A 72,089-nucleotide genomic window follows, 5' to 3' on the forward strand; every position below is an offset into this window, starting at 1 on the left:
TGTTACTCAGTAAAATGATCCATTTCACCTACAGGGCCAATCTGCATTTGCCAAACAATATAGGTGAGTTTTCACCACTTCCTTTCATCTTAGCAATCAATTTGAAAATTCTACTAAAAGCACCACAAAATTCATTGCCCTCTGGCACAAATTCAGACAGAACATTTAAATTTGGCTATGTTATAAAGATCATATACACAATAAATTTTATATGAAAATATGCCCAAAATGAAATGCCTTAAGTAAATTTTAGGGCAAATAATAAAATAGAATATTTTAAAATTATTTTAAAATTAAAACACTAATTAGTAGAAAACAAAAATTAAAATTATAGAAAGTATTCACATTTCCCTGTTTTTAAGTTAGCAATTTTATATAATGTTTAATTGCAAGAAGTATAAAATAATAGTGTTTCCAGTTTAAAGTTTTTAAAATTACTCCTCTTAGGCCGGGTGTGGTGTTGCATGCTTGTAATCCCTGTGCTTGGGAAGGAGAGACAGGAGGATCGCGCTGGTTCCAACCCAGCCATTCTGGCTTAAGAGACTCTGTTTCCAAATAAAAAAAAAGTATAAAAATAGGTCTGAGAGTGTAGCCCAGAGGTAGAAGGGTTTCCAAGAACCCCAGTACCACCACCAACAAAAAAATTACTCCTCTTATATTTGACTTATCTGCTGAAGATCTCACATAGAGTAAATTGCAGAGCCAAGATTCAACTCTAAGAAGTTCACAGATCAACCATATCGAATTAAACACTATTAATCTCTTATGGGCAGTCATGACAAAATGAATATGAAGTGAAACAATTTTCATTTATACTTTACTAATAATTCAAAATTTTACTATCATAATAGCATGACCATAAAGAAGGCATGTTTCTTTCATATATTAAATTGACAAGTTTTATTTTTTAGTTAAATATTAGTTCATATTAAAATATTATATATAACCTGTCTGTAAATAATTTGGGCAAATGTATTAAGAGCTTTATAAGAAGCATTACTTTTGGTACAGAAATTCAAGTAATTACAGATTACCAATCGTCAGGGTAGTTGGAAATAAAAAAATCATGTCTGTAGATTAGCTAAGTGAGAAGAACTTTTGGCTACAAGTATTTTGGAAAAAAAAATCTACAAAACAAAAGCCCTGATGTATAAATGTCTCAGGTTACATTTCATTGGGCCACAAACCCAAAGGTATTGAATGGTAATACATAATTCTTTATGAAAATATAGTATAAAATTCTAAAAAAAAATAAGGTGTGGGATACTTCAAAGTATAGTATCTTCTAATTCTCCATGAAAGATTTCCTGAACTAGCCCCCAAGTCCAAATTTGTTCTAATTTTATTTGAAACCAATTGTATAAAACCTGACCTACCTAAATCAATATCCTTGAGATAAAATATGACTTTCATTCATATCAGATGGTTATCAATAATCCACATTATTTAGCCAAAATAATAGATTCACATCTGACCAGACCTCTGGTCTTTGTTTGTCTAGTCTAAATATCATGTCAGCACTGACCCTCCACAACCATCTGGGGCTCTGGTGTTAACTGTTCCACTTTGAAACACAGAGTTCAGATTGCCCACAAGCTGCTAGTTTGTGTTCTGCGACATCAGCAAGAACTGTTTGAAAGATCCTGATACAGTTGTGTATTCCTGTAGTCCCAACTACCTGTGCAACCCCAGCTATCTGTGAGGCTGAGGGGAAAGTATCCTGAGTTGAAGGCCAAATTTTGAAACATGGCAGGACCTCTAACCCCACCCCACTCCAATAAAAGTTTAAGAAAGCAGAAGGGTGACCTCAATTACTTTCATAATTAGCATCACCAGAGGAAGATTTTTGGCTTTTATTTTAGGAGTAGCCAAACCCTGTATTTAAGCATAATATTCCTCATGATATTCCCTTAACTGAGCTCAGTTTTCACCCTCCTAAGACCAGCTGAATTTGTTTTTTTTTCTTTTGTTTTCTGAATATTATTCACTATTTTAATTTAATATTATTAAACATTTTATCCCATGGCTGCATGGATAAAAAATACAGCAATTAAAGAAAGGCTCTGTATTTTTCAGAAACATTTTTTATCTTATCAAGTTGGTAAAAATTATTTAAATATATCTAATTTATTGTACATAGGTTAATACTTAGGGAACACTTGATCATAGCTTTTCAATGTTATATAAAATTAATAACCAAATATTAATTTTTATATATTTTTAAATTTATTTTTTGTATTTTTATATGGATCATATTGAAAATGGCATACATTCAGACTGTGTTTGATGCCCTCTCCCACCTCCCACTTTTCCTTCCCTATTCCCAGCAATAATTGTCCAGGATAACCATGCTACATTCATACTTTTACATATATTGGAATGTAGCTCCTCCATTAATCAACCTCAGAGTTCTTTGTCTCCTTGCCTTCCAATTCAGCTTTGTTGAGGTTTCCCCTCCATTATTTGGAGTCCCTCTTGGTATTCCTAATACTCCCTAATATTACCTGAGGGTGGCTTTGAACCTGCATGAACTTCCTGTCTCAGCCTCCCAAGTACTGGGAATACAAGCGTGCACCACCATGCCCAGCTCTGAAATATATTTCTAGTTCTTCTTCTTTTTTTTTTTTTTTTTTTGGTTGAAGAATTCTATTTGGTTATTCCTCACTGGAATTACCTTTAATCATTTGTACTCAAATTTTAAGAACGTGAGAGGCAGAAATTAGACATTATTGATTTATATAACTGTATGTAGAACATTTTAAATAATGTTCTTAACATAAGAAAAATACTAAAATATGTTAATTGTTAAAATTACAGAGGGAATATTATATGTGGTTTTTATGGTAAAGAGATGGAGTATTAGAATTACCTATATTTATTTATTTTTCTTTTTTTGCAGTACTGGGGATGGAAGCCAGGAGAATTCTACCTCCGAGCTACACCCCCAGCCTTATTTTTTATTCTTTATTTTGAAACAGGATCTCAATGAGTTGCAAGTAGCTGAGGCTGTCTGCAAACCATGCAGCCTCCAAAATGCTGGCGTTACAAGTGTGCACCATCTCATGCCTGTCTCTTTTTAAAAAAAAAAAATTATTAGCTCATTGTAGTCATACATCTTAATGAAGTACAGATGGCAGAGGAGAATTACCTATATTTAAAACTTTAAAATATTTATCTCCAAAACTGTGATTTATTAGGTAAAACATTTAATAGAAAAGTCACTTTACCTCAATAGTCCTATTGGTAGTATTGGGTTGCAATCAAATTCTATTATGGATATGTTAACAAATATTAAAATCCACCATTGTTTCTACAAGTTTGACTTTAAAAGTTGTTAGTATTTTATACATACAGAAAATTTCAAAAGAAGTGATAAGTAAATGTCATATAGCAGAGTAGTGTAACTATGATTGACAGCAGTTCATTTTATTTTTCAAATACTAGTAAGTGAAGGAGATTTAGAATGACCTCAACACAACAAAATGACAAATGTGTGGTTTGATCACACATTTAAATAAAATATGCCAAATATTCTGATCTGATAACCATATATTTTATACATGTATTAAAATATTACACCATACCATATTATTACATACTATCAATATGTGTCAATTACAATATAGTAGACATTGATATATAATATATAATAATGAGAAGATAAAATTGCAAAATGCAATATAAACAGCAACAAAGAAATGAGACTACTCCAATGAAGACTACAACACACTTTATGTAACAATGAAGAATGTAGTACAAAACTAACCCAAGCAATTTTAATTAGTATTTGTATAATACAGCCTTAGAATCCCTCCACAAAAAAATCTAAAGTACTAAACTATATAGTTAATCAGTTTATAATTGAAAAAGAACAACATTTTCACTGTTCAAAGATTAAATAATTATGTAAATATATTATGGATAATTAGAGCATATATATTTACTCTGGAGATGGAATTTATGAATACTGAAGATGGGAAGAATAAAATGAGTCTTTACTGTTGGGTTGGAACAAGAGGTGTCAGTGGGAGCTTATATGTTTAAATAGAAACAAATATCAGTATGTACTCAGATACAGGTAAAAAAGTAAAGATAAATATTGATATACTTTTGAATATAGGTAGATGTCTGAATAGATATAAATGAATGTATATATACATATATATATTACATATGTATGTTTGAAAATGTAAATATATTTAGTCTGAAATAATGTCTCTGATATCTAAATTAATGCCCATATTATGGTTATAAAATATAATTCTTTTTTTTAATACATTTTTTTCTCTTGTAAAAGGCATAAATCTAGAGCTTGGTCAAGATGAATATAGAATATATTGTCTGTCAAGCAAGAAAAAGCTGAAGAAATGAAAGGGACAAGCCCAAAGGGTCAAAAATCAATCTTAGGGTCTTGCCTTTAATTTGGAGAATTTATCAATATATTATAAATTATGATTATTTAAATAAACTAGAGCCTATGAGTCTAACCCGATATAAAGAAAAAATGAGAATGAAAAGTTCTTCTTTACCACAGAAAGACAAAAAATACAAAATTTCAAAAAGAAAATATTAAGTAATTACAACTTTAGGACCTTATTACAATAATTTATTTAGAAAGCAATCAAAAGAATATTAAAACTAGTTACTGAAATTCCTGTTTGTATTTTTATACTTTTACTCATGCACTGCATTCTGATTTTTTTATTTAATTCATGGTGATAGAGACATTCATGCACACAGCACTTTGTGAGTTTTCCTCTGGCTCCCTTCCCATTCCTCACTCCTCTCCATACAAGATACTGAGATTGGGATTGGCATTCTCACATAATGTCAGTGGAAGTGTTTTCTTCATTAATTCTACCTCCCCACACTCCTCAAGACCACTTCGCGCTGACTCCACTGGAGTTTCTTCTGTATTATCTAAAGTTTTTCTTATATTCTAATTACCCCCTAGCTTCTGCATATGATAGAGCACATATGGTTTTCAATTTTTGTTATTGACAAATCCTATTAACAATGTTCTCAGAATCCATCCACTTCACTGAATATGACAAAATTTTGTTGTTCTTTATTGTTGATTAGAAATCCATTGTGTGCATATGTCATACTTTTGTAATCTGTTTATCTGTTGATGGACAATTGGGTTGGTTCCATACTTCACAGTTGTAAATTATGATGCTTTGAAGATGGATATACATGAATTACTATAATATTCTGATTTCAGTACATTTGGAAAGATACCCAGAAGTAGAATAGCTGAATTTTATGGTGATCTAATTTCCAAGTTTTTGAGGAATCTCTACACTGATTTTGAATAAATTGAATCTCTAATTCTGAATAATCTGAATCTCTACACTTAGCGGCTGCACTAATTCGCAGTACCAAGAGTATAGAAGTATTCTTATTTCCCCACATCCTCAACAGCATTTTTTTAACTTTTTAATAATTGCCATTCTAATTAGAATTATGACTTTTAATTTTCATTTCTTTGATGGCTAATTATGTAGAAATTTTCTTATATATGTATTTTCCATTTGTACTTCCTCTTCTGTGAAGTGTCTATTTAGTTTCATTATTCATTTTTTGATTGAGTTATATTTTTAGTATTGTCTTTTAAGTAAACTGTATATTCTAGACATTAGTCCTTCATAAAAAAATCTGTCCAGAAATTTTCTCCCATTCTATATATTCTTTCTTTAGACCCTTGAAGGTTTTCTTTGATGAGAAGAAACTTTTTATTTCAATACCATTCCATTTACTAAGTCCTGCTTTAATTTCCTGAGCTTTCAGGGCATTATTAAGGAAGTGTCTACCTGTGCCTGTATATTGAACTTTTGGGCTTATGCCCTTCTCTAGTAATTTTAAAGTCTCTGATTTAATTTCCAGGTCATTGATCCATCTTTAGTTGACTCCTGTGCAGGGTGAGAGATTGGGATTTAATTCCTTTTTTATATAAATAAATAACTAGTTTTTCTGATACCATTTGTTGGAAAGGCTGTCTTTTTTCCAATGTATTTTTTGTCACCTTTGTTGAAGATCAGTTGGAGGTAAGTGTGTGCATTTTTCTTTCTGTATTTTGTATCCTGTTCCATTTGTCTATTTGTCTGTGTGTATTTTCCCAATACAATGCTAATTTTACTACTATAGCTCTAGAGTATAATTTAAAGGTAGAAATTGTAATGCCTCCCACATGATTATTATTAAGGATAATTGATTTGGTTATTCTAGTTCTTCTTTTTCTCCATATAAAACGTAGAACTGATATTTCTAGCTCTAAGAAGAATTACATTGCTAGTTTCATAAGGACTCCATTAGCTGTGCATATCATGTTTGATAGAATGTCCATTTTAGTAATATGAATTCTACCTATGAAAATATGCAAAAGCCTCCCATCTTTTAAGATCTTCTTCAGTATCTTTCTTTAGTGTTTTATAATTTTCATTGTAGAGATCTCTAATCTTCTTGACTATATTTATTCCAAGTAACTTTATTACTTTTGAAGTTTTTTTCTGAATAGAATTGTTTTCTAGGTATATTTCAGTGGATTCATGGAATATAGAAATGCTGCTGACATTAGAGGTTGATTTTCTTTTATGCTATTTTTCTGAGTTTGTTGGTCATCAGAAGCCTTTTGGTAGTGTGTTTTGGGTGTTCTACATATAGACTCATGTAATATACAAATAGATAATTTCACTGTTTTATTTCCTATTGATCTGTGATTTTCTTTTCTTGTGGGATCTTATTCAGTTCTGATATTAAGGCAATGATAAATTTTAAAGATAGACTTGGAGACACAGCTGGGCCACCTGCGCCCGCGCAGGTTGCCAGAACAAACCGCAATCTCTGGACCTGTCTGACAGCATTGTGGCAAAATAACCCAAAATGTTGAAAATGGACATAAGCTCCAACATCTTAAGCAGCAAGCTGCGTCTCAGCCAGTCCTAGTCAGCACATGACTAGCGCCAGTCCTGGGGCCCACACTAAGTCCCACAGCTTCACTGGATATACTCATAGTCATGTGTGCCCCACCTGCGCCCTGAGACCCAGAACTAGCCTTGTGCGCCTGGCCCACGGCCCTGGTCCAGTGCTAGCCATGTGCGCCCATCCTGCTCCCTGGGACCCAGCGCTAGCCTCGTGCACCCAGTTCGAGCCTGGGACCTGACGCTAGCCTTGTGCACCCGGCCCATTTTCTGGGACCCAGCATTAGCTATGTGCGCCTGCACCATGCCCCCAAGACCCAGCACTACACTTGAGCACCCAGCCCACACCCCAGGTCGGGCACTAGTCGTGTGAGCCCCGCCTGAGCCTAGGACCCGGTGCTAGACATCTGTGCCTTACCTGCACCCCAAGACCGGCAATAGCAGTGTGCACCCAGTCCGTGCCCCGGGATGGCGATAGCCACGAGCGCTCTGTGTGTACCCCTGGAACTGGCTATAAACGTGTGTGCCCAGGGTGGGCCCTGGGACCCTGTGGTAACCCTGTGTGCCTAGTATGCACCCAGGTTATGCCAGGGACCCAGCAGTAACTGTGTGTGCCTAGAGTGCCCTGCAGGAACTGATGGTGATATTGTGCACCCAGTATTGGCCCTGGGACCCTGCAGTAACCTTGGGTGCCTAGTGTGTCCCCAGTGTGTGCCCTGGGACTTTACCATAACCATGTGCACCCTAGGACCCTATGACAACCCTTTGTACCCAGTGTGCTATGGGCAGCTGAGAAGAATGTGTATTTAGCTGTTATTGTTGGAACATTCTGTATCTCTCTATTAGGTCCATTTAGTTCATAGTCTTCTTTATACCTAAAAAGTATTAACTGATCTTTTGTCTGGAATATCAATTTTGTGGTGTGAAATGTGTATTAAAATTTTCCAATATATTTTTATTGGGGTCTATCTGAGGCCTCATCTCCCAACATTTTGATTTATAAAATTATGTGTGCCCACATTAGGAAGAAAAATGTTCCTAATGCTCATTATAACTTTCTATTAGATTTTTGCTGTTATTAGTAAGAAGTGTCTCTTCCGATAAGGCTTAAAGTCTGCATTTTCAGATATGACAACTGCTATCCCTTTTCATTTTTTATTTGCATAGAATATTTTACATTTTTTACCTTTAGTCTATGAATATCTTTGCTTGTACTGTGAGTTAATTGGAAACAGCATATAGTTGGACTGTGTTCTTTAATCCACACTGGGAGTTTATGCCTCTTAATTGAGGAGTCTAGACCTTTAACATTCAATGTTATAATTAAGAAACTTATGTTTCTTATCATTTTTAGTTATATCTTCCTTGAAATATACTGTTATTTCTCCTTCATGTAGTTGCCCATCCAGTGGAATTTACCGCTTCTCTGGTATTTCTTTCTTTTTTCTTTTTTGTGTTTTATTTAAATATTATATTCTTGTGCCAGCTTGATGGTCATGAATTCTTTTAGTTTCTGCCTGTGTTAGAAGGATTTTATTTCTCTGTCAACTTTGAAAGATATCTTTGCTGGAGATAGTAGTTTTGCTTGGAAGTTGTTTTCTTTCAGGATTTGTAGTATATCATGCCAGTCTCTTCTGTTTTCATGATTAGGGTTGAGATGTCCAGAATGATTCATATTGTTTTGCCTATAAGTGTCAGCGATATTCTTGCTCTTGATGCATTTATGATTTTTTTCTGGGACCACTTTGATTATTATGTGGCATGAAATAGTTCTTCTTTGATCTTTTCTAATTGATGTTCTGAATGTCTCCTATACAAACAATGTCCAATTCTTTTTCTAGGTTTTGATAACTCTCTAATATTATTTCACTTAAGAGATTTGGATTGTCTTTGGTTTGTGCTTCTAGACATTCTTCAATACTATTATCTGTAGGTTAGGTTGTTTCATATTCCTTATTTTATGAATATTCTGGTTCTGTTGTTGTATTATCTCTATGCTCCTTGCTGTGTAGTCAGTTTTGAAAAAGCAGTCTTTCAAGAGTGAAATTATTTTTCATGTGTTCTAGTCTGCCAGAGATGATTTCTATTGAGGTCTTTAATTCATTTATTGTTTCCATCATTTCACTCAGATCTTCTTTTTTGGTACTTACTCAGGGTCTTGATTTCTCTAGTCATATGTTCTTTATTTCCTGTATACTTTCTATCATTTTATTTCTATGGCATTTGATCATATTAACAATAAAAATTCTGAATTCCCTTTTTGGCATTTTCTGCAGCTCAGAATCAATGATTTACTATGCTGTTGAACTGTGGAAGTTTTTCATCTCCTTGGCCTTCATTCTCATATTTTCTGAATTCTCAGATTTGTATCTTTCTTGTTTATATCATTTTCTCTTATGTGGGACTCCAATGTCTACTTGTTATCTCTTTACAGTAAAGTCTATGCTGAAGGTACATATTTGCCTCAGCCTATCTGTCTCATATATCAAACTTTTGAGTAATTTTCCTAAAACGTCTTTAACAATAGATAGTTCTTAGTGCAGGCAAACAGGAGTATATGATTGGTTGCAAGTTTTTGTGCTTTCTGGTCCCAAACTTAGCAGGATCAGACTATACTGTTTTATTCAGAGCCTGCAGCCTGCTGGCTAAAGTTTAATGCCCTCCATTTTACCCACATGGAATAAGATCAAAATTTTTAGCAATATATGAAGATTCATTTTTATTTAAACACAGTCCACAAAAGCAAAGTCAATGAAACAACCCAGGTATCTATCAATATATAAATTTTAAAAATGTGGTATGTATATATAATAAGAATATTTTTCAACCATAAAGGCAAACAAATTATGTCATTTTCAGGAATATATAGAATTGAAAAGTATCATTTTAAGTGAAGTAAATCAGAATCAGAGGTTTTGCTTTCTCTCATATGTGGAAGCTAGAAAAGACAAAAAGGAGAACATGGAATGATCTCATTAAAATCAAAAGGTCTCGTGCATTTACACAGACATGTAATCCCTGTAGATAGAGGCTGAGAGAGAAAAGTAGAGGTTCAAAGCCAGGGAGCAGTGACTTCTTAGTTAGACCTTGATTCAAAACAAATAATTTTTTAAAAAATACTGGGGTTTTAGTTCTGTTGTAGAACGCCATTGACTTCATTCCCCAATATCATACACAAGCACACACACATACACACACACATATACACACACACACACACATACACACCACACACACACCAAAAATTAAATTAGGAGGAAGACTAGTAGGATTAAAAAGGAGATAAAGTGGAGAAAAAGGAGGGTAGGGGCAGGTCCTAAGGTTTGAAATTGATCAAATTATGCTATGTGCGTGCACAAATATGCCCTAATATAACCAACTTTTCTCTATAACTATTATGCATCAGTAAGAAAAAGTAGGTGGTTAAAATGTAAAGAGTGAATGTGTATGGTATTAAAGTATCTCTTCAAAAATAATAACCCATTACTTTATATTATAAATCAAAACTTATAAAAATTTCAAATAGCAACTCTTCATTAAAGAAACTCCAAGTTGTACCTTAGTCATGTGAATAAAATTAACATCACTATTCTGTAAAATATCAACCACATGAGCCTTCTGTCTTGATATATTTTTGGAAGAATATCACTTGTGAATTATTCTTGCAAATTATGTAGGCAGACTCTTATTCTCAGGTGACATGAGAAACTCCGACCTGAAACATATTTTTCAAAATAATTGAACAGTGTTCTATAAATGTGTCTAATTAGGAAAACATAAATAAATAATGCCCAGGCGTGGTGGCACACACTTTTAATGCCAGTACTTGAGAAACTAAGATGAGAGGATCACAGATTCCAGAATAGCCTCCACAAGTAGTGGACTCTCATCAATCTAGTGAGATCATGTTTCTAAATAAGAATAAAATATGGCTAAAGTGTATATTTTGGTGGGAGAATGTCCCTGGGTTCCATCCCCAGTACTGGGGAAAAAAAAAAAAAAAAAAACCCTAAACACAAAGCATTATATACAATTTTCTTTTGGGTATAAATAAAAAAAAATCATTGTTGGTAACATTGCCAATAGTAAGGTTTATTTAGTAAAAATAATTTTTTATTATTACTAGTTTTCTGATTTTAAGCATTTTACTATGGTTGATGTATTTTGGATAAATATCATTTTGAGATATTTACAGATATAGAGAAATCCAGATTTTAATCCTATTTTCAAATGTACCAGAAAATATTTAACATTCAACATATTTTGTGGGGCCCGGGTCGCAGGACTCTGGGTCCTGGGCCGGCCCGCGTGGAGCACGCCAGACCCCTGGAGAAACCGGACCCGGTCGTAAGACACTGGGTCCTGGGCAGGGGTCGGGCAAGGCATGCCAGACCCCTGGAAGAGCTGGGGCCCAGGTGGTCACAGGACTCTGGGCCCCAGACGGAGTAGTGCGGAACAGGCTGGACCCATGGGCCAGGTCACAGTGCTACTGAGTGCCTGATCCCACTACCTCCTAAAACCACACATACTGTCTTCTCTTATTTAAAAAAAAAAAAAAAAGGAAAAGAAAAAGAAAAAAGAAAAATATCAGAGAGGGGTCAAGAAGGCTGAGGCAGATGCCAGGATACTGGAGATGCAGACAAAACTTATCCAAATGAACTGGAACTTTTGGAAAAATTCCCCGCTAAGGAGGACTGCTTCTTCTTTACATTGTTAAGAATCTTGACATCACCTGTAAGGAGAGAGGTTAGCGGAGACCAAGGAGAAAGGCAGTGTTGAAAGCGGTCTTCGTGATGGCAGTGGAGACATATTCAGGAGAAGCAGAAATCGGATCTTACCAACCTTAATTTTTTGGAGAAATTACACCAAATGTCAAATGCAATTGTCGCGCATGCTTAGGAACACTGGACAATATTCAGAGTGGAAAAAGAGCTTGGGAAAGATTTGAAATGGTGGAGGCAGTGGTAATGGCAGTGGCCAGTACTCAGGGGAGGCAGAATTCTGATGCATTACACCTGGAACCTTTGAAGTAACAACCCCAGAGGCAGAATGCTACCACCACGCACCCTCGAGAATGGGGGCCAAATGTCTGGGTGAAGAGGGTGCTTGGATTGGAGCCTGCCGAGGGGTGAGGCTGGTGCTGGAGCCAGCAAGGCCAGGATTGGAGCCTGTCGTGAGGCAAGGCCGGTGCTGTAGCCTCCGAGGCCAGGGTTGGAGCCTGCTGAGGGGTTAGGCCAGTGCCGGGGCCAATGGCCGACATTGGAGGCTGCCATGAGGCAAGGCCATTACCGGGGCCTCTGAGGCCAGGATCGGAGCCTGCCGAGGGATTAGGCCAATGCTGGGGCCAATGAGGCCTGGATTGGAGCTTGCCATGAGGCAAGGCCAGTGCTGGTGCCTTCAAGGCTGAAATGGAGCCTGCCAAGGGGTTAGGCCGTCGCCGGGGCTAACAAAGCCGGGATTGGAGCTTACCATGAGGCAAGGCCGGTGCTGGGGCATCCGAGGCCGGGATCAGAGCCAGCCGAGGGGTTAGGCCGATGCTGGGGCCAGTGAGGCCAGCATCGGAGCCTGCTGTGAGGCAAGGCTGGTGCTGGGGCCTCCGAGGCCGGGATAAGAGCCTGCCGAGGGGTTAGGCCTGTGCCGGGGCTAATGGTCAGCATTGGAGCCTGCCGTGAGGCAAGGCTGCTACTGGGGCCTCCAATGCCGGGATCGGAGCCTGCCGAGGGGTTAGGCCAATGCTGGGGCCAGCGGCCAGCATCAGAGCCTTCCATCAGGAAAGGCCACTACTGAGGCCTCCGAGGCCGGGATCAGAGCCTGCCGTGAGGCTAGGGCGGTGCTGGGGCCTCCAAGGCTGGGATCAGAGCCTGCCGAGGGGTTAGACTGGTGCCAGGGCCAGCGTGGCCAGGATCAGAGTCTGCTGTGAGGCAAGGCTGGTGCTGGGGCCTCCGAGGCTGGGATAGGAGCCTGCCGAGGGATTAGACCGGTGCTGGGGCCAATGGACAACATCGGAGCCTGCCGTGAGGCAAGACCGCTACTGAGGCCTCAGAGGCCGGGATCGGAGCCAGCTGAAGGGTTAGGCCAGTGTCTGTCGGGGCCAGCGAGACCATAATCGGGGCCTCCCATGAGGCCAGGCTGCTCCTTGAGCCAGCGAGGTCTGGATCAGTCCACCAGGTAGCCTGGCCACTACCGGGGCCGTCAAAAGTGGAATCGGTACTTACAACGCGGCATGCACTGAGAAATATCACAAAAAAACAAAACAAAACAAAACAAAACAAAACAAAAACAGATGCTTCCCCTAATCAGCAATAACTAGGAGGAAAGGGGCAACAGGAAGAGGTCGAGCTATAGGAAGGGCCCTATAGTGAAGCAATTAAGGTGACCAATCAGAGGGTATGGGATAGGGGAGAATGGAGCCTCTTTAAAATGCAGGAGGTACATAAACAAATGTATCAAAGTTATTCACCAAACAAGCATGGGATCAAGGGAGTGGGAGGAAATGGGATGGGGGCTGGATGAGGGCTAATTGGATGATGTGTGCTTGTATATCCTCTCAAGTCTTGTATTCCAATGTGATACATGATTACAATGCACCAATAAAAATAAATTTAAAAAACCTATTTTTACATAATTTGTATGCCTAAACCTATGTTGATAAATAAAAAAAAACTTAGGCATGTATATTTACATAATTTATTGTGCATACATGTAAAGTTATATACATATATGTATATGTATCTGTATAGTAGTATAAATATGTTGTGATATTATACATTTTAGAATAAAATATATATAAATTTTATACTTTTCTGAAATATTTTCTTTATAAATAAAATATTAAATAGTTAATATTGTTGAATTTAGTATACTCATCAACATGCATAATTTTTAAAATATTGTGTCTTTATTTTATGGTGAGAATAATAATCCTGACATTCTGATGAGGACTAAACCTATCAATCATTTTTATCTCAAATATTATTTAGAGTTTCTATTTAAATGAAATCATTAATAGTCCTTGCATGCTACTATTATCCTGATTTCCAATATTTTCCAGTAATACTATGGGCTTAATGATATGTGTTCTACTTCACCTTTATCATAAAACAATAGTTTTACTCTTAACTTTGCTGTTTATGAACATGGGATGCAATTTTTTCAATATTAGACAATTATTCACATAATGCTAACCAATGGACATTAAAATAATGCCATGTACCCAGGAACAGTGGTGCATTCCTTAAATCCAAGTACGTGGCAGGATGAAACAGAAGTATTGTCTTGAGATCAGCTTCAAGAACTTAGTGAAAGCATCAGCAAATTAGCAAGACCCTGTTTCAAAATAAAAAAGGGCCAGCTAAATGACCTCTTTAAAGACATCTTCAAGCCTAATATGGTAGTGCATACCTGTTATCTCAATACTTGGGTATCTGAGACAGAAAGATCACAGGTAAAATTTATATCTATATCTATATATACATTAAATATACTAGAACATATATTATCTGTTATATAGTATATATTACATATTGCATCCATATATTAAAGACATAATGCTATATGCTATATTAATTATATATTAATGACATATAAAAATATATATTCACCTGCAGCACTAGAGATCAGGATGTCAATAATTTTGAGTAGAAATTCTTTACCTTCTCATGTTGTGTTACTCTAAGTAAAATGTGCATTAATAAAATCATGCAAAATTACATTGCAGTTATTCTAATATTAAATATATGTAATTAAGTTAAAAATATTTGAATCCATTCCTTTATGGATTATAATCTTATATTATTGTCTGCTATAGGAAAATTATATGTAAATAAGTAAATGAATATATTTTCTTAAAACTCATTGCTCTTTTCTTCCTGAAGTATAACATGGATAAACAGCATCTTGTATTTGGAACTTTACTCATACTTGTATCTGCTCCCCTGATGCAAAGAGTGGGCACATGATACAAGTTCACCCTATTTCCATTGCTTTATCATATGGTCCAAGGCTGGTACTAATTTACTAGCAGACAAAAAAAAGAGTACCCCTCGATAAGAAAAGAAACAATAACCTTTCCTATAAGTGAGTACAGTAGTAAAGCTCTTTTCTCCTCTAATTGTAGAGATTTATTTTGTGATGCCAGAAACTGACATGCAAACTGTACCAAGTTCTTTTCCCTGAGAGATAATTTTGAGATGGAGATTGTCATAAAAAATTTATGAGGACTTTTTATTTTTTAACTGTTTTTATTTTATACTTTTATTGGTGCATTATGGTCTTACATCATAATGAGGTTCATAGTGATAGTGACATATATGTACATAATACTTTATTTAGTGCTTTTATGGACTCTGTAACAATGTATTTCAAGCTGGGTGGCTTGAAAGAGCAGAAATTTATTGTCTTACAACTCTGAAGGCCAGAGGCCTGAAATTAAGGTGCATTTGCTTCAGAGGAAGCTAAGAGAAATATCAATTAAATCTTCCAGCTTGCAGTTTTAGGAATTCCCTGAATTCTGATTCTTTCCAATCTTTTCACTACCTTTGGCTTTCTGTGTGTTTGTTTCAATACTTTCCCTTCCTCTCTGTGTTATAATGCCATGTTTGTTGGCATTTTGAGTCTACCAAACAATCCAAATTAAACTCCTTCTCTCCACATCTTTAATGTAATTACATATTTTAGCATATGAGTAATATCTGTTCATTTGCTTTATGAAGTTATAGTCATAGGTTCCATGGATTATGAAGTGAATATATCTTGGATAGGAGCACATTTTTAGCCTAACAAAAAGTAAGCAATCTGGGCGTGGTGTCACACACTTGTAATCCCCGCGCTTGGGAGGCTGAGACAGGAGGATCGCACAGGTTCAAAGCCAGCCTCAGCAACATAGTGAGGCTGTCAGCAACTTAGTGAGACCCTGTTTCCAAATAAAATATAAAATAGTTCTGGGAGTATAGCCCAGAGGTAGAAACCTCTGGGTTCCACCACCACAAAAAAAAAAAGAAAGAAAAAGCAAAATAGAAAAACCCAGGATTTAGGGAAAGGAATAATCCAGCTATGATGCTAGTTCAGTGAAGACATCATCAGACTCACATGATATCAGCCTTGTAAATTTGTCCAAAGGTGAAGTGAACAAGTCAGGGCCTGCTAACCTTTGCTAACAGATTATTTAAATCAGCCTCATCCAGGAAAGAGGTGACACTGTGGGTAAAGTGGATTTCTTCAGCTGAGGCTGCTCTCAATGATATTTTAATTTCATACATATTAGTATGGAAAAGTCAAACTAAAATAATTCAATAAAGAAAGATAGGAAGCTTGGGACAAAGACCTTAGAAAACTCTTTAAAAGGACTAATATGTCATTTAATATATCAAGCATTATACTATTAGATCTTTATACAAATTGTCTGGTAATTCTTCCTAAAACCAGGGAGGTATTTCAAATATCACTGAAAAATCAAAAGTGAGAATGTAAGTGTTTCTTGTAAGGCATGGATTGCAGAAAATACTTGAGAAAGGTGGCACATGAAAATAAAACAAGACAAAAAGAGCTGGCAGTAACAGTAATGGGTATGTCCAGCTGAGGTATTGATTAGAGGCTTCATTATTAAAAAAAAAAAATTGTGCCAGGCGTGGTGGCTCATGCTTGTAATCTCAGTATTTGGGAGGCAGAGAACAGAGGATCGTTTGCAACTCAGTGAGAAGCTGTTTCAAAAAAATAAAAAGACTAAAATATAGGGCTGGGCTGGGAGTGTAGCTTGGAGGTAGAATGCCCCTGGGTTCATCCCCAGTATCAAAAAAAAAAAAAAAAAACTTGTTAGAATCATGAATGTGAACAAAATTCTAGTCCACCTAGAAATCATCTCATTGTGGCCACTACTAGAAACACACAGGATCATTTATTATAAAAAAATAAATATCTAGTTTCTCTAATATAAGACCAAGCTCAAAAACATATACCATTCATGAGAGTATTGATCTATATAGATATGAAGAAGAGCGTTCAAATATAGGGTAAGTTTAAAAAGTGTTAAGACATACACAGTGCATACAGTCATACACAGCTCTAAATATTTGTTTAGAAAAAAGAATAGAAGAAAAAATAACAACAGAGTCAGACACACTTGTCATCAATCCTGAAAGAAAAATTAGAAAACACACTTGTGCTTTAAGTAGCAAAATGCATACAAGTCCTAGAAAAATACAAAGGTAATTAAAAATTAGATTTGTGTGAGCATATATAATCAATGTTTACCAATTCCAGAGAGGTAGTTTCAAAAGTTTGCTCAATGAAACATGCATTTTCAGCCAAATTAAAGGACTAGGAAGTAGTCTTCACAGTTTTTATAATATATATTGAGAAACATTAGTGGTCACCACTAAGATAAAGTTAACATTAATGCCGGCAGTGGGAGGTGGTAAGAATCCAAAAGGTAATTGAAAAATCATAAAATTTGAAACCATCAAGATTGTGCATCTTAACTTACCTAGGACTGTAATTAGAACTTAAGCATATATAAAAAAAAAAGTTTTCAAATTGGCCCCCAGGAATGAAATATTTAAAGCATTAAAGGGCTATTTTTTTTTCTTCAGTGGAAAATTACAATAAAAAATAATATTTTGCCAGGCATGGTGGTGCATGCTTATAATCCCCGCGTATTGGGAGGCGGCAACAGGAGGATCGCACAGGTTCGAAGACAGCCACGCTGGCTTATGAGACCCTGTTTCAAAATATAAAATAGGTCTGGGAGTGTAGCCCGGAGATAGAAGGGCTTCCAGGAACCCCAGTATCACCAAAAATTAAAAAAAAATAATGTCTTGCTGCCATGTTTTACATACTTTAGCTAATCACAGGTTATTTATTCTGCTGTTGTTATACTGATTTAAGCCATTTTTTTACACTATTGTGATCTTTGAAAATAAAAAAAAATCAGAATTCTTAACAATTTTGTGTTCTCAGATAACCATATAAAATTACTCATATGTGTTGTGTTTTATGACACAAATGCATGTATAATTTTATGCTATAGTAATTTTAGTATTTTATGGATCCTTCCACTGTATTCGGTATAGAAATAATTCAAATTGGACACCTTAAACTTTATCAAACCATCTTTAAAATAAGAGATCTGTCTCTAAATGTTTGAATTTCAGTCTTATATACTTGAGTTTTGCCCTGGTGAATAAGATAGCAAAACATAACATAAAGACTGATATAAACTCATTTTCATTTTCTTTTCTTAATTCCAACACAAAGGAAAAATTATTCTTCATAATCTGAAAATCTAAAACCATAGGAGATCTTGCTTCTTTAGGACCTTTTTAAATTCCACACTCCACTGCTTTCTTCTCATCCTCATCTGTCTATAAAAATGACAAGGACTCTATCTCTAATATCTCTTGTTCCTTCTCTCTTCTAAAGCTGTCTCATTTTCTCTCTGCATAGGACATAGGACAGTTCCTTTATTCCAGTGCTGCCATAGGAGCAAATCAAAATACAGTAAACACAGAGCTGAGTGGATGTGATAGGAAGGTGATGACTCATTCTATCTATCTGCTCTTTTTTCTTGTCTTGAGAAGAAACTTTCAGTAGCCATTTTAGTGTTTATGAGATATATAATTGTAACAATAATTTTGATGCTTCTAAATATTTATATAGATTTGTATTTATTATAAAGTAAAGAAAACTCCTTGCCATTATGACTATAAAATAAAATGTGCAAAGTTCTCTTCTACTTCAGGCAAACTTAAAATAAGTAGAAAAATATAATGAAACACAATATACTAATTGTTTTGTCATGTGGTAGTGCACCTTCAACTAATCAAAGACAGGATAAAAGTCAAACTTAATTCTGCAATTGCATCTCCTTGCTATTTTTAAGCATTTAAAAAAAATTTTTGATACCGTGGAGCCCTATGCATCGGCACATAAATTAATTTGAAACTTAATTTCTTTTTTTAATTGGTGCATTGAATTCATATATCTTAAAGGGATAAAAAAAACTTATGTAGATATACATGAAACTTAATTTCTTAAGTTTCAATTTATTTTTTTTCCTTAGAAACCATCATGCTTTCTCTCATTTAAAATGAGACAGCTGGCAATTCTTTGGAATTATCACTTAAATATTGTGTCTAAGATGCCCTTACCATTGATGTCAATACGTCACTAAAATTACTTTTCCCTGCCTGAAGTACTCCATCCCTCGACAGCCATTAATAAATATTTTTAAAATTTATTTTAATCATAAATCATCTACTTGTAACTAAAGGTTCAACTCTTAATTGTCAATGATCCTGATTGACATGAAATGAGAATGGAAGTTCATATTTTCTCTTACACATCTAATTAATATTACTTTGATTACATTAATTTCTCTAAAGTTTTTATTTATGAGTTTTTATTCACGAATTATTATTATTATTATTATTTTTTTTTTTTTTTGCGGGTCTGGGGATGGAACCCAGAGACATTCGACCTCCGAGCTACACCCCCTGCCCTAGTTTTTATTCTTTATTTTGAAACCGGGTCTCCCTGAGTTGCAGAGGGCCTCACTGAGTAGCTGAGGCTATCTGCGAACCGCGATCCTCCAGGTTTCAGCCTCCCGAATGCTGGGATTACAAGCGTGCGCCACCACGCCCGGCTCACGAATTATTTTTAAGTAAAAAAAGAGCTGAACTTTTTCAACTGATGGAAGTAATTTTTTTTAAATCTGGATTTTTGAGGTTAAACTATTGTAATGAATTTTGTCTATATAACTTCTCACTTATTAATCAACTGTGGCCTAGATAAAACTAGTATTTTGAGATGCTATAGGTCATTGTTTCAGGAACAAAATAAGGTTTGAAAAATGCTTAATTTTTAATTTTTATTTTAACTCAGATCCCTTCAGGTGGGTGAAAGTTATTTAATTTTCAATATTAATACAAAACTGGGGAGCTTAAGGACATCATAAAGGCACTTGGTATTTTCAACGGACCCAGATAAAAGGAGTTGTATTAAAATGTTTTGCTGCTTGGTGAGTCCTCTTTCTGTCTTGGTAGAATTCTCACCTTTGTCTTCAGTGACAGTGAGTATAATACTTGCCCTAGCGCTATACATAATGCTTAAATAACTGCAAGATATCTAGGAATAATTTGATCTACCTACTACCAAGCTTTTTTTTCTTTTCTGTGTAATATTAATATTTTATTACTATTATTACTGCTATCCTATTTTGATTTCCAAGTCCAAAGCTTAATATAATCATAAAAATAAAACACAGTTTCTTTTGGTACTTTTGGAAAATTTTTATACAGAAGGTATTTAAAAAACATAAATTACATTCTCATCAAAAGTGCCTCTTTCCTCTGCTTCATCACCAACCTAGATTATTTGTACTAAAATTAAAAAAATAAGTTGGTTTTACAGGGGGAAAGAAGTATATTTTTTCCAAAATATTTCAACTTTAAAGTGAATAATAAAATCAGTGGGCTCATTTTATCTAGTCTTATTAGTTATAGATTATTCATGAGAAAAGCAATTGAGAGGAAAGGAACTCTTCATTGCACTCCCTCCAAATACTCAGAGGCAACTGGGATTATGTCTCATTTGAATCCACAGATTATAAGGGAGATACAAATCTGTCCTTTACACCTGTATATCCAAGTAGTGACTTGATTGAGGTTTTGAGTTGTGAGGACCTGCTTTATGCACATATCTTCAAATATATCCTTGTAAATATTAAAAACATATTTCTGGTAAGTTCTGTATTACTCAAGATATGTAATAAATATTAATACAGCGTATTAATTTCCAGTTTCCCACTATAACACAAGCTTTTCCCTGCCTGAATTCCTTTACTAAAATTTAATTCTAGCTGCTGCTTCATATTATTCTGGTCACCTCAAATAATTTTCAACACAGTCCTCATATTATTAACCTATCCCTGACAAGATATTGATGGAAAATGGGAATACAATGTTAGAGTTTCTAACCCTCTCATTTAAAAAAACCCTTTCGTAATATGATTTAATTCTTTTGAAGTAATATATATTTATCATGATACTTAACTTAAAAAAATCCTGATAAAATTACATTTTCTCTGTCAGAAGCACACATTAGATAATTCAAGTGATTAATAGAATTAATAATTTTCAATTAAATAAATAGTCATGTCATTTGAAGAAAAGAATAAAATTTATAAGATCAGGCAAATAATGCAAGCAGAAATAGTAATTTACATTATTTGTTTACTTATTTATTTATTTGTTTTTTTATGGTACTGGAATGGGATGGAACCCAGGGGCCTTCTACTTTTGGGCTACACTCCCAGACCTATTTTATATTTTATTTTAAAACAGGGTCTCACTAAGTTGCTGAGAGCCTCACTAACTAGCGGAAGCTGGCTTTAAACCTATGTAATCCTCCTGTCTCAGCCTCCCAAATAGTGGGATTGCAAGTGTGTGCCACTATGCCCAGCAGTAATTCACTATTTTAAATAACCTATAATTTAGATATGTCTCTAATCAAATCATGTAACTTAATTTTCTAATAAAAATGAGAAAAATTTTTGGTAATTTTTTTGTGTGTTTTTTTTTTTTTTTTTTTTTCTGGTGGTACTGGAGTTCCTGGAAACCCTTCTTCCTCCGGGATACACTCCCAGACACCTATGTTTTATATTTCTATCTGGAAATATTGTCTCTTAAACCAGCTAGGCTGGCTCCAAACCTTAGTGATCCTCCTGTGTCTGCCTCTCAAGCGCCTGGATTACAAATGTGCGCCACAGCCTGGCAAGTTTTATGTGTGTGTGTGTGTGTGTGTGTGTGTGTGTGTGTGTGTGTTTCTGTGTATGTGTGTATGACTAGGGATTGAACCCAGGGGCATTCTACCTCCAAACTACACCCCCAACTTTTTACATTTTGTTTTAAAACAGGGTCTTGTGAGGTTGCTGAGAGTCCTTCTAGAATGCTGAGGCTGTCCTCAAACCCACAATCCTCCTATATCAGTCTCCCAAGAAAGAGAATTACAGGTGGGTGCCACCATGCCCAACTGGCAGTATTTATTTTGATCATTTATTTCTCTATATTTGTGGCACAACCTTATTTAAATCTACTTATAGAATCCAATAATAACAGAAAACATCAATTTACTGACTAAAACATTATAATTTCAATATACATTGTGCAATTACTTAAAAATATAGTTAACTGAGGATTCTCCCTCCCTAAGTGTTTTATTTTTTCTCATTTTAAGAAGAAAACAAGCCGGGCGTGGTGGCACACTCTTGTAATCCCAGCATTTGGGAGGCTGAGACCGGAGGATCGTGGTTTGAGGACAACCTCAGGTACTTAGTGAGGCCCTCTGCAACTCAGTGAGAACTGGTTTCAAAATAAAGAATAAAAAATAGGGCAGGGGGTGTAGTTCGGAGGTCGAATGCTCCTGGGTTCCATCCCCAGACCTGCAGAAAAAGTAAAAAAAAAAAAAAAAAAAATTAAAAAAGAAGAAAACAGTCAATTTCTGCAATTCTTTCTTGGTTCAGATTTGAGCATGTGGAGCACAGTTTGAGTTTCGTATTGTATTTACAGTATAGAAAAATGTAATTAGGAGATTAAATTTCAGTGTATTTTATCAAGTTGAAAGAAGAATGTGATGTTTGAAAAGAAAAAAAATCTTTTAAAAACTTGATATTTTAATGTATTAGTAATAGAGAAAGCAGGTCCAAAGCTCATTTGAAGAATCCTTAAATAGATCTTCAAAGAATGCAGTGACTACATGCCATACTTTGGTAAACTAGATTCCAGAAATAGGCTCTGAACCTAGATATGTACTTCCATTTAACTTGCCAAATATAAAAACAGACCGGGCATGGTGGCGCACGCTTGTAATCCCCACTCTTGGGAGGCGGAGACAGGAGGATCGCGCTGGTTCAAAGCCAGCCGCGCTGACCTAAGAGACCTTGTTTCCAAAAATAAAAAAGTATAAAATAGGTCTGGGAGTGTAGTCCGGAGGTAGAAGGGTTTCCAGGAACCCCAGTACCACCAAAAATAAATAAATAAATAAATAAATAAATAAATAAATAAATAAATACAGAAATAAATACAGAAATAAATACAGAAATGATGTTGCAAGTCTACTGTCTACTACAATACTCTTCTATGTAGAAGGTATAAAACATTTGAATCAGAAGCTTTTACTTTAAAAAATGTTTCAATATATTGAAATAGTATAAACAGACATTTCTTGGTGTCATCTTTAAGTGAGGGGTCAAAAAATAAACTGATACATAACTGTGTCCTCTATTTGAAGAGCACAAGTAAGCTCTATGAAGAAGAAAGTTAAAACTGCAGAGCAATAGAAAAGGTTGGGGGCAGGTGTTGAACACTTAATAGATCAACAGGCCAATTTCCCTTAGGTAATATGTGAGCAAAGACTTGAAGGAAGTGAAGAATGCAGGCATATGAGCATCTGGGACCAGATGTTCCTAGGCAGAGAGAATAGCAAGTGCAGTCACTTCAGCAGGAATTATCTTTGTAAATCTGTGGAACAGGTGGGAGGGCTACCTACAAAGGCATAACTGAGCAAAGGGTGTAGAATGTAAGATGGAGCTTAGAATTGAGTGGAAGTTTTTCTGGCCTCGCAATCTTTCCAAAAGCCATTATTACATCCCTTAGAAGCAATGATGACTCTGTAATGACTAAAATTGAACATCAATCTAGACTAGAAGGTATACTTGGAATCTTTCTGAACTTAATTTGATATCTATAATGGGACTATCTAAGCATTGGAAAATAATAAAATAAAATGTTACAAATTATGTTTCTGTACTTTGCACATGCCTTCTTTCTGGTAAACCCATATGCATCCTTTTAAGAAATAGCCATATCACTAATTGAGTGTTTATAAATTTTATGCATATTTAATCTTTATTTGAAAATAAACAGAGATAATATAGCCCCGTTGAAAAGCATTTATTTTTAAATATTTTTTCCAGTATGTGTGATACTCGTACGGATTGTTTTTATTCTTCTTTGCATCTCCTTACTCGCAGACTGCATATATTTTTCTAATGTATATCTCTAATATTACCATTGTTAAGTCATGAGTCATAGGAATAGCTGACTTTTAAAATGTATGAAGTGCAGTCACTGAATTCTCCATACATTTGTGGCAGTTTATTTATTGATTTATATTGTACTGGGGATTAAACACAGGTGTGTTCTACCTCTGAGCTATGCCCCAGCCCTATTTTATTTTATTTTTTTTAATTTTGAAACAGGGCCTCACTAGGTTGCTGAAAGTCTCACTACTTGCTCAGGCTCTTTTTAAAATTACTATCCTGTCTTGGCAGGCAAAATACTAGGATTATAGGCATGCACCACCACGATGGGCTGGCATTATTATTATTATTATTTTTTTTTTGCGGGTCTGGGGATGGAACCCAGGGCCTTCGACCTCCAAGCTACACCTCCTGCCCTATTTTTTATTCTTTATTTTGAAACTGGGTCTCACTGAGTTGCAGAGGGCCTCACTAAGTAGCTGAAGCTGTCCGCGAACCGCGATCCTCCAGGTCTCAGCCTCCCAAATGCTGGGATTACAAGCATGCGCCACCACACCCGGCTGGCATTAATTTTGATCATTAACTTTTTCATACATTTCATACATTGTGGCACATGTTTATTTAAATCTCCTTATCTTAATTAGTGTTTTATAATGGGATCAGTACTTTATTTTGAATAAGTCATAATTACAGTTTTATAAACAATCTTGTGAACAGGTAAAACATTGATCTAGGCGTTTGATCACTAAAGGCCTTGTCTAGATCTTGAATCTCATGCCTTGGAAAGCAAACAGAAACAAAACAAAACAAACAAATAAAAAACATTCCCTCATATCTCCAAACTCCTGGCAATAGTTCATATTTTTATTTGTTCGTTTAAAATGCCTTCACTGCTTTGGGATTTCAAATACGCCTTTAATAAAATTGGATTATATTTATCTGAAATTCTTTACTAATTAGCTGTACTCTATCTTCCTGAAATCCCATTTGTATGATGATATAGAGAGAACACAGATCTGGTAAATATTTTTAAAAATTTTCCACATAGCCAGGCGTGGTGGCCCATGATTGTAATCCCCACACTTGGGAGGCAGAGACAGGAGGATTGCGTGGTTTGAAGCCAGCCGCACTGGCTTAAGAGACCCTGTTTCCAAATAAAAATATAAAAAATAGGTTTGGGAGTGTAGCCTGGAGGTAGAAGGGCTTCCAGGAACCCCAGTACCACAAATTAATTTTTTGCACATAATATTAAATAGTCTTTTTCTAATTAATGCCTTTTCAAGTGAATTTATGAACCTCTTTTCTCTTATGCTAAAACCATATACAGTGTGTTTATTTTTGTCGTTGTTGTTCATTCCTTCTGCTTAATACCATCTTAATACCATTATTCAATCCCTTGTGTATATACAAAGTCAAATTTTAAGCAAATGCTACTTTTATACATTAGGTGACAGTTGTAGAAAGAGAATTTCTTTAAATTATTATTCCTAATAGTGAGTGACTGTTAATTTTACAAGTCAAATAAAATATAAAGTGCCATGCCTATTAACTTTATTTTTCTTAAGATGTTAGATCAGAGGAAATAAGATAAATCCACACACAATTCATTAAAACTATATAGGAGTCTGAATCACTTAAAGCCATTCTCTGAAGTTTGTAAAATATCTAAAGGAAATGATACTTCCAAGAATACTTAAATATTTAGGACTAAAACTGTCTTGGAGACATTTTTGATAGTCTAATCAAGATGGAAAATGTTTTATAAATGTTTTATTCTTGGAAGAATCAAATCTTAATATGCAGTTAAAATCTTAAATCAGGTGTAATAGAGATGACAATTTGAGAAAAGAAGATAAGAAAAAGATACACCTGAAGAACCTAATTGAATCCCCAATAAAAAGGAAGTTAATATTACTCTCAAAAAGAGTTAGCAGAGTTAAATCTTTAATTTTCAAATCACTTTGCTTCCTCTATAATAAATATATAAAATATTTTTTTTGGTGGTACTGGGGTTCCTGGAAGCCCTTCTATCTCCCAGACATATATGTATATATATATATATATATATATATATATATATATATATATATATTATACACACACACACACACACACACATATATATATATATATATAATATATATATATATATATATATATATATATATATATATATATATATATATATACAGCATTACATGAGCTCCTAAACTGAGCTCCAGCAGGAAAGGTAATTATGCCCTCTTTAATCACTATAGCTGGGGTCTTCTCAATCATGATCACTGCTGGGTCCACCTTCATTCTGGCTAGTGCTGGGTCTTTCTCCATCATGAAAGTGTCTGGGCCATAATTTTCATAGTTAACAACTACCCTCATCTTATGTTTTTTGTTTTTATGAAAATCTTGAACTGCCCTTACAGAATTCTTTTTTGATTGTTTGTTTTAAAGCAAACATTCAACTTCCCTTCAGCTATTTTACTTTCTTCTAAACACCATCTTTTTCTTTCTCAATTTTATACATACCTTTCTGGTCGAACTCCAAATCTAAAGTCTCTTGTTTTGCTTTCTGCTTCTAATGTTTGCTAGAAAAACATTGCTATCCATAATTTAGTGTGGGTACTTTGCTGTTTTGAGATTTATTTTGCCATATTAATCAATCCATTATCTTTAAATGTGACTTCACACAGTTCAGAACACAGGCAAAATGATGATAAAATTTTTTACAGAATATAGCACATGTGTTCTCTACTCCATTTTAATAAGACTTTTGAAATAAACTCTAACATCTGAATTTCTATCTACATTCTGGCCTTTCCGGTTTTCTTTCACAAACCAGTTCCACAAAGTCACAAAATACACTGTCCAATTTAATATAGCAGTGACTCCATTTCTTTGATATCAAATTCTGTTTCAATCAACATTCACACTGATATCAAGTAACTGACCACAGTAACACAAAGAAAGAGAAATGTATTTGCTAACAGTTTTGGAGATTACAGTGGTTCAGTCCATGTCAAGTAGGGTCTGAAAAGTTCAGAACCTGGCAATAGGAAACAGAGAGAGGGAAAGACCAATGGTTCTGTTCACACATCATGGGAGCTAGAAGCAAGAGAGAGATAAAAGTGAAGAGTGACCATATAGAGTAGAGTCCTCATGGGCATACACCTAAAGATCCCTCCTTAGCAATCAAGTCTTACCTTCAATTTAGCTGCCTACTATGTCTAAGGTCCTGGTGGACATTTTAAATCCAAATTATTACACTACCATTGAACTAGTCACATAAATGAGAACATGGGTGAATATCATTAAAAAAAATCATTTAAAGCAGTGTTTCAGAGAATTCTCTGAAAATGAGGTAAAATACAGTATTTTAAAATGTACCAATTCTTATTTTCTATGTTCTAATCTATGGAAATTTAGAAAAATTAAGTACTTAAATACACTCAATTTTTTTCTGTTATTGCTATCCATTAACACAAGAGTATAATCTTCATTAATTTTAAGAGGCAATCACAGAAATATGATCCATCCATTTCAGTCCTTGGTAACTTTCTAAAGTAATTAAAGTCAAAATACTAAAGTAATATATGCATATCCACATTAATAGCAGTACAAATGAAAATCAAATAAATAAAGAGAATGTGGTACAATAAAATAAAATATATATTTTATAAAATGTATATTTTATACAATAAAATTTTCAATCATATGTTTAAAATGTTTTCTCTCATACGTGAAAGCTAGAAAGAAATAAGAAACAAAGCAACTTCATATAAATGGAGAGGCCAGTAGAATATTGAAAATGTTTTGGGTAAGTGAGGTAGGGAAGAGAAAAAGAAAATGAAAAAAATTTGAAATAATATGTCCATATATAAATGTGTCAGTAAAAATCTCACAAATGAGTTTAGGGGAGAAAAGGGGGGTGAGATTCAGAGGGAAACACACTACAAGCCATTTTCATGTATTTGTGTACCATTTTGAACTTTAATATATATTTTAATGAACTAATAAAAGCACAACAAAATTTATTATTATGCAAAATATATATTCTCAAAAACAAATTCCTATGTAAATCTTCATTGCAGTTACCATATTTTTAGCACATATGAAACTATAGTTTCTTCTTTAATGACTAGTTATCTTAGAGATATTCTCTAATATCTAATGTACATTAACAAACATATAACAGTCAAACACTAAGCCAAACATGTGAAGGAGGGAGAGGAAGAGAATGGGGTAGAAATTAAGTAAGAGCTAATTTTGTGATATATGCATATTTGTCTTCACCATCTTGTACTTCATTAAGATGTATGACTACAATGCACCAATAAAAAATTAAAAAAAAAAAAAAAAGCCGGGCATGGTGGAACAGGCTTGTAATCCCAGCATTCGGGAGGATGAGACCTGAGCATTGTGGTTTGTGGACAGCCTCAGCCACTTAGGCAGGCCCTAGGCAACTCAGTGAGACTCTGTTTTAAATAAATAAATAAATAAATAAAATAAGTAAATAAATAAATAAATAATAAACAAACAAATAAATGGACTAAAAAATAGTACTCAGAGGCACAATGACCCTGATTTTCATCCCTAGTACTGCAAAATGATAATAATAATAATAATAATAATAATAATAATAATAATAGTAACAATCACATTATCATGAGCACAGAGGAGGTGTGGAAAGCAGATAGGACATGAAAGAAAATTTAACAGGTGATGTGTGCATTTAAGTTTGTATTTTTCTGAATCTTACTATATTGTGTGAAAACACACCAATAAAAGTAAAAAAAAAAGTAAAACATAAAAAAGAAAAGAAGCTGTTGAACTATGAAAGAAATACAAAAGTAGGAAGTTATATGAAAGTAGTGGGTCTTACAAAGAAGTATTTGTAAAGTGCTTATGTTTATTTTGTTTCTTTGTTGATGTGAGTGAGAAAATACACCTCATTTTTAAAATTCAATTTGTTACCAACAACAAGAATTAAATATTCTTAAACATTATGTCTGCAATAAAACACATAAACATACATGAGGTCAGATTTATTATTTGCTATTATCATTACAGAAAACATGTACTCAGTGAATTTCATAAGAAGATTAGAGAAGATGTATATGTTAATGTGAAAACATTAATTCACTGGCTTCTATAATTCTACTATAAGTGTAAAATAAAGATATAGGACTGTTAGAAACCACCCAGTAGAATCACAGCTCAACTGAAGTTGGAACCTCTTAGAACTTATGTAAATTGTAGCTATAGCAAGTATTGAAAAACTCAGTTTGACTTCTAAGAGTTGTGAGATATGTCATCTTCTACAGAAAAAGAAAATCAACATGGTCAAGTTAATATTTTTGACAATATATACACCAAAAATAATGTATAATATATATACCAGAAGTAACGTTTTCATGCTGGGTCGCCTAAATTAAAGACCTAGTTAACAATTTATGACAATAAATAAAGGAGCCAACTGTCCAAGTTTTCACAATACCACTCTAAATTAAATATCCTTTGTCATATGAAATCCACATAGCTTCAAATAAGTTGAGGAGGGTTTCTCCTGTCTTTTCTCTCTCATTCTCACTTCTCCATATCAATATATTTTTTTTTTTAGCAAAAAGTTGTATTTATTCTGAATTGTACAAATCTTTAATTCAAATTTTCTAAAATATCAAAGGAAGAATTCCAATGTTTTATCTCAGGCAAAATTTCTGAAAATCACTTGAGACTTTACTCCAAGATAATAAACAGCGATTTCCCTTGGCATTTGATTACATATGAAAATATAATATTTTTAAATTATAGAATGTTGCAATAAGAACAAAAGTAAAACAAAATTGGTTAAAAATAGAAAAAGAGAGAGTAAACGAGCCTAGAGTGGACTTGATTAGCAAGATTTCACATACCATAACCATAGACAACAATTCTGAGAACAAAACATTTTCTCCAACCATTTTTTCTTCTGTGATAGCATTAGCATGACTCATACCTAATTTCTACCAAAGAAAGTGACCTGAAGGTACATTTATGACGTATTGGCTGTGCTAATTTGGAATTTTGTTGCGTGGTATGCAACCATGACTTGGAGTTCCTTAGAGATCCTATTTAAAAATATATATATATAATTTGAATCTTGGATGCACTCATCCAATTTCCCTATTATTCATTGAGCTGCACTGGTTGTGAGTTATAGGAGAAAATTCTATAAATATTAATATTTATTTTATTAGAAGTTGTAATTTTCAGTTTATTATCAAATATTTTATAGAAGTGGGAATCATAAGAGTTAAAAAATTGAGCAATCATAAGAAAGTATTGAAAAAACAAATTAAGCCAAATAATTATTGTTAGTGACAACAGAAGTTGTTTTACAATTAATTCTGTTCTTTTATCCTTTATGTCGATTAACTTCTTGCTGAATATACATCCAATTATAGTGAAAATATGATAACTTCTGGAGTCAGGCACACTCAAATTTATGAACTGACTCTCTAGCCAGGTGTAATTTTGCTTGCCTTGTAACCCTAGCTACCAACTAAGCTGATGCAGGAGGGTCTCAAGTTCAAAAGCATTATGGGAACTTTGTGAGACCCTGTTTCAAAATAACAAACAAAAAAGGATGTAAACATATCCCAGTTGCAGACTGACCAGTACCATAAAAAGAAAAGACTCCAAACCAAAAGTTTTATTTTTATTAAGTATATAATATTATAAAGCTTCAGTTTTTTATGTAAACAATTTCTCAATATTTATCTCATTTTTACCAACTATATTGTGGAGATAAAATTATGGATGTGATAATTTAATAATATATTGCTTCAAAAAGCCTAATGTACATGATGTCCATTTACAAACACATCTAAGTCAATCACTAAGCCAAACATTAAAAGGAGAGAGGGGAGATGAAATAGGGTAGGACTCGGGGAAGAATTAAATGACTGATGTGTGAATGTATTCTTCTACAATCTTGTACCCCATTAAGATGTATGACAACAGTGCACCAATAAAAAAGGATATTTATGCATAATAAATCGCAGCCATGGGCACCACAGTGTCACCATCTTGCCTCACTGCAGCCAACTCCAGAGAAAAATCAGGAAAACAACCAATAACCTGAAGAAAGCAGCTACAGATTATCAGAATTGTAAGCAATCGGTTCTTTTTGTGCAAACTCTTTCTACAACTTCCAGCAGCTGAAGCCCAGCTCACCATGCCATCCAGAGATACAGACCAGCATTCAACAACATTGTAAGTAAAACCATGGTCCATACAGGAGAATGCTCAGTGTGGTACCCCAGGGACTCTTTGTCTTGTATTAAATATACTTTATACCACTATACTAAAAGTCTACATATGTTAATAAAATACCAATACATATTTATTATTTCTAATTTATACTCTATACTACCTTACCAAACTCAAACTATCATTTAATTTGATCCTATCTTTGACTTTACCCTATTCTTGCATTTACAACTTCATTTCCTTCCTCACTTAATCTATACTATTGAATACAACACAACCTCCCCTGTGATATACCAGCTGATACCTACAGACTGAGAGAAAACTATAAAAAGCAACTTCTGAAATCATGAGAAGGAAAATAACAAGAAAGTGATGAGCTCCCACAATAACAGAACCTGACAAGAGAGAATTGTAGAAATTGCCAGAAGGTCAAAATAGGATTGTAATTGTAGAAATAATGCAGGAATTACAAAAAGAATTTCCAAAAGAAATAAAGCATGCAGTCATTGAAGTGAAGGCATCAATTCAAACAATCAACAATTGATTAGACCAATGGAGAGTAGAATCTCACTCCTAGACGATGATCACTCCAAAAACAAACACATAATTTATAACTTAGAAAAAAACAATTTGATAATATGAATTAGAAGTTGAAGATATATAGGCCCAATTTTAAAAAGCCAACGTAAGAGTCATTGGAATAGAAGAGGGAAAAGAAGATGAAACCAAAGAGATCAACAAACTTTTCAAAGGAGTAATATCATAAAATTTTCCAAACATAGATTAAGAGGTTGATACACAAGTACAGAAAGCTTATATAACTCTCTTTTGACAAGATCAGAGAAAAAGTTTTCCATGCCACATAATAGTCAAACTGACCAATGTAGAGAATCTTAAAGGCAATAAAAACAAAAGACCAATTAACATTCAAAGGCAAACCCATTAGAATCACCCCAGACTTTCCAAACAAATCATGAAAGCCAAAAGGACCTGGAATAGCATATTTCAAACTCTGAAAGAAAACAACTTGTAGCCAAAAATTTTCTACCAAGCAAAAGTATCTCTCAAATTAGATGGGGAAATATTTTTTTTCACAACAAACAGAAGGTGAAGGAATATAAGACTTCCAAACCAGCACTAGAAAAAAAAAAATACTCAGAGATTAACTGCAAAACAGAAATAAGTAATACACACCAGAACCACAGAAACAAGAATTTCCACACAGCAAACAAGAAAGCAAAGAACAATCTTAAAAAATCAGAAACTGTTTTGTATAACAACTATAAATCCACTGAAAAATAAATACAGAAAACACTTCCACTCAGGATATCCCACAAAAAATTAAAATAAATAGGAATGAACTTAACCCAGGAGGTAAAAGACCTCTACAAAAATAAATAAATAAAACACTGAAAAAAGAAACTGAAGAAGACCTTAAAAGATGGAAAGATCTTTGTTCATGGATAGGCAGAATAAATATCATAAAAAATGGTCATACTTCCAAGAGTGACTTACAGATTCAATGCAATACCCATTAAATTACCATGGTAATTCATTACAGACATAGAAAAATTGGTCCTTAAATTTATTTGGATCAACAGCAGCAGCAACAACAACAACAACAAAACAGAATAGCTGAAGTAGAAAATCATCAAAACCCAAAGCTGGTTTATAAAAATAAAAATAAAAAAGATAGATAAACAAGTAGCCAACCTAACAAGAGACAGAAAGAGAGAGAGAGAGAGATGGAGAGAGAGAGAGAGAGAGAGAGAGAGAGAGAGAGAGAGAGAGAGAGAGAGAGAGAGAAACAAAGACGATGCAGGAAGAATAACAATATCTGACTTTATATTACTAAGCTGTAGCAGTAAACATAGCATGGTGCTGGCACAAAAATAGATACACAGACCAGTGGAGCAGAATAGAAGATGCAGCAACAAACTGCACACTTTCAGCCAATTGATTTTTTTAAAAGGGAGGCATAAACGTACAATGGCAAAAAGATAGCCTGTTCAACAAATGGTGTTGGCAAAACTGGTTAACCACATGCAAAAAAATGAAAATCAATAGGGAACCTGAGGCCTCAGAAAGACAATCAACTTGCCTAAAGTGACATAATTTCTTTGCAATTAAATTCTATAAGGCCTTGTCTAATGGTAAAGAATTCAGCTACACCAAAACATAAGTAACACTCAACATGGTTGATCACTAAGACTCACCTAATAGAACCATTAAATCATCTTACAAAAAGGATATCACTTGCCAATAATAACTAAATAATAATACAAAATATATGAAAATGATAATCCCGTGGTGAACATAAGGCACTTGATCGCTGAACAAGATACTGAAAATACAGTACATGCCTCAGATGTACTGACCTCAGATAATTAATCTCTGCACTGTTATAGCCTGAAGAAATCACATCCATATCTTGCCCAAGGTAAGAAAAAAATTCTCTCTTCAGTTCTATTTTATTCACAATTACTATTTCTAAGAAAAATAAATTTGAAGCACCATTCTTTTATTGTTACAGAAAAATATACTAGTTGTAGCATGAAAAAGAGAGAAATTAACACTGAACATCACACAAACTTAAAAAAAAATCCATTCTTGGGTAACAAGTGAATATACCCAGATTAATTTTATATATAATATATATTATGCATATAATCTAAGTATAACGTATTCTTGGTTTTTTGATATTAACAAAAGACAATATGTTTGAGCCTATTAAATGTGCTTTTCACAATTCCAATGATCTGCAGCTGCTTACTTCAAGTCCTTGGTTGTTTTTCTGTTGATGTCTGGAGTCAGATACACTGAGACAAAAGCACACTGCCTCGGCAACCACGGTCATGTGGCAGGAAGGTTTCTTTTATGTTCTCTCATTAGTCTTCTAGCCTTTTTTCCCTGCCACATTTGTTCTTTTTAAAGTTGTGCTGTTAGCCGGGCATGGTGGCGCACGCTTGTAATCCCCCCGCTTCGGAGGCTGAGACAGGAGGATCACGCAGGCTCGAAGCTCACCTCAGCAACTTAAGTGAGACCCTGTTTCCAAATAAAATATAAAATGGGTCTGGGAGTATAGCCCAGAGGTAGAAAGCCTCTGAGTTCCACCCCCAGTACCACAACCAAAAAAAAAAAAAAAAAAAAAGTTGTGCTGTTAGCCGGCATTGTGGCGCACGCTTGTAATCTCAGTGTTTGTGAGGCTGAGACAGGAGGATCGCATAGGTTTGAAGCCAACCTCAGCTACTTAGTGAGACCCTGTTTCTAAATAAAGTATAAAATAGGTCTTGGAATATAGCCTGGAGGTAGAAAAACCTCTGGGTTCTACCCCCACTACCACAAAAATAAATAAATAAATAAATAAATAAATAAATAAATGTTGTGGGGTTTTTTTTGGTTTTTAAAGAATGCTGTTTTTAAGGCAATGGAGGTTATATGTCAGAAGTACTGGTATGTGCTGCTTCTCTTGGTTGTTATATCCCCAGAAGTCCTATATAAAAGCTTTTAGAATTTATATTTTTCTAGTTTAGCCATTTCAATAGTTGTTTTAGATCAGCAAACAAGCATACCAAAGAAACATAGTTAGCATTTTAAGCGTTCTTTCCTATAAAGAAAAAAGCAAAAAACCAAACAAAAACAACTATTTTTATTTTAACATTATAGTTATAATTATCATTATTATGTTATTTTATTATTATAATTGTGATCTTACTTTTTAATTCATGGGTATTCATTTATTTATAAGTGAATTTTGGTACCATATAAAACACAGACAATAATCTTACACATTAAAATATATATAAACATGAGCAGAAAGCAAATTTCTTAAAACTTTAATTTGACAAGAATACCATTTTAAAGATAGGTTACTAAACATAATGTCAAATTTAAAGTTTTACATATTAAAACACAACCTATTATAGACATTGGTTTTGTGACAGTGAGAAACAGACCATAAAAAAGAGGACACAAACAAGTAAGCTTTCTCAGCAAGTGATGTCTAGAATAGGGTTCATCAGTCAAGGCTGACACTAAATCAAATGATTTAGGTGGGCAATCATTATACCCTAGGAAGATTCACTACCTTTTATCTCATTTTTCAAAATACTAAACAGAGAATTAACCATTCACTAGCTGTTGAGTAGGCGAAGAAAAGCCTATAAATAAATAAATGAATTAACTAATTCAGAACAGAAAGTATATTCGCACAATCCCAGGTGAATTTGTAAAAGTCTATGAGCTCTGCAGAAAAAAAGCTTTATTTTTCTCTAAAATTGTCTTGCCTTATTTTTCTTGCGAGCAGAGGTGGAGAGGAGAGCTAGATTGTAGCTTTAAAATCCTAGAATTCACTTTTAGAGTATAAGAGAACAAACATTAGAAAAAGTTATTATAAAAATTGTTCAAGCCTGAGTTATGCATTCCTCACTATATTTAAAAGCCAAACATTATTTTAAGCAGGTTTCAATAGAGAGTGAATGAGGGGCTTTAATAATTAAAAATCAAAAGGTATATGTTTTCTTAAAATTTAATGCAGATTATTTGGATGAGAACCTTGAATAATAGCGTGGGCAGAAATTATCTGTTGAAAAATAGGGTATCCAACACTTTGACTTTTATTTGGGTCCTTGTTAATAGCTGCAGAGAATGGAGTAGAAGAAGCGAAAACATTTCTAAAAGGATTATTTAAAGACCATGAAGTGGATGGAAGAAGAAAGACATCATTATTCTTATGTTTGGTCTCTCGCACGGCCAGTTAGGTGAAAGCCAAAGGCTGAGCGGTGACACAAGGCATCCATCACACACTGGGGAGCCTGCCCAGCAACCACAGAAAAGGCCTGCATTTCTTGAAAAGGTTCTAAGTAAGCCTTAATAAGAGCCCAAGCAGAGAAAACAGCAACGGGCACTTTTCATCACTATCATTTCAACAGTGAATTACACGAGTTTAAACAAAGAGCTGTTAATGCTAAAGTTGGGATATACAGTCACAACTTGTTTTTTTTTTTTTTTTTTTTTTTTTTTTTTTTGGTACTGGGGATGGAACCCAGGGACATTCTACCTCCAAGCTACACCCTCAGCCCTAGTTTTTATTCTTTATTTTGAAACAGGGTCTCACCAAGTTGCAAAAGGACTCAATAGCTGAAGCTGTCCGTGAAATATGATCCTCCTGTCTTAACCTCCCAGATGCTGGGATTACAAGTATGAGCCACCATGCTAGGCTTACAATCTAGAACAAATAGTAATTCTCATCTTACATTAAAAATAGACTCACTGCAAGAAGAAATGTCCATTTGGACCCATTTCTGATATCCTGTGTGCAGGAATTCTCTCCTCAGATAACTGTGTGCTCTGCTGAAACTGTCCCTGATTAACCTTAGATGCGAAATCCTTGATGGTCTGAAACAGAAGTACATATATATATTATAGAAGTATCTATCTATTTTAATAATAAGCTTCTATTTTTTTCTCAGAACAACTAAGCATACTTAATTTCTTAGGATTTAAGAAGAGCTGTAATTGCAAAGGAATATGTTTAGAAAAATAGAGCTAAAATTGCAACAGAATATGTCTACAAAAGTATAGAGTCAGGCTCTTGGTTGGATTCCTAACACCTACAAAAATAAAAAGTAATTTTATGATAAATTTAATAAAGTAATTTATGATAAATACAAAAACATTTATCATAAAATAAATATGTGTACTTAATGGAAAACAAAGTGCTTTAATATAAATATTGTCATTAAGTTTTAAAGAGAGTAATTTTAAAAATGCCAGTTTCCAAAATAATTTTTCTTTGAGCTGTTTTCAGCTTTCTATATTATTGTGCTTGTTTCTTTTTAATAAAATAATTATAAGATAAAATAATACCAATTACACTTTTATTTTTGTTTGAAAAGAGCTCACTTCTCTTTATATATTTTATTATCATGCTTACTTGTTATAAAGGTAAAATTATGCCATTCACATTTTGCTGTATAAAATGTTAAATAGTATCAAATTTGTTCAGAATGAATAGCATCAAAATGCTTACTCAATTTCTATTTCAGAGAATTCATAATAATTTTTGTGGCTATTTAGAACCTTCTTTTTAAATCTTACCTTTAAGATTCCTGGTTGCTAGCCGGGCGTGGTGGCGCACACTTGTAATCCCCGTGCTTGGGAGGCGGAGACAGGAGGATCGCGCAGGTTCAAAGCCAGCCATGCTGGCATAAGAGACCCTGTTTCAAAAATATAAAATAGGTCTGGGAGTGTAGCCCGGAGATAGAAGGGCTTCCAGGAACCACAGTACCAAAAAAAAAAATTCTTGGTTGCTGATATTTTATTCTACTTTACTATGTTTTATGATATGTGATAACACTAGAAAAATACAGTTTATTCAAAACATAACAATATTACACATAAAACTCTTCATAAATTTTTTATATTTTGAAATAATTTGCTAATTTATATCCATTTAGGACAAAATATAGTAGTACATTTTCCCCAAGACAATTTCTCATCACAATGTCATGTGACAAAAATTGCTTCTTATTTTTGTAGGTGCTAGGAATCTAACCAAGAGCCTTACCCTATACTTTTTATAGACATTCTCTTTCGATTTTAGCTCTATATTTTTTCTAAACATATTCTTTAGTAATTATAGCTCTTCTTAAATCTAAATTATTTTTAATGTCTTCCAGATGTCACATTCATTTTTTTGATAATTGATCATTTTGATATTATTTTAATTAATTTCTATATTATATATTATGTTACTCATCTGAACTAAAATTAGCATTTTAATTTTATTTTAAGCTCGATGTATTTTCTGTATATTAAAACATATATGATGCTTTCTTTAATATGCAGAAGCTAGAAAGAAAAATGGTCATAGGAAGAACTCTAGATGAAAAAGAAGAAACTATAGATGAGCAAATAAGGCAATCTAACTGATAGAATAAGAAAGAGAAAAATTCTGTAATATACATGGTATACATTCATAAACATATCAAAGTCAATCACTAAACCAAATATGAGGAGGGAGGGAGGAGGGAATGGAGTGAAAATTGGGGAAGGACTAAATAAGCAATGTGTATATCTATGCTTCTTCAATCTTGTACCCTATTAAGATACATGATTACAATGCACCAATAAAGATAATAAATAAATAAATAATAAGTAAATAAATGTATACATCTACAGATGGTAAAAAATGAATATTATATAAAATGATAGACTATATGCTTCATTATTTAACATCATTATTATGTATGGGTAGGGGCAGGAGCAGGTTGAGATCATAGGGAAAGCTCATTGAGTGCTGCATGCATGAATGTCCCTATCACTCTGAACTTTATCATGATGTGTCATCCCAATGCACCAGAAAATAAACTAAAAATAATTAATAATAACAATAAAAATATTGGAAGTTGCAAAACTATTTGACAATGCCCATCTATAATATTATTTTTATCTTAGAGAAATGGTATTAGAGAATAATTTCAAAATTAAATTTTATAACAACAACATAAAATATTTAATAATTGTGAACTTATTTTAAATATATGAGTTTGGGGATTTACATAGAACTTCAAAATATTTATCAATGTCTTGATGGAATAGTTTATTTTTCTTTAAAGCAATATGATCTTTAGGGAAAAGTTGTAGATTAAGTGGGACACATTCCGGTTCATCCTCACCAGCATTTGTTGTTGTTTGTGTTTTTAATGACTGACATTTTATTAGTTAGGTGAAATCTCAGGATAGTTTTGATTTGCTTCTCTCAATTGCTAATGATGTTGAACATTTTTTTCCTACATTTATTGGCCATTTGAATTTCATTTCCACTTTCTTATCCTGCACAAAAGTCAATTCAAGGTGGATCAAAGACTTGGAAATCAGACCAGAAATCATGCAACTCCTTGAAGAAGGCATAGGTCTAACACTTCAACACACGGGCACAGGTAAAAACTCTCTCAACAAGAACTCAAAAGCACAAGAATTTTAAAAAAGGATCAATTCAAAGAATTGCATGAAACTAGAGTACACAAAGGAAACTATCAAGATCCTCATCAGAGAAATGATAGGAAAAGTGTTACCTACTATTCCTCTGATAAGTACTAATATCTACAACAAATATAGAATTTAAGGTACTTACCACTAAGGAAACAACCCAATTAAAAAATGGACAAATGAAATTTAAAAATTTTAAGTAAAATCTCTGTCCTTATTTTCATGTGTATGTTGTGTGTGTGTGTGTCTGTGTTTGTTAGGCAGCATTCTATCTCTGAGCTACATCCTCAACAACATTTTTAAAATTCTTTCTTTCTTTCCTTCTTTCTTTCTTTCTTTCTTTCTTTCTTTCTTTCTTTCTTTCTTTCTTTCTTTCTTCTTTCTCTCTTCCTTCCTTTCTTTCTCTCCTTCTTTGTTTTCCTGTGTGTGTGTGTGTGTGTGTGTGTGTGTGTGTGTGTGTGTGATACTGGAGATTGAACCCCAGAGCATTCTACTTCTGAGCTATACCCCCAAATTTTCACATGGATAATACTAATCTACACATTTCTTCCCCAAACTGGCTTCTCCTCTCACTTCCATATTTCTGTTCATCAATTTTCCTGTTTAAAAAATGTCAATAGCTTTTTCTGGTGCCTCAATTTCTTTGTTAGACACAACTGATGGCCATGCTTTGTTCAGTGTTCACCTACATACCATTCGTGTGTCTCCTTTCACATTCTGTTTGTACTGTGTCTAACTTGGATTAGGCAGGAGTGAATTCCTGGAGTACTAGCAGAGCCTTCCAGCTAATCTGTTTAGCTCTACTCGCTCTTCCTCCACCAGTCAGTCCTGCATATCAGCATCAGAGATTCTCTCAGAAATAATGTTTTTGTCATAGCACTTTTCAATCTCTTCCACATCTTCACTAACTTTGCACTAAAATTCTAACCATTTAGCTAGCATACAAGACCCGGTCCCAGCCTTTTTGCTAATTCCTGTATTCAGCTACAGCAAATCTGGCATATTTTCACTGCTCCAAGTGCAGATGTTGGCTCTCTGCCTCCTCATGTTTATTCTTGCAATTTATTTTCTTAAAATGCCATACATCACTAACACCTTTTATTCAAATCTTAAAACATTCAACCCAGATGTCAACTCTTTTTGGAATTTTTTTCTGATATACATTATAGTTTGAGTTAAAATTTTTATATTTAGATGTTGCCTTATGTTGTGTTATGAATTATCCATGTGTATACTCCCATACTTATATACTTATATAAGTATACTTATATACATCATGTGTATAATACTTACGTCTAAATATGTATATATAAATATGTATACATATAAGCATGCTCATGCTCATATATTTTATAGATACATATCATAATACACATACAGATGCATAGATACACACACATAAACTACTCTTAGAATTTTCTCCAAAACTAAATAATTTTTAAACCTTTCCTCATAAGAGACAAGAAAAATTTTAGAATTATTAAGGCTAAAAAGCCCAAACATAAAAAATGAAAAGTCATCTGCTAAGTATTTAGGGAAAAATTAATGAGTTCATATGCTTAACAGCATACACTGCTATTGCCATCCAAAAGTGACATAAAGTGACAAAAATTATGGACATTTACAAATACAATAAATAAACACATTTTTGTTTTAAAAAGTAGTATAATCGTTACTTATTTTTAAACCTAATATAAGAAATGTCATGTAATAAAATTTGTAGGTTTTTGGTTTATGTTCAAAAATTATAATTTTTGTGACTACGTTATATGTCAAATACAAAATATGAAAAGAGATAAAGCTAGCATGAGATTTAGAAAATACATAAGTATGCTTTTTACGTACCCTAGCTTCATATGCTTAAAATACTTGCTGTTTTAATTATTCAGTATATTTCAGTAACCAATGCTCTCAGAAGTATCCTTCTAAATTTCAGGTCTATTTTTCTAAGCATGAATGTATTTATTTAAATGTGTATGGTCATATAATAAATAGTTTTGTGTATTTTTATCTTATTTATATACTATGAACATGTTGCCATATAAATGTTTATTTTAAGAACAATCACAAACTATATGCAACCATATCATGGTATGAACAAATTTTTAAAATGTTTAAAATCAAACTTTTAAATTTTATTTTTTAAAGTTGGGCATGGTCATGCATGCTTGTAATCACAGTACTTGTTTTTTTTTTTTTTTTTTTTGTGTGTGTGGTACTGGTTGTGGAACCCACGGGCTTTCCTACCTCTGGGCTATATTCCCAGACCTATTTTATACTTTATTTGGAAACAGGGTCTCACTGAGTTGCTGAGAGCCTCACTAAGTAGCTGAGGCTGGCTTCGAACCTCTGCGATCCTCCTGTCTCAACCTCCCAAGCGCGGGGATTACAAGCGTGTGCCACCACGCCCGGCTTAATCACAGTACTTGGGAAGCTAAGAAATGAGGACTGAAGTTTCATGGTCAGCTTCAGTTACTTAGTGAGGTCCTTTACAACTTATTGAGACCCTGGAGACCCCATTATTGGATTTTTTTTTTTTTTTTTTTTTTTTTTTTTGGTACTGGGGTTTCTGGAAACCCTTCTACCTCCGAGCTACACTCCCATACCTATTTTATTTTTGTGTTTTTATTTGGAAACAGGGTCTCTGAAGCCGCGAGGCTGGCTTCTAATCTGAGCTATCCTCCTGTCTCCACCTTCCAAGCATGGGGATTACAAACCTGTACCACCATGCTCAACGAAACCCTGTTTTAAAATAAAGAATTAAAATAGTACTGGGGATATAGCTCAGAGGTTAAATGCCCCTGGGTTTATTCCACAGTACTGCAATAAATAATAAATAAATAAAGTAGTTAATTAATAATAAATAAAATGTATTTTTATTATTGTATAGTGCATTACAAAAATACATCATAGTGAGATTCAGTGTGATAAGAACATAAATGCACACAGTTTTTGTTATTTTATTTTAATCTTTAGTGTATTTGATTTTAGGTGGATATATAAAATATATTTTAATATGTTTTAAATATAATATATTATCTATCTGAGCAATATATATAAAGTATATATGATATACATATGCTATTTAATTATATAAATATATGAGATCAATGTTTTTTTTTGAAAAGTGTACACAAGATAATATGTTAGGGCTTTAAAGAAAAGTCAAAACCCTAACCAAGAAGAAATTTAAATTTTAGGTTCTTACCATTTATCCTTTGTTGGACAGAAACCATTCTCAATTGAAAGTATGCCTGTGGAATAAAAGTAGGTAGTTTCTTTCATATAAAAACTTTATTACTCTTTTTTTTTTGGTGGTACTGGGGTTCTTGGAAGCCCGTCTATCTCCGGGCTACATTCCCAGACCTATTTTATTTTTGGAAACAGGGTCTCCTGTTTCGGCTGGCTTCGAACCTGCGCGATCCTCCTGTCTCTGCCTCCCAAGCGCGGGGATTACAAGCGTGCGCCACCACGCCCGGCCTTTATTACTCTTAATAAAAAAAATAATTGTACTCATTAAGAATATGCCTATGCATATTCATCTTGAAAACTCAACTTCATAAAAAGGTGAAAACAATTTTACTTTTTAAATTTATATTAAAACTAATAAATAAAAATGCATGGAGTAGATTTAAATGAAATACACTAACATATTAATAGAACCAAAATTTGCACATGTAACTAACTGTATTGTTAATGAATACTGCAGTGTATCTCACAGCAAATTCTGTTTGAGTTTCAGAGAAATCTGCCAGGGAGATAATTCAGTTTTTGTTATCAGTTACTTAAATACTTTGACTAACTTAGAGAAAAGTAAATGTCAATTTTCTTCATTTTAGTAGCACAATTTTTTTCATTATCTTATGTTAGCAGTAGAAGAGGTAAAAAAATAATCTAAGCATATATGAGCATGGTGTGATGAAAAAAAAGTCTAAAGAATAAAAGAGTCATAAATAGGGAGAGCAATCACTATTTGTAGAGTTGAAGGTAAATACTCAAGATATATATATATATATTTTTTTTTTTGTTTGTTTATATATATATATATATATATATATATATATATATATTTTTTTTTTTTTTTTTTTTCCAGGTCCGGGTTGGAACCCAGGGGCATTTGACTTCCGAGCTACACTCCCCTGCTCTATTTTTCATTCTTTATTTTGAAACAGGGTCTCACTAAATTGCGGAGGGCCTCACTAAGTAGCTGAGGCTATTTGCCAAACAGGATCCTCCAGTCTCAGCCTCCCAAATGATGGGATTACAAGCTTTTGCCACCGCTAATGTATTCTTGATAGCAATAGAATACACACACACACTACAATAGAGAAATTAGGATCATTGTTCAAAAGACAGTGGTATGATTTTTTATAAGGTACTGCACATTAAGATTAATAAGCAAGAAAATGCTCGTGAAAATAGTTAGGAAACCACAGGGTTATTAGTGAGATTTGTTAGGCGTGAACCAAATGAGTGTCCCATTGTAGAAATAAACAGAAACCTACTGGAACCAGGAAGAGAAACTTCTTCCTTCTGAAATTTTCTTCCTTCTCCTACCCTCTACGTACAGAATACAACAATGGGCATCTGGTAAAAGAAAAATGTTTAAAGATTCAGATTGAACATAATAAATTAGAAAAGAAGGGGAGCTTTGGAACTGAGAGGTGGTTAATTAAAGGAATCCTTGACAATAAGCAGTTTAATGGGTATACAAGTAAAAGTTTTACAATTGTATTTTAAGGTTTGGCTTAGCTGTTTGGTTTTGAAGCATTTAATTTGAGTTTAAATTTCTCTGGAATTTTATTTAAAAAATTAATGTATAAGGGATGGTGATATTTGTCACAAGTTTATTTTCAATGAAAAGAATGTAGTTGTATATAGAGTATATACATTTTATGGTCACAGTGTTTTTTACAAACATGATTTCATTATGCTTTTCATTAAACTATTTGTAGAATGCATTTCTACACTTATTTTCTGACAAATAAAGCATAGTTTATGACACAAAATACACCCTAGAGTTTCAAAGGTAATTAGAAACAGAGCTAATATTTTATTTTATTTTTTAAATTTATTTTTATTGGTGCATTGTAATCATACATCACATTGGAATATAAGACTTGAGAAGATATACAAGCACACATCATCCAATTAGCCCTCATCCAGTCCCCATCCCATTCCCTCCCCCTCCCGCGATCCCATGCTTGTTTGGTGATGAACTCTGATACATATGTTTATGTACCTCCTGCTTCTTAAAGAGGCTCCATCCTCCCCTATTCCATACCCTCTGATTGGTCACCTTAATTGCTTCACAATAGGGCCCTTTCTATAGCTCGACCACTTCCTGTTGCCCGTTTCCAACAGGCAGGTGCACCCCACCAGCTCCTGCCCACGCGCCCACAGTTGGGGGCCCGGACCACAGGGTCCTTCCGGGTAGAGAAGGGGGGTCACCTAGGGGCGCCCTGCCAGCGCCTGCCCACCCGCCCAGGGTCGGAAGCCCAGGGGCCCAGAGCTAATATTTTAAAAACAAACAATTTTTCTCTGATTATAAGGCCCTTAATGTTTATTTTGGATCTAGATGATGGATGCTTTATTTTACACATAGATTTTATTGTGGCCAATGTCTTTCTTTTGTTAAAGCAACTCTTAGAGAAAGGTGTGTTAGTTCTAGAACTCAATCATATTATCTACTGGTTTATTATTTTGTCATCTATTTCAAAATTACTACTAATGGTGTTTGTAATATGAGACAGGAAGAATAAGGGGTAAAAGGTACAATAAGAATACTCTGCCCAATTTTGTTTTTAAATATATGGCTTTTCACAACCATTAGTGAGTCAATGTTTTGAGTATCCATAAAAGCTAGAGTTCATATCTCTCTAAGTAATATTCCTTGGCGTAAGAATTGAACTTTTTAGACCACATCTGACCTAACTTGCTTGACACTAAAAGCAAGCAATGGAATAATAGCATCATCTCAAACAAAAACTACTGAAATATTTATATTTTTTGATTCAGGATGAAATAAGACCTATTAATGCTATTTGCTCACTCAAATTTAAGTCCACATTTGTAGTTCTTCAAAATAGTCACTACACTGAAAATAAAATAAAAAGAATATGCTATCTGCTTTTTTAACCCTTAAGTGTCCCATAAATTAAATGAATATTTTAATTGATTAATTGTGGAGTACTTAAAAAGTAAAATGTACATTAGAATTGGTAGCCAAAGTTATTATTGAATTTATCTAATTATTTATTACAGCTCTCTATATTACAAGGAATTTAGGTTATTCACATATGTTGCTTCCTTTCTACCTATATTTTTAAATATATTACCATCATTTTACAAAATTTAAACTGATTCTTCTATGTTAATATAACTTAATAATTGAGTTTTCAATTAGTGAATGAGAACCTTAAATGATTTACTTCTAACACGATTATATGTTTAGCTTTACACTTTTAAAACATTTTCCTTGAATTTCATAATCTAACCCCAATTATATCCCTTACTTCCCATTACTATTATTCAAAAACACTGAAATTCAGCAAAAAATACATTATTTCTTTTTTTAATATAAAACCTTTTCATTTTAATAGTTTAGGTATATAATTTTTTCTCTATTTTTTGTTTTGTTTTGTTTTGTATCTTTTTGATGAGGGGAGTAGCAGAGATTGAATTTAGGGGTGTATGCTGTGCCACCCAGATATATCCTGACATTCTCCCCTCCCCTTTTTATGAGACAGAGTTTTGTTTAATTGGCCTTGGGCAAATTAAAAAAACAGCACCACAAAGCAAGCAAGCACAAACAAAAAAACCCTCAAGGTTGGTTTTCAACTTATAGTTAGTCCTCTTGCCTCAACCTTCCCAAATACTGAATTGCCCCTAGTCTATTTTGTTCTCGTTCTTTTCTGGGATGGTCTTGCCTACTATATTTCACATGGTTGAAGTGTTATATTAAAAAAAACACATTATTTATTTATTTAGTCATATTGTGCCACTAAGAATGGAAGGGACATTGTACCTTTTAGTTACACCCCCAGTCCTTTATGTATGTATGTATGTATGTATGTATGTATGTATGTATTTATTCATTTATTTTGGTGATACTGGGGTTCCTGGAAACCCTTCTACTTCCGACCTATACTCCCAGACCTATTTATATTTTTGTTATTTGTTTTTTTTTCTTTTTATTTTCTTTTATATTTTTTTCTTTAAAATTTTTTTATTGGTGCATTATATCCCCAGTCCTTTTTATTTTGAAACAGAGTCTCACTAAGTTGCAAAGGCCCTGGCTAAGTTGGTGAGTCCAATCCCACCTGGTCCCAAGTACTAGGGTTAGAGGTCTGGACAACTGCACCCAGCCAAACTAACATTTCTTTGGAAAGTCGACAATGTTTTGGTAGAGATGAAAGAGTTTTAAAATCAAACCAAACAACAACAAAAAATTCGCTCATTTGCCTAAGCCATTAAGTTTTGTCTGCCATGAACATTCAATTCTTTTAAGTAAAATTACTTTCTTTATTATTTAAAACATCTCATACTGCCAGACTTGGTGGCGCAACTTGTAATCCCCACACTTGAGAGGCTGAGACAGGAGGATCATGCAGGTTTGAAGCCAGCCTCGCTGGCTTAAGAGACCCTGTTCCCAAGTAAAAATATAAAATAGGTCTGAGAGTATAGCCTGGACGTAGAAGGATTCCATCCCTAGTACCACCAAAATAAAATAAAATAAATAAATAAAGCATCTCATACTTAAGAAAATTGAAGAAGACAAAATACACATCTTATTATTTGGGGTTTTGTAAAATTCTTAATATATTGAAAAAATGCTGAATGAAAAATTGAATTTAATAAGATTAAAAGAAACGGGTCAATGTCATGTGAATATAAATATGTGGACATGATTATTTGTATCTTTGTTATTGTCAAATTTGTGTTTTGTAAAAATAAAAGTACAGTTTTTTATCCATTTATTGATGAACACCTAGCCTTGTTCTATAATTTAGCTATTTTAAATTATTCTGCTATAAAACACGGATATGCATTTATCCCTGTGATATTCTTTGGAGAAGTGCATATTCAGTTCAGTTTCCCATTTATTGATTGGGTCATTTGTTTTTTTAGTGTTAAGATTTTTAACCTCTTTGTATAGTCTCAAGATCAGTCTTCTATCAGAGGAGTAGCTTTGGTACATACATACAATAAAATATTAATTAAGGCCGAGTGTGGTGGCGCACACTTGTAATCCCCAGGCTTGGGAGGTGGAGACAGGAGGATCGTGCAGGTTTGAAGCCAGTTGTGCTGGCATTAGAGACCCTGTTTCCAAATAAAAAAAGTATGAAAATAGGTCTGGGAGTGTAGCCCGGAGGTAGAAGGGCTTCCAGGAACCTCAGTACCACCCCCCCAAAAAAAAATTAATTAATAAAAAATGGACCAATATTATAATATTTGTAGAAAAGGGGTTGTAACCTGAGAATTATGCTGAGATTAGCCAGTCTCAGAAAGCAAATAGTTCTATTTCCTCATATTTGGAAGTTAAAGAGAAATTGGGTAACAAAAGCAACCTCAAATAAAGAAGTAGAGACTCTTGTAGAATGATGGAGGGAGGATTAAGGGAGAGAGGAAGAGGAGGAGTAAAGACTTAATGAAGGTAATAGTTTAAATAATGATAGTACATATATGAAACTATGAATACCAATATCAAAGACATATATTGAGAAGGGTAGGGAGTGGAGTGGGATATGGAGGGTAACACAACAAGTATCTTGTGCATGTATATTCCCATCATTTTATAACTCAATATGATACATAATTGTAATGTAGTAATAAAGTTATAAAATAAATAAATAAATAAATATAGCATTATGTAACTATCTTCAGTGTACCAGTATTGGGAATGGCCTAGGAAGATTTGAGAAGACTCTGATTATTAATAAATATATTTTAAAAATAATTGTGTAAAAATGGCAGACCTGGGGAAAGACTTGGTTTCAGTCAGGAAGCAAACAGCTGTTGAAACTTAAATTAACCTAGCTAAAGAAAATTAGCAAGTCTATAGAAGAGGGGAACTAGGACTTCCTCATCCTCATTCTAAAGACAGGTTTACATAATAATTGTATAATCTAGCTAGGATGGGAGGAGGGGGTTGACCTTCTTGAAAAGAGACACCTTGGCAAGTAAGGGGAGGAGCTTTATAGGGAATCTTTACTACGTCAGAATTACGTGAAACAGGATGGAGGTCATGTGTATAAAACAGGATGGAGGTCATGTGTATAAAAGGTCTGTTCCATGTTTTGAACTTCAATTATTTTGTTCGAAGCACCCTCTCATGGGTAACATGAGGCTGAAACTGTCTTCTGTGTTTCTATCATTTAATAAACTCCCTTAAATCTTCAGCAAGAGTCAGGGCTATTGCATATTTGTCCTTAGATCAGGACAAAACCCGTGGTTTTTGTGTTTTTTTGGGGGAACTATTCCCAGGGGTCTAACAAAGGTCCCTGGGGACAATTTCCCCAAATGGTAAAGGGGGCCCAAACCGTAAAATTCAAGACATTAGATATAAATCATTCAATTTACTGATTTGAATTTGCTCTAATATTCAAAAACTCTCCTTCCTGTGTTTTTGTCAGTAGTAATTTTTGCAAAGTTGTCATTATTTTCTAAATTTCTATCATTTTATTTTTAAAAATAAATGGTGTGAATAGTTTCCATAACAGTCATTTTGGACTCATTAATTTTAAGCTCCTCCTTAATAATTACCAGTCTATTTTTGCATTACTGTTTACCCTCTGATGAATTAAAAACAATGCACATTTAAAAACAAATTCTGGCCGGGCGTGGTGGCGCATGCTTGTAATCCCCGCGCTTGGGAGGCAGAGACAGGAGGATCGCGCAGGTTCGAAGCCAGCTGCGCGCACTGGCTTAAGAGACCCTGTTTCCAAATAAAAATGTAAAAATAGGTCTGGGAGTGTAGCCCAGAGGTAGCAGGGCTTCCAGGAACCCCAGTACCACCAATAAATAAATAAATAAATAAATAAATAAATAAATAAATAAATAAATAAATAAAAACAAATTCTGCCAGCACAGACTTTTTGCTCATTTTATTTATCTTTGAAAGCATTTCTATTTTTCTTCATTAAGCATGTAGCCAAACCAGGCTTTGCAACACATGCTTGTAATCCCAGCATTCTGAAGGCTGAGACAGGAGGATTGTGGTTCAAGGACAGCCCCAGCTACTTAGTGAGGCCCTTTGCAACTCAGTGAGACCCTGTTTCAAAACAGAAATAAGACCTGAGGTGTAGGTTGGAGGTAAAATGCCCCTGGGTTCCATCCCCAGTGTCCTCCCCCCAAAAAAAGAATGTAGCCTTTTTTAACCTTGGAAATTCAGAATCATTCTTAATAAAAAAAAAAAAAAGAATATCTTTTTACTTAGCAACCTGGCAGCATCAGAAAGAAAAAATTAAGATGGGACAGGGTTTAAATGCTTACAACAAGTAGTTATTTTATAGATGTTATCTGTACAAATACAGTAATCTGATCATTAAAATGAACAAGTAAGATAAAAGAGTAAGATGAAGATTACTAATGACAGTAAGGAAAAATAATATCAGTTCCATTCACAGTTTATGGTTGATTCATGTATTGAATAAAAGCTTGACAAACAGTTGCTAAACAGACAGTTTAGTTAATTATGAACTTTTCCCAAGAGTCCTTTAGTTACTAAATCCACAGGGAACAGCTCTCTGGTAATGTACATATCCACATTACAAAATATGGACTCTTTATATCTTGTTTAACATTATTTGTTTTGTAGTTATGAAATAAACTAAGATGATACATTTTAATTATTTAATAGGTTGATGGTTCTGACTCTGACTTTGTATTTTTAAGATTTTTTTCATTCACAATCTTGCACAAATATTTGTTGTTGCTTCTTAAGAATTAAGGAACTCTAGAACTCACACTGTCTTCTGCTCTGTGAATATTTAAATTATCTGTGTTTTGTGAATGATTAACAAATAGTGTTGATCATTTATGCAATATATATTTTAATTCTATAACTTTCTCATTGAACTTACTAATATGTAAGATCTTACCCTAATCTGAGCATAAAATCTATCTTAATTGGTGCTTTTGTGTGAGTTCTATGATCTAGTAAATTTGATTTCAATTTCTTTTGGCTGTGCCTTTCTCTTAATATTTGTCATGGAATTTTTTTAATCTACTATACTTACATTATGTTCTAAACCTTTTTTTGCTTTTTATTTATGTATTTTTGTATTATCATTGAACTTCCAGTAAAATTAATACTTTATATACTTATATTTTATGAACTTTAACTATTTACAGATTTATTTGAACAACACTACAATCAGAATACAGAACCATTCCATCATCTCAGAAAATTCCTCATGTCACCTTTTTGTAGTCACAAACTCACCCACTCCTTACACTGTTTTTTTGTTCTGTCAAAACAGCTCTATGCATTAAAAAATAACATGTAAATGGAAACATGGAGTTGATACCTTTTCAAATATGTTTTGTTCACATGTAATGTCTTCATTTTTATATTATTAGCATATAACTTGGATACGATATACACATCATGATTTTGAAAACAATGATGAATTGAACTTTATACAAAATTTTTAAATTGTCCATGTGAGATCATTGAAAGAATAAAAAAGATAAGTATTAGGTTAGGAAATACTTTAAAATCATAAATAATTTGTATCTAGAATATTTTTTAAAAATTTGTAATCTTAAGATATGTCATATTTAAAATAGAAAATTCAAGAGAAAATGTTATAATTTTAAGCATTTGATGACTAACAATATGCAAAATGGATTTTAATTTTAAGCCATTTTTAGACATCAGCTGTTAAATTCCTGACAGATGTCTGTTTGATTTTTCTTGATCCAACATATAGAACCCTTTGTTGCTTTTCTAAAACCACATTAGAATAACCAGTATGGTGAGACAAATATCATGTTTGCAGTTTCCTGAAATTAAAGCCATAATATTTGGTAAATTAAATGGAAAAAATTCCCAAATGGGATGTAAAAGTTTTGTATTCTCTATATCAGAGTTCTTAAAGACATATAAACAACTTTCAGGTGCTTAATTTCCTTTAAGGTCTTAGTAAATCTTATTGTATATTTATGTCTCTCACAGTGTCCTAATCTCTTTTTATAAAATGTTAATTCAGATCACCTTAAGATACTCCTTTTTTGTGTGTGTGGTACTGGGGTTCCTGGAAGCTCTTCTACCTCCGGGCTACACTCCCAGACCTATTTTGTACTTTTTACTTGGAAACTGGGTCTCTTAAGCCAGCTAGGCTGGCTTCAAATCAGCGTGATCCTCCTGTCTCTGCCTCCCAAGCACGGGGATTACAAGCATGCGCCAACACGCCCGGCTAAGATACTCCTTTTAACTTAAGTCTTTTAAGGTGCTATTTCCAGAGTCACACTCTAAGTACAAGGTGTTAGGGCTTTAATGTAAGAAGGGGTGGGAGGGAAGTTCAGTCTTAAAGATCAGAAATAATATCTATGTCTATGTGTGTGTTATGATACCGTTAAATTACTTATACATTTGAAACATGAGCTTATTTTACATTTAGTCTTTCCATTAATAAAATTGGTTCTCTCAATCTAGGTACTTTGGCTATCTAGTCTCATATAAAGCTATTTAGTCCTCACATTAGTTAAATCCTAATAGGATATAACATAAATATGAATTTTTACCACATATATAGTACATATAAAATTGAACATTCAGGTGCAATTTTATGTCCATAACTTGGATTATCAATCAAAACATTTTTATCATATTATACTTGAAGCTCACTAAATTTTTTTGTGTGTGTGGGTCTGGGGATGGAACCCCGGGGCTTTTGACCTTCAAGCTACATCCCTTGCCCTATTTTGTATTCTTTATTTTGAAACAGGGTCTTACGAAGTTGCAGAGGGCCTCACTAAGTAGCTGAGGCTGTCCGTGAACCATGATCCTCTGGTCTCAGCCTCTGAAATGCTGGGATTACGAGTGTGAGCAACCATGCCTGGCAATCTCACTCAATTTAAGAGATTATTTTTTAAAAATGCATTTAACAATTATCTTTCATTCAGAGGTACATTATGGATCATATCATCTGAATATATCCCTTTAATTTGGCAAACATTAGCGATAAAACAAAATCATGTAGTAGATCAAACTTCCTACTTCACAGTGTGAGAAATTAGCAGTCTATGATTTTGTTTATAAAAGTTTCTTAAAAAACTAATCTGTATGGTTATGACTAAGGGCCCCAAATCATAATTTTCTCATTTGCATTATACTCAATGATGATTGTATCAATTCTGACTCTAATACAATGGAAAAATAATCCTAATGCCTGTATATAAACTGACCACTGTCAATAAGGACATCATTAGTCAAGTACATTTTAAGGTAATTTTAATGTAATATATAGTGTAGGTAAGAATCTAGTAAATGTGCATTTGTAAAGTGTATGCACCTGCATGGAATTGTGAGCTTTGGCCAGATATGATTAGAGAAATTCATTAAAGTGACAGCAGTGGAAAACCCCAGCCCCAGAAGAGCAGACACAGGGAGAGGATATTGCCCTTTTGAAAGGTAGTAAATAGTATAAGACTTTTGACCTCAACATTTTAGTAAAAAAGAACAAACTGCCTTAAAAAGAATATAGCACTATTTGTTAGCTTGGATCAGCCTTCACTGGTTTGGTTTCTTAAATGGGAATCTTCTGAATTGTTGGAGAGGGCAGTGGAACTCAAATGGAGTGTGACTATTCTTTCTTTTCCTTTTTTTCTTTTCCTTTTCCTTTCTTTATGATGTAATTTTTGTTGTTGTTTTTTAAGTGGCTGAAATTTGTGGGCAGGACCTAGAAAGCCGAATGGAAAAAGAACACACTCGTGATTTGTTTAGGAATTTCCATTAGGTATAATTTTGAACTTCACAAATTCAAGGACAAGACTGAATATGTTGAAAGATGAATTCTAAAAGAAATAGCAAAGAACACTTGCTGATAGTCGAGAAAGACAGAAATATTTCAGTTTATGTGACTAAAGAGATACTGGCATTCTAACCTTGCCAGAGTAGATAATTTTACAAAATCGCCTCTTACAAGAGTAACTGGTTAGTAATTTATTAACAGAGTCAACATCAGAGTATATTTTGAGGCTTTTGAACATATTTAGATATAAACTAAATATTAGATACTAAAGAACTATTATTAATATTGGGACATTATAATACTGCGGCTAACAAAATATTCTGTTTTTAAGACATGTACAGTAGTATCAACTAAAATACTTTCCAATTGAGTTGTTTTACAATATTTTGTTTCATTCATACATTAAGTTTATAATTGAGAAATAGACTTGATAGTAAAATATATTACAAGAAATATTTATATGGCTGGCTTAACACACAAAATTTTAAGAAGCACATTAGAGGTGTAAGCTGCATTTGACATCTTACTTGTCACTGTAGAGAAAATAATGTTCTCCTCCCCCACCCCTTTTTTTTTCACAAGCTGTTGATCCTAGAGAAATGAACTGTCAGTAGCAGAAAAATCTGTCAGCCAAGTAGAAACATTAAAATGGAGTGTCTCAGGAAGTTATTTATTATGACAGAGACTGCTTTTTGAAAATTAATATCACATTGCAAGGTAAAATAAATTGTTGGCCAACCCAAAATAGTTATATGGCTAGATAGAGTGACATTACATTAACAGGACTTTTGAACACATTCAAATATTCTACTATACTCTAACTTCTTAGCAATTCAACAATCCCCACTAAAAGGAATACTATCTTGGTAATATTTATTTGTCTATTAGATTTTTCCACCCTGCTACAAAGTAGCACTAAATAGAGTATGGATGAGTAACAGTTAGGGCAGGAGGAAAGTATCAATAATATTTATTTATTAATTTTAATTTTTTAGTGCTGGGATTGAACCCAGAGTCATTCTACCACTGAGCTAATATACCACCAAACCTATTTTTTATTTTATTTTATTTGAAACAGGGACTTGCTAGGTTAATGAGAGTCTCACTACTTGATGAGGTTGTTAACAAACCTGTGGTCCTCCTATCTCCGCCTCCCAAATACCGGGATTGCAAGCATGAGCCACTGTACTTAGTCTGAAAAGTAGCGATATTAAAGGATTACATTGGCAACTCAGAGGTGTGAGAATTTCAGTGTGGTGATCAAGTCAAATTGCCCTTTTTTCCATAATCTCTATTCAGCCAGCCCTATTGGATTAAAAAAAGGAGAAAATGAATATTCTTCTTTATATTTTAAAATATTTCATTCAGGCAGGATTTAAATAATAATTCTTTTACAGACTCTGTTATCAACAGTTATCCCTCCTTATTAGGACAACTTTGTTATTTATGTGCTATAATCTTTTCTTAACTTATTTAAAAATAATTATGTATTCATAGAAAGTTGCAAATAGTGCAGGGAATTTCATGCACATTTTACCAGTTTTCCCCAGTGGGTACATTTTAAATTATAATAGTACAATATCAGCACTAGAATCGATACAAGTGTAGTTTGTGTTTATAGATTTTATTTATTTTGAGGTCTTCTTGGATCTAGTGATGAACTAATTTTTAATTGAAATTGGATGCTTTGGATATTATACTATGGAAACTGGTTTCTTATTTAACCTTTTTGTTGCTGTTGTTAACCTTGTTTCTCTGACACCACTACCTCAAAAAAGAGGGTTTATCCCTGGTGACCATTAGTTGATGAAAATGTCTAGGTCCTTTACAAAGTCTGTTGACACCTAGATTAGGATTTCTTTGTCACTGCCAGGTAGGGCCCATGGTTTCAAATCAGGCCTTCACTGATGTCTTTACAGTTTTATAGGATAGGAATACACCATTACTTGTCTCTATGTTGTATATACTGACATGTTGGACTTGGGGGTGGTTGGCAGTTGCAAATGTCTTAACAATCTACCAGGCCTCCTTTAATCCCACCCCAATGGAATAAAAGAAGCGTAGGCTTTCCACACGCAATGACTTTGATGACAAACCTGAGCTTCCTTAACTTTCTCTAATACAGTCTTAAATGGGTGTGATTCATTGAATGAGCTTTCACAGAGGCAGCTAGGGTCGATGTCTAAGCACTCTGTCTTTACAAGGGTGGATAGGGCTGGTGACCACAGTTTCTCCGGGTAGTCAGAATAATTGTTTAAGTGTTCATCAACATGATGGACCAGAATGGACTGGCCTTTCCAGGTTTTTGGACTAGGTAAAGCAAGCTTTATTTTTGTTTACTTTGTTGTCATCATTTGTGCCCATTGCTGTTTCCAGGTTGCTTGGCTTTTTAGCACCAAGTCTAAGATGCATAGGCATAAACAAATCAGAGGAAGATCACCACCATACTATCATCTTATTCACTGGAACTCAAGGGCTCTAGTCAGTCTGACTCCATGTCTGTCTGTATGCAAAGGCAGAAGACAGAAAGGAAAAAAAAAACTGAATTGTACTGTGAAATGACTTGTCAGCAAATGAATTTTCCACTTTTCTAGGCAGATTGTTTATTCCCTGAAATTCTAAAACTAGGGCCTGAAGATGTAGCTTAATGTGAGAGCACATATTTACCCTGTGTGAGGACCTAGGCTTAATCTCTAGCAACAGAAAACAAAACAAGAAAAATTACAAAAATCTGAAAATAAATACACATCAGTGGCTTTTGAAGTCATATGCACATACTTGAAACTAGAAACAATAATGCATTTGCTATTACAGAGAATTATTGAAATTATTAGTGACATTGTCATGATATTTTACTTTTTATTCATATTCTCTATATTATTTTTATTTTCACAAAGATTATCCAGGTTAATCTTTTATTTAGTTTAACAAAGAAAATTACATATTGTCAAGTGCCAGCTGAATAGGGAAAAATTAATGTGCACTTCAAGGCTTTATCATTAGATTAGAGTATATCTTACAAATAATGATAACCTTAAACAGAACTATTCAGAGAACTTTCTCTTTTAAAAGTATTGAATAATTTAGAAGCTGTTATTTTCTCGAACTATTATTAAATTACTGCTTTTCTACAGATAAACAGGGCAGAAAGCTTGATCTGTTTTTTTCTTTCTAAACATTTAAAGCTTTATGTGTCTGTTTTAAGCTTTTAGCATAACACCCTCTACCAAACTATTATTAACCTTATATTATTAACATCAAATATTCTATCAAAATCAGTTTTGATCACTGTCAGAATAGTGCTATATGTTTCAAAATACCAATGCATGATGTTTTTCTATCTTGAAAATTATTACTTTTTTTGAAATATCTGTATGTCTCTCAACAGAATACATGCAGAACTCACAGTAGTAGTCACACTAAAATATTCAGTATCTACTTTTTTCTTTTGCTTCCTTAATGTTAAGTCTCATGTTTCAGTTTTTGTTCAATTTACATGAGGATATCAACCTATAAGTATACAGTACATAAAAAGTGTGATGACCAAGGTATGTGTAGCAGGGACCTCAAATATTTCTGTATTTTATCACACACACAGACACACACACAGACACACACAGACACACACAGACACACACACAGACACACACACAGACACACACAGACACACACACAGACACACAGACACACACACAGACACACACACACACACACACACACACACACACACACACTTATCAGTGTATTAACCAAGTATGTCATGGATGGTGCTATAGCATTTGCTTCTAGGTCAGTGATTTTGTTACTGTTATTTTTTCTTGCTGTTTCTTTGTTTTCTTCATTTTTGTTTTAATAACTGCTAAATTGTTTACTCGTGTTAAATGTAGATTTAGTACATTTTCTGTGGCTTTGTATGGTTATCTCTGATTCGCTAATAGGAGATGTTATCATGGGTCAGAAGTGTTCCAGGTTCCTTCCCCCTTTTCTATTGGAATACTATTAAGAGCGCTGATGAAAATTAAGCAAAACAAACACACAGTATCAAGTAAACAAAATAGTTAGCTTCTGACAGTGTAGTTTGAACTGTGATGCTCTAGGCTTCCTTTTGGTGTGGTGATAGTATCTGATGTTAACCTAGTTTATTTTTGCAGTGTTCTTTCATCAGGGACGTTAGGGAGGATTTTAAAAATCAAACACTAAAATGGTGAGTTTTCACACATTCTCACTGACAATTGCAACATGAAGTGAATCAGGAGAATAATTGTTACACATTATAATTGAGCTTTTCAATATTCCTAAGGGTGTGAAACTTATTTGAACACATGAATCAAAACATTTTGTAAACCAAAATGCATTTAAGAAAGAATAAATTTACTTTTAAAGCAATACTTTGAAATGTGATGTTATACATGAATACAAACTGATTCTTGAGGTTAAATGAAAGGTTTATGTCAATGAAAAGTTTATTGAGTAAAAGGCAGGTAATAGAATTAGGGGGCCAAAAAGACAGTTGGATCAGAACCTGTGTGTTATATGTGACTACTCTAAAAAGGGTAAAAAATATTGAAAATCAGTACATTTTCAGACTGCACTATATGTTCTTAATACTCTGAATTAAAGTATATCTTAAATCTGAGGAGTTTTACTATATTACATAGGAAAAAGTAAGAAAGGGAATGAAGAGGGAGAAAGATGATACAAAAATTGTGTATTGTGATTGCTAGTGTATTTTTGTAGTAATTATTTTATAGTAATAACTGAGGCGTGGTATAAATTAGTTTTAATGAGTCAACTTCTTTAAATTGATTGTTTAAGACAAATTAAACAACTTAGTGAGACCTTTTATAAAATAAAGAATATAACATAGGGCTAGGGCTGTAAGCTTAGTGTGAGAATGCCCTTAGGTTCAATCCCTAGTAGAAAATTAATAATAATAATAATAATAATAATAATAATAATATAATATTAACTCAGATATCACTTATTTAAATATAGATAAAACCTAGCATGTCTAAAATATTTCAGCATCCGTTTTTTACAAGGTTGCCTCCTCTGTGCTGCTATTTGGGCTGGGCAGAAATTATCTATTTACAAACATAGTCTGACCTGTCGTTGGCTGTTTAGTTGATGCTGAGAGTGTTGTCTAGAATTCCTTTCTTTCAGTTTGTGTGGAGCAGTGTTTTTGACCCAGTGCTCCCTGTCAGTATACTGGGAGTGTATAGGTAGCATTTGGTAGATTATCCTTAAGCCCATTCAGTGTTTGACTGCTGTCGTGTCACTGCTGCTTTTTCCAGTGGGGGTAATAGTCTGCTCTGTTGAGTACTAAAGCCTCTGGTATTGCGGTCTACACAGTAGCTTCTGCTGCTGCTGCTGCTGCTGCTGCTAGAGGATCTTTAAGAGAATTGAGCCATCTCCTGTTCTACTCCAAGGTCTGCACAGGGTGCTGGAGTTGATTTTATTTTATGCAGTGCCCCATGCTTGTGGGGAAGCTTACCTGGGCTAGCTGTTGGCAAATCCTTGGGGCTTTCCTGCAGGAGGACCAGGCCATTGCTGATGCTATGTCCTATACTTGGTCTTATAGGTTGTTCCTTATCTAAGCTATTTCACTGATATTGATTGTGCAGCTCTGGCTAGACTGTGCCAGTGGACCCCCTCCAACTGAGATCTAGGAGGCAATTCTCTCTATTGGGTGAGTCTTTCTTCCTCTGTAAAGGCAGTTCCCAAGAGTTATGTTAGCTATGCCGTTAAAAGACAACAACAACAACAACAACAATAACAACAACAACAACTAATAGCCCTCTCCCTTAGGCCATGTATCATCTGAGCTCTGAGGATACCTGGCTGCCAAATACACCACCCATGCTGAATCCTTGGAGGTAATCCTCAACCTGAACTGGTACCAAAGATATTGATTCTGACACAGGAGCTAATCTGTCTTGATGGAGAGATCTAAAGTAATTTCCATTTAACTATGTTCAGAGCTATGGCTTCGTGGGTCAGCAGTGTCTACTAATTTTGTGGATGCTGGATAGGTGTAGATGGGCGGAAAAAGCTTTTCACTCAGCACCTAGAAACTCTGCCTCTGGGGTCTTTGGTGACAGATTACAACAGTTCATGCTGCTCCCACGCCTACTGGATTGGCAGAGGTAGAGGAGTGCAGGGAGGCTATGTCTGTAGGCCACATAGCCTTTGCTGTGCCCCCCACAGTGCTAAATCTGCAAGAAGGATGAAGCAAGGGTGCTTCATCCTTCTTGAAGTTGCTATGAAGCAACTCACATAGACTATGATTACAGAGGGTATCTTCCCTAATTTTTCAATGGGGGAGAGACCTGTATAGGCCTTGGAGTTCTGAATCCAAACCCAACAGCGTCCAGCCCTTTCCCACAGGCAGCTTCATTTATTAAAACAAACCATTTCTAGCAATCAGGAAATGTTAGTTTGGGTTCTTTAATAGGTTCATAATTGTTAGTTGTTCTTGTCTTGGCTTTCTTACCTCAGAAAGAATAAGGTTCTTTTTTGTAGCATGATTTTCATACAGAGCTCCCAGGCTTTGGATTGCTCCTTTCTACAATCGAAACCTTCTTTGAAGTCCTTAATAATCACTATAATTTAAATATTATTTAAATTTATTTAATCCTTGATTATTTTTTGTGGCTACATAAAGTACCATATGGAAAAACCAAGCCATTCACTTTCCACAGAAGCATTAATATTTTGCTATAATTATCACTGTGTTTATTAGTATATTTTTTCCCTTCTGCCAAGTTAAAATACTGTGGAAATACTTCCTAAAATGAAAAAAGTTGGTCAACTTTAGAGCTACTTTAATAGGAAAAAGTACGAATTCTTTAAATTTTCTAAACATAACTATTGCTCAGATCATGTCTTTAATATCTTCATAATTGATATATCTCAGTTATATATATAATTACCCTCTGAAAAACACATGTGTTTATGTGCAGGATTAGTATAGTTAAATCATGAGGGTTGTAATCTCATTAGCAGACACTTGCACTACGATGACTTTATCTGATAGTAAAAGTAGGCCGGTTGGGCATGACTGGAGAAAGTGGGTTCCTAGGGGTGTGGCTTGAGGAATTATGCCGTGTCTTCAAATCCCCCTGTTTGTTTGGTCTCTCTGCTTCCAGTCTCCATTATGTGAGGAGTGGAGCCACTGTGCTCTTTCTCTCTGCTTCTCTCCACCATGCTCTGAGCTCTTGGCACTCTGGCCTCATATTGACAAAACTCCAAGATTTAAAAAAATTGTGAAAAAATAAATTTTTCTTTCTGTAAGTTGTGTGATCAAACTTACTGGGATACAGTTGTGAGCATGCTCAGACAGAAATTGGTATTGGTAGAAGTGGGATCATACGAGTTTAACAACATGTAATATGATTTTTTGAAACTGGCTGATGATAGAAAATTGGAAGGGCCAGATTATGGGTAGAAAGGCAGATGGTAGAGATTTTGAAGGTCAAAGAGGTTTCCAGAGTAAAATGGAGTAGAGGCCGTACATGTTACATTCTGGCAAAAGACGTATCAGCATTTGCCCATGCCCTGAAACTTTGTGTGAGAAGAAATTTAAAGATGATGAATTGATTAAACTTTCAAAGAAAATCTCAAAAAATAAAATATATGCATAAAATATCTTGATGGTCACATTTAGTGAATTATACACTGAATTTTGAGAACTGAAAGCAAAGCAGAGAGATATTATAAATATGAAGTTTGACCAGAAAAAAATGGGTAAAGCTAGAATCCAGAGACATGTTACTGTGAAAAAAGGTAAGATGGCTGGAGGGAGCCGGGAATGGTGGTGCACACTTATAATCCCAGCATTCAGGATGCTGAGACAGGAGGATAGCAATTTTCAGCTTCGCTTAGCTACTTTGTGAACTTGTTTGCAGCTCAGTGAGACCCTGTTTCAAAATAAAGAATATAAAATAGGGTAGGGGGTATAATAAGAAGGTAGAATACTCCAGGGTTCCATCTCCAATAATGCAATTTTTTTTTTTAAAAAGGTGAAAACAATGGTGAAGATTTTGAGGAAAATCACTGTCTCTTTCCCTGTGGACTCGATGGGACAGATCCAGCACCTAGTATAATGGTGACAGACTTAGTGATGGTCAGGAGGAGGCAGGCCCAGTTGCAAAGATTAAAGAGGGCATGGATACCTTTTCTGCTGGTGGTTTATCACAAGGCTCACTTAATGCTGGATTTCCTGGGGGAAAAATGGTCATAAAATCTTTCCCTCAGATTTTTAAGAAAGACCTGGGAAACCAGGCACCATGTAACAGGGCTGGAATAACTGCAAAGAGGCCCACATTGGTCAGCTGTGAAGGTGTGAGGGTGAAGTTAAGGTTGTAAGAAAAGCCCCAAGATTTAAAACTACCAGAAACATGAAACAACTGTGAGAAAATGCTTCAAGCTATGAGCCATGAACCACAGCTGAAAGAGTGAGCATGGTACCTGTTGCTAACACACCGGCCACAGGGATGGGGCCTCCATGTCGTGCTAGAGATTGCATCATGCAGGCATGTGTCCTGGATGCTAGAAAGGGAGATACAGGATTAAATGCTAGTTCTTCTGATTCCAATAATCTTTTGGTCCCAATTCTTTCTATGGTACTATTTCTTTCTTTTGGAAGGTAAATATTTACTCTAGGCCATTGTACATTGGGTATATGTAACTTATAACTTGCATTTTATTTTTATTTTCTTGTACAGGGACTAATAAGAGATTACTGTGAGTCTCAGATAAATTTTTGAGTAATGTTGACACTGTTACAATTTTGAGAACTCTTAGAGATGGATTAAATGCATTTTGCATTTTGAATTTTTCATGAGCTCTTCAGGGGCCAGTGTCAGAATATCATAGTTAGACTTAGAAATAAAATGCCCACTTAATATCTCACATATTTATGCTCAGTTCATAGTCATGGGGCCTAAATTCAAGAAATAATGACCTTTTCCCATGATCCCCTTTTCCTATGGCCAAGCTGGGTCATGGGCCCAGAACAATACCTGTGTTTGTATACTCCATGTTTCTAGATATTCTTTGCTGATACAGTACCCTTGATTTCTGCAGTTATGCAAACTTTGTGGCGGGAGTTAGTTCATAGGTGAGACTCTGGTGGGGCAAGCTGTGTGTCTATGTCTATGATATTTCCAGCTAAAACTTCCTCCTGCTATTGTATGAAGCCGAGCAGTATGAAGTAAACTGAGTCTCCTGGGTCATGCTGGAGACTCTACTTAGAGTTCTTCTGATCCTACTTTTCTATGTCCAGTCTTTTCTTTCTCATCCCCCACCTTCTCCCCTTGGGTGATTCTCCCAGAGCTGCACTGGACATGGCACCTGTGGGTGTTGCCAGAGAGCTGCTTTGTCTTTGACTCCTCTGCATTGCTTACGGCCTCCGTGATGTGAGGAGCAGATTCCTGAGCTCTTTCATTCTCCTTCCCTCCACCATCCCATGAACTCCAGTCAGCACCAAGGCCTCACAGGAACTGAACTCTGAGACCTTCAAAAAACTGAGCAAATACAACAACAACAACAACAACAACAACAAACTGAGCAAATAAATTTTCCTCCTTCTAAGTTATATGGTCATGTTTACTGTAATAAAACAGTGAGAATGTTAAGATATGGTATTAAAATGAGAAGATTTTTATTACATTAAACTGCTATTAATTTCATGAACCATAATAATTTCTCAAGAAATTAATTTCTTAATTATAAATTAATTATAAAATTATAATTAATTTAATTATAATTTAATTATAAATTCATGAATAATTATTAATTAATTTAAGCAGAATAAAAAGTTGAAAAGAAATAAAATCACAACTTTTAAAAAAGTGAATAAAATTTAACACAATACAAATTTTGGACTACGTTTTCTTCATGCTTTTATCCTATCTCTAATTTCAAGTTTAACCAAATTTTACAAAAAAATTATTTAGAATAGTAATTTTAAATACTCAGAAATATCACTTAAACATGCTGTAATTTTACTCTATCACATTTTACTTTTTTCACTCTTTCTAAATAAAATATTTGGAAAATAAAACACAAAAGTTATAGTATCCGCTTTTTCATCATATACATCTTAATTTTAATTTTTTTTTAGGAGGACACTGGAGATTGAAAATGATTTAGGTTCATTTCACCTCTGAACCATATTCCCAACCCAATTTTTTAAAAATTTGAAACAGTCAGACTAGGTTGTTGAGAGTCTTGCTAAGGTGCTAAGGCTGTCCTAGAACCTGAAATTCTTTCTTAGTCTCCCAAGCACTGGGGTTACAAGTGTGCTTCATCATGCACAGAGGAATTCCAATTCTTGCTGCCACAATTACAGAGTCAAACAAATGATTTTCTTTTTTAACATAAAAAGTGAGATAATGTTCTCCTTAAGAATATGTTAAAAATTAAAACAAAAATATATTGAAATAAATATGATTGTAAATGACAAATAAGAACTTTATTAGGACAGTAGTTAATTGTTTTTAATTCAACAAATTTTAATATTTCATGGGTTTAGTTTATAACCTTATCATCATGGAATTCATCAGCATGTCACATGAATATGATTACTCTACGTATTAATTTTCTTTTCTTTTTCTCTTTGGCTTAAACAGAAGTTTATTTATGAAAGTAAGAAATACACATTCAAAGGAGAATATGGGCCACAGTAAAAATAAAAATAACCTATTCAAATAATTAAAAGTGTCATCTTACTAAAGTACAGACTTTATGTATCTATCATTTATTAATAAAAATGAAAGAAAATTAAAAAGACAGAAAAAAAGATATTTGTAGTCTTTTGACCTTCAGGAGCTTTCACAAATTGCCTGAGTGGCCTCACAATATAAGCACAATGATCCTACAGCTTTTCTATTTGAATAAATGGAAAGCCAAAGGAAGACACAGTGTTTATTTCAGTCTTTTCTCCAACCTTTTGTGAACAGTTTTATATAATTTATTGATTGTGAAAAGAAATGAAGAAGAGAAAAAAATAAAAATATACCCATTGATTCCCTTTAGAAACAAATTACATTTATGTCATATTTAAGTATGTGGTAGAGTATATCTGTTTGCACTTATTATATAAAACAAATATTAAAAATAAATTCAAAGCCGGGCATGGTGGTGCACACTTGTAATCCTAGCATTCAGGAGGCTGAGACAGAAGAATCGCAGTTCGCAGACAGCCTCAGCTACATAGTAAGGCCCTTTGCAACTCAGGGAGACCCTGTTTCAAAATAAAGAATAAAAAAATAGGGCAGGGGTTGTAGCTTGGAGATCGAATGCCCCTGGATTCCACCCCCAGACCCACAATAAATAAATAAATAAATAAATAAATAAATAAATAAATAAATATTGTTTAATTTTTGAATTTGAGATAAAATGTATCTATAGAATGCTTTTCAACATTTACTTGGGTGAGATGTGATTGAAAACTACAGAGAAAATTAAATTTACTTAAAGTAAATTTAAGTAAAAATTGAAGATTATAAAATAAAAATTTAAAAACTAAAAGATTTCTGAGAGATAAATTTCTTTCATGTCCTAGGTTTTATTATAATTAGAAGATTAATGTTTCAGAACAAGAAAATTAATAAATAATAAAATGACTGAGGTTTAAATAATAGTTAAAATATTAGCCAAGACAAAAAATTAAGTTAAGTACCATTACTTACGTGAGACCTAAAGTATAAAACTTATAGATTATTTGAAACAATCGTAAATATGATAAACACAAAACATAAAAACAATTAAATTTTCCTGAGCCAATTCTGATAAGTATGATAGTCACTGAAAATGTAGTAAGATACTTATAAAAATAACTTAGCAAAATTTAAGTATTGTTTCCATTGTATTTTTATCAGAAGAGACTCCCTATTTTTACATCAAACTGCATTCATTAGCTTAAATACCTCTCAATGTAAAATTCTAACACAAAGAAAAAAAAATCCTAGTGGGTGTAGAGGCAGAAAAAGCCTAATACATAATGGTTGACTGCTATAAAAGCATGATTGGTTATCAAAAAAATCAAGTATTTGTTAAATTCATGAGAAAATTTACTGTTTAATAGCAGTAAGATTACCAAACTAGAATTTATTAAAATGATCAGATTAAATTTTTATAATGAAGATACTGATACAAAAGCTTTTATTGTGATAATTTTAAAAATATAAGTACATCAATTATTAATTACACAAAGAAATCTGAAAAAATTATTTTGTATTATATAACTCCATACATCCATTATCATTGGCTTTATCTAATCTATAAGACCTATGAAATACTAACGTATAATATCCTACCTTACTAAATATTCCAAATAATACTAACCTAATATTATTTTCAGTTGACTAGCTTGCGTATTTAATCTTGGTTTTGCATAATTTTTCTTCCTGTGATACTTAGGATTGAATCCAGGGGCATCTACCTCTGAGCTACACTTCCAGCCCTACTCTTTATTTTTTATTTGGAAACGAGGTCTCACTAAGGTATGAAAGACCTTACTAAGTAGCAGAGGCTGGCCATGAACCTGAGATCCTCCTGTCTCAGCCTCCCAAGTATTGGGATTATAAGCATGCACTACCATGCCCAGTTTCAGTTTTAGATAATTCTAAAGTATATTCTACACAGTATCTCAAATTTTTGAAGATTTGAAATAGCACTCTATTTACTAGTATACTAAAATGTTTTTTCTCTCTCAGTGTTCTATTCCTTTACTAGTTCTTTGGTTACTTCCCAAAACCTAGCTCAGCATTTCTTTTCTTTGGGGTCTACTTCTAGGGGAAACCATATAAAGACACATGGGTTCCAATAAATATAAATGAAAATATATAGCACTGACACAAAATTCAAAAGTCAAGACTATTTTATTTTATTTATTTATTTTATGGTACTGGGGGTGGAACCCAGAGGCTTTTATACCTCTGGGCTATACTCCCAGACCTATTTTATATTTTATTTGGAAACAGGGTCTCACTAAGTTCCTGAGAGCCTCACTAAATAGCTGAGGCTGGCTTCAAACCAGCGCGATCCTCCTGTCTCAGCCTCCCAAGAGAGGAGATTACAAGTGTGCACAACCACGCCCACTCTAATGGTTATTATAATGTACTTTGTTTCCAAAAACTTTAACCCAGATTTGGTAAACAAATTAGATTTTTCACAAATTTTTTAACATGAAATAATCTAAGATTTAGTCTAAGTATAAACTAGATCTAATACTATTGTGCATTTTTAAATCAATATACTGTGAAAAGAAGTAACTAGCATAAGAGTTTAAGATACATATTTTATAAACTTATAACAAAATATTTTTGCATTAACAGAAAATGATAAAGATAATACAAAGATCCTAAAGACCAGTTTGTCTCTACTTTTTGACACCTCTAATTAGTGTGAAATATATTTCACAACTAAGGTGATAATAATGCATTATTGTTAATAAAATCCAAATTATTCACACTATCTTAGTTTCTACTCAAAATCTTTTTTATATTCTATTTTATATAGTTTTATTTTTGTTCTATTTTTTGTTTTTTAAAGTGGTAAGATATAAGAGTGTAGTTTTGTTCTTCTTCATGTGTACAAACAATTTTCTAATTTACACTGGGGGCTGAGCCAAGTAATAAAAATAAGTTTCTTCATTTTTATCAAAGTACTCTGCCTTCCAATTTCTTAAGATGCATCTAAGGAATAAATTCTACAGGAGAGATAATGAATCACATATGATTTTGTAATCTGTGTCCTTTAAGAGGTTTTTTGTATTATTATGAAAAATATAAAAAGAAAAGAATATCACTTTTAGTGTTTCTACCAGAATCAGACTTTCTGTTTTTCCCATGCTGCCAATCTACCTGTGACCTGATGTCTCTACCATGGAGTTGTAGCCTAATCAAAATAAATATCACCTGCTGATTCCATTTGCAAATTATTGGTGATTCTTCATCCTTGATCATGATAGGCAGTTCTCTCAGGATGCTATTTTAGCTCCTAACTCTTAGCCTTTCAGGGTTTTCTATTATTCCCTACTGGTTCTCCAAGCCAGTTCAGGGTCCTCATAACAAAAAGTTCTTTACTAAAAAAAAATTATACATATATCCCCGAGGTCTGAATTAATTTACATGCATGTGAAAATTTACATCTTCATGATAATGCTAATATAAAACCTTGTGGGAGAGTCTTAAAATGAATCCAGGACATTTCTAGATAAAACAAAGTTAGGCAGATAAAACACACACACACACACACACAGACACACACACCTTAGCCGGGCATGGTGGCACACGCTCGTAATCCCCGTGCTTGGGAGGCTGAGACAGGAGGATCGCACAGGTTCAAAGCCAGCCTCAGCTACTTAGTGAGGCTCTCAGCAATTTAGTGAGACCCTGTTTCCAAATAAAATATAAAATAATAGTCCTGGGAGGATAGCTCAGAGGTAGAAAGCCCTGGGGTTCCACCCTCAGTACCATCAAAAAAAAAAAAAAAAAAAATCTTAAATACAGAAATTCTGACTGAAGATGGAGCTGTTTTCTTTCAGTTAGACGGCATTTGTAGAATGGGTATTTATCTGGACTAGGACAAGAGGTCAGAAAAGAGGAATGGCACTTCTCTTCCTATAAATATGTTGATAGTATTGAACTCATTTTCCAAAAATATTAAGTACAAATTATTAGATAATATAGGGGTAAAAAAAAAACAAAAGACAACTCTACAGACCAACACAGACTCTAGTTGAAGGAAACCTTGGGGTTGGGAACTGACCAGGGAGAGAACCCATGAAAGTCAGAGAAAATGACCCCTTCCTTACAGACTAGGATCTTTTTTATGGGCTATAGGAGGGAGGAGGATCTGGGAAGTTGTGGATTTTTCCTATTAGTGGTCTTGACAGGGGCCAGGGCAGATAGATTTATGACGCTGGGGGCAAGGGATGGTTAGGATCACTTTTCACCACTGAAGGAGTTCTTTTGTTCTCAGCCTCCTCAGGCCAGTCCTCACAGCAAGATCTCACAGTGACCACCCAAATAATAGAATAATAAGCAAGTAAATAAAAAGATTTTAGTTAGGACAAAGGTTGAGAATATTCCACAGCTGATTGTAACTTCACTGGAAATACTGATTTGGTAGAACATAAAACATGAGATTACATGGAGACACTTTGCTTGTACATTTATAACAAAAGCCGTAGGGAGTTAAAATATTGCCTAGCAAAGTGCTCCAGGTCTGACCATGCGGTGCTCCTACACATCAATTAGGGCTTCTGTAGGACTGCAGAGCAGAGATGGCAGTCCCGTTTTCCTCAGAATCTTCCACCTTCTGTCATATGATTGATGGAGGGCACCTAAGCTTGACCAGGTGTCAGTGATCTTTTAACAACATTCCATGTAGAGTCCTCATCATTCTAAAATACACTGTGCTGGTCAACAAGGCATCTGTACATAATTACCTGAAAGCATAGTGCTCCAGGACTTATTGGACTTTTGTTTTACCACACCTTTTAAAAGTTTATGTCTGAAAAAAATATACATTTTATTTATTTATTTAATTAATTAATTTATTTATTTATTATTTTTTGGTGGTACTGGGGTTCCTGGAAGCCCTGGGAGTGTACCTCTGGGCTACGCTCCCAGACCTATTTTATATTTTATTTGGAAGCAGGGTCTCTTAAGCCAGCGAGGCTGGCTCTGAACCTGCCCTATCCTCCTGTCTCTGCCTCCCAAGCAAGGGGATTACAAGCGTGCACCACCATGCCCGGCGAAAAATATACCTTTAAGGTAAAATAGGAGAACATTTTAGAAATTTCTCAATGGAAAACAAAGACTTTAGAATGAATATGAGGACCATCATAGGATTTTAGATTTAAAGCTACAGTCTCCCCTTCTTTTTCTTTTTGTCTTTTTGTCACTATTACTTTTATTTATTTTTTTCATTATGGTTGCACTAATTTTCAGTCCTACCAACAATTTATTAGAGTTCCCACTTCTTAGCCGGGGGTGGTGGCGCACGCTTGTAATCCCCGCACTTGGGAGGCGGAGACAGGAGGATCGCGCAGGTTCGAAGCCAGCCACGCGCGCTGGCTTAGGAGACCCTGTTTCCAAATAAAATTATAAAAATAGATCTGGGAGTGTAGCCAGGAGGTAGAAGGGCTTCCAGGAATCCCAGTACCACCAAAAAAAAAAAAAAAAAAAAAAAAAGAGTTCCCACTTCTTCTCATCCTCACAAGCATTTGTAGTTGTTTGTGTTTTGAATGATTGCCATTCTAGTCTGAGTTTAATTTTTATTTTTTGTGGTGTTGGGGATTAAACTCAGGAAACTTCTACCTCCAAGATACACCCCCCAGCCCTATTTTTTTTTTTTTATTCTTTGTTTTGAAATAGGTTCTCACAAAGTTGCAGAAGGCCTCACTAAGTAGCTGAGGCTGGCGGCAAATCTGGATCCTCCTGTCTTCGCCTCCCAAATACTGGGATTACATGCGTGTGCCACCACTTTTATTTATTTACTTATTTATTCATTTACTTATTTACTTCAATTGGTGCATTGTATTAACACATCACTATGAGGTTCAGATCAATATGAAAACACATGTGTGTTTCTCCCATTTCACCCTAACTCCTTTCCTCCTGAATCCCCCTATACATATCAAGATTGGCTTTACAAATCTGGTATATGTACATAGAATTATTTTAACAGTTTTTTTATCAAGTCTTCTTTTTATTCTCCCCACCTTCCTGCCCTACTGTTCTACTAATATCTTTCATCATTTATCTGAAGTTGATGAATTATTTAAACACATACTTAAAAATTTTGCCTACTTATATTTTGAATTAAAGGTTAAAATCGAAGGCTACAAATTTTAAAGTGTTTCTAGTGTAAAGGATAAAGATAAGCTTTAACTTCATCTCTAAGTATGTTAGAATCAATTTGTAAATTAAAAATAATATAGCTTGCAGTCAAATAAAAAGAGATGGAGGATATTTTCAGTATTGTAGACAATAAAAAATTTGTAATGAGTAAAGAAAAATTTTACTGAAGTAAGAAAAAATATGGGCCAGGTTGAATGAGAGAGAGGAAAGTATATAAATGGGTAGAAGAACTCTAGAGAGCTGAGGAAGGCTGAAAGCACATCATGGATATCTTAGGTGATTATTTGCAGTATATAGAGTTTTATATTTGGTACTTGAAGTTTTACAAGATGAAATAGCCTGGTCTAAATGCAATTCCCCAAACTCAGTATAAAGCCGTAAATGGGAAGGTATCTGGTTTCAGCTTGGAAAAGCAAAGTTTACTTCTAGATTGGTGTTTTAAGTTGATATTCTCACTCACTAGTGTCACTCAGCAGGACATGAGAATATTTCTAGAGAAACTCTTTCAAGCAGCATGTCCTGACCCTCTTCTAGCCTATTTGTTGGGCTGCTGAAACCATATTGAATGGAAGAACCAAAAGAGTGGCTCAAATCAACCCATCACTTTCATTTTCCCTGGCAGGTAAATAAGAGAATGAGTCAGAGGAGGCAAAGATTTTCTAACAACAATAAAATGAGGTCATGGTCTAAAATCACAAAATATTTGAGGGCATCACATATTGATTAGTGGGCAGTAACATGCAATAGTAGAGGAATTTTTACACAAGGAAAACACTCTAAAGTCAAACAAGAAATGGGTTGAAAAAGTAAGGATCTATGAAGTCAATAGGTGTCCATAGGTTTTATTTCTTGATTTACAAGGCCAAACAGAAAACCATTTTTTTCTAACTAGAAAAAACAAATATTTTTCTAATTAATCATACCTATGAGAAATATGAGATATTTCTCTGTAATCTTATAATGCACAGATTATTTACTTTTTAACTAAAATGCTATTTCTCACAACTCAATTTCATCTTGCAGATATGTTTCTTTGTTTTAGTTATGATTTGTATTTTTTGTTTTAACTAATGAACTCTTCAATTCAATGAGCTTCAAGGCAAAATAAAAACTGGGTAGGGTGGTGTCAGTGTCTAGTGCAGTGGAGACCTCAGGGTAAAGCCGTTTAATCAGGACACAGGGGATGCAGATTTTCGTGTATAACTGCATGTTTTATTGAGAGAGCATTCAGACTTTTATAGAGAAAGCTTCTGTGTTCCATTGACGAATTTGCTACTTCAGACATTACAAGGTTATCTTAAAGCAACAATGGATATGTGTAAGTAAAGCCAAAGGACTAATCTCAAACTTAAAGCAACTCTTTGTTTTACAAATAGAAACAAGGAATACCTGTGACCGCTCGTAATGTCTCAAGCTGTATATCACACCAATAAGTTTCCTGAGATGTCTAGACTGGGAAGGACATGCAAAGAGGCCTGGAGCAGCTTCCTGACCTTCAAGGGAACTGGCATTCCAAGCTGCTTCTCAGGAGCCAGAGTTGCTTCGTTAATCCTAAAAACAGGAGCCTGCATCTCAGTATTCTCACAGGGTGGCATACATCTCTAATCTCAGTACTCAATGGGTTTACAGAAGGATCAGGATCACAGGTTCAAGGTCAGTCTCAGCAAATGTAGGGAGGCTGAGCAACCTGGAGAGACTTTGTTTCAAAACAAAAATTTTAAAAAGCATTGGAGGTGCAGCTCTAAGTTTAATCTTTATCAACACACACACAAATATATATATATATATATATATATATATATATATATATATATATAAAAATTTCTTTGTAAGAGGAATTGTAGTTTTTTTTTTTTTCTTAACAAGAACTAGTTAAAATCAGAAATAAACTCAACATCTAAGCCATAAGTAAGATCATGACCTCTTTCTTCCCCAGGGGCTTTCTCCATTCATTTATATTATAAGCCTAAAATTTAAGTTTGCATAGTCAAGACAGAAAATCAGAAGATGCTGGCCTACTAGTGACATGGAGTTGTGGACTCCA

Source organism: Muscardinus avellanarius (genome assembly GCF_963383645.1).
Source record: "Muscardinus avellanarius genome assembly, chromosome: 5".
Classification (NCBI taxonomy): domain Eukaryota; kingdom Metazoa; phylum Chordata; class Mammalia; order Rodentia; family Gliridae; genus Muscardinus; species Muscardinus avellanarius.